Source organism: Microtus pennsylvanicus, chromosome 2 (assembly GCF_037038515.1).
Source record: "Microtus pennsylvanicus isolate mMicPen1 chromosome 2, mMicPen1.hap1, whole genome shotgun sequence".
Classification (NCBI taxonomy): Eukaryota; Metazoa; Chordata; class Mammalia; order Rodentia; family Cricetidae; genus Microtus; species Microtus pennsylvanicus.
The window spans coordinates 142,916,800-142,987,620 of record NC_134580.1 but is presented as its reverse complement, the minus strand read 5'-3'; the positions used below and the strand labels follow the sequence as shown (position 1 = coordinate 142,987,620).

General features: G+C 50.5%; 1 protein-coding gene across 2 annotated transcripts; it reads right to left on the bottom strand.

Moving 5' to 3' along the window:
- Positions 1 to 31,077: 31,077 nt before the first annotated feature.
- Pard6b (par-6 family cell polarity regulator beta) lies at positions 31,078 to 51,628 on the bottom strand. Of its 2 annotated transcripts, none has more exons than XM_075963148.1 (3): positions 51,431 to 51,628; positions 45,012 to 45,234; positions 31,078 to 33,851 (listed from the first exon to the last, which is right to left on the bottom strand). In XM_075963148.1, the coding sequence occupies exons 1-3, from the start codon at positions 51,494 to 51,496 to the stop codon at positions 33,028 to 33,030; spliced, it is 1,113 nt and encodes a 370-aa protein (XP_075819263.1). In that variant the 5' UTR covers positions 51,497 to 51,628; the 3' UTR covers positions 31,078 to 33,027. The 2 variants fall into 2 exon arrangements, with proteins under 2 accessions (XP_075819263.1, XP_075819264.1); XM_075963149.1 differs by lacking the exon at positions 51,431 to 51,628 and adding an exon at positions 47,821 to 47,873.
- Positions 51,629 to 70,821: the final 19,193 nt, after the last annotated feature.

Sequence of the window (70,821 nt, the reverse complement as noted above, 5' to 3'; positions counted from 1 at the left end):
CAATAGAACATCCCCATTGTCTCAGTGTGTGGGTGCACCCCTTGCGGTCCGGAGTTCCTTGCTCGTGCTCTCTCTCCTTCTGCTCCTGATTTGGACTTGAGAATTATGTCCGGTGCTCCAATGTGGGTCTCTGTCTCTGTCTCCTTTCATCGCCTGATGAAGGTTAATATTCAGGAGGAAGAGGCACACACTTGTAACCCCAACTCCAGCACCCAAAAGGTGAATCAAGAGAATCAAGAGTTTAGTCATCATGGCTACATAGTGAATTCAAGGTCATCTTAGGGTACACGTCTCAAAAACAAAAAGCAAAAGCCAGAAACCAGAAAGAGGCCAAGGACTGGAACTGTTACTTTCCTGGTATGCCCAAGGCCCTGACTTTATCCCCAGAACCAAACAAACAAATACACTGGATAATAGAAACAAGAACTTAAAGATTTAAGAAATAATTTTTAAAACCCCGTATCTTTCATTAGTTAAAAGCACTTGACCAGGCTGGACAGTGGTGGCACATGTCTTTAATCCTAGCACTTGAGAGGTGGAAGCAGGCAGATCTCTGTGAGTTCGAGGCCAGCCTGGTTTACAGAGTAAGTTCCAGGACAGACTCCAAAGCTACACAGAGAAAGCCTGTCTCAAAAAACATAACAAAAAAAGCACTTGACCATCTGAGTTTGATTTCAGAACCCATGAAAAGTGGAAGGAGAGAACACACACGCACACCACACAACATCCCCTTTGGGCTTCGACTTCTCAAGACCACCTAAGTCTGTTGGAAAGCAGGCTACAGGCAGACAAGGGGCCCACAACAGCCCGTGTCCTCTGCATGCAGCTCCAGCTGCCCCACCTGGACGCACATCACACATTTCTGTCACTATAGGCTTAAGCAGTGGTATGTTTTCCTCAAACATGAGCAAAGTGTGATTCCAGATCCAAAAAGCAGTGTCTGAGTGCTCTTCCGGTTGGTCGCTGCACCCCTTCAACGGCCAGGCTCTAAGCACCCTGCGCAAGGGCAGGCTCAGGAACAAGTCAGATGCCTCCTCCCCAGCAGGCCCCAACCCACCCAGTGATCACCTACTGAACCAAGAATCAGTTCTTGCTCCAAACACCTGGTAACAGAAGCCCCAGATACAGACTCCCCCAAATCTCTTCCTAAGCCAGTTTCTAATGGATCAGAATTAATATTAATAAACTGATAATTATAGCTAATATTAATTAATAATGCCAACCAAATCACATGTATCCAAGGACTTCCCACACAAAGTACTTGAAGTATTGAAGAAAAACAGCCAGGGTTATCCATGCTTCTTGGTTTTCAAAGGAAGCTTCCTTCATCATAGCTGGGGCTTTTATTACTGTGAAGAGATACCATGAGCACAGCAACTCTTATAAATGGAAACATTTAATTGGGGTGGCTCACTTACAGTTTCAGAGATTCAGTTTGTTATCAACATGCAAGGAGCATGGTGGCATGCAGGCATTTGTGGTCTTGTAGGCAGCAGGAGGTTGACTGACTGTCACACTGGAGGAAGCTTGAGCAAAAGAGACCTCAAAGCCTGCCCCCACCGTGACACACTTCCTTCAATGGGGCCACACCTTCTGATAGTGCCATTCCTTTTGGGGGCCATTTTCTTTCGAACCACCCAAACTTCAAATTCACTTTTCTTTTACTCAAGATAGGGCTTCTCTGTGTAGTCCTGGCAGTCCTGGAACTCCTTCTGTAGACCAGGCTGGCCTCGAACTAGCAGAGATCTGCCTGCCTCTGCCTCCTGAGTGCTGGGCATAAGGGTGTCTACTGCCACCGCCAGGTTCAAATTCACATTTTAATACCAAGTTTTCCTTTCTTTTTCTTTCTTTCTTAGTTTTGTTTTTGTGAGACAGGGTTTCTCTGAATAGCCCTGGCTGTCCTGGAACCCTCTCTACAGGAGCTACCATGCCCGGTTGAAGATATAAACATGTATATTATATACATTATAGATATATGTATGCATGTATTTGTTGTTGTTGTTGAGACAAGGTCTCACTATGTTGTTGTGGCTGGTCTCAGAGTCACAGAGATTCACCACATCTAGCTAGATTTGGTTGTTGGGTTTTTTTAAAAAAAATATTTATTTATTTATTATGTATACAATATTCTGTCTGTGTATATGCCTGCAGGCCAGAAGAGGGCACCAGACCCCATTACAGATGGTTGTGAGCCACCATGTGGTTGCTGGGAATTGAACTCAGGACCTTTGGAAGAGCGGGCAATGCTCTTAACCTCTGAGCCATCTCTCCAGCCCCCTGGTTGTTGGGTTTTTAAAAATAATTTATTTATTTTTATTTTGTGTGCATTGGTGTTTTGCCTGCATGTATGTCTGTGTGAGGGTGTCAGATCTTGGAGTTACAGACAGTTGTTTGCTGCCATGTGGGTGCTGGGAATTGAACCCACGTCCTCTGGAAGAACAGTCAGTGTGTTTAAGAGCTGAGCCATCTCTCCAGCCCCACCAAGTCTATTTTTTGTTTTATTTATTTATTTATTTTTAACTCTATTTTTTAAAAGTGAGGAGCCAAACTGGGAGCATGCACAGTCTCAACACTCGGGAAGCAGAGGAAGGTTGATCTCTGTGCGTTCAAGGCCAGCCTAGTCCACTTAGTGCGTTCTAAGACATCCAGGGCTAGACAAAGAGACCATGTCTCAAAAAAAATAAAGAAAGAAAAGAAAAGAAAGGAAGGAAGAAACAAAGACCAATTTCTGTGTCAGGTATGGTGACTCACGCCTGTAATCTCAGCCAGCAGGAGACAGAGGCAGGAAGATCACACACTGGCCAATACCCTGGCTACAAGGTGAGATCATACACACACGTACAATGAACAGCTGGATGCAGAGGCTCACCTGTAACCCACACAGGGTAGGGATTGTAGATGCGGCTCTCAGACTCCTCCCCTCAGCATGGTTCCATTGGTCTGGCAACACATGCACTGTGTGTATGTCTGTGTGTGCAGATGTTTGTGAACATGTGTGCACAGGGGTGTGGAGGCCGAGGGCAAGCTTGAGAGTCACTCCTCAGGTGCCAGCTACCTTATTTGTGTTGATTTTTTGAGGCAGGTTCTCACTATTTCCTGGCTAGCTTGAAACTCATGGGAGTCCTCCTGCCTCTGTTTCCTGAGTGCTGAGATTAAAGGCATGTGCCACCACACTGGGATCACTTTGGGTTGTTTTGTTTTGTTTTTGTTTAGGAGAGAGGGACTCTCTATATTGCCCTGGCTGTCCTGGGACTTGCTATGTAGACCAGACTGGCTTCGAACTCAGAGCTCTGCTTGCCTCTGCCTCCTGGCCTGTGGGCCCCAGGATCCTTTGTCTCTGGCTCCCTGGGGCTGAGGTTATAACCACACATAGCCTTACAAAGTGTTACATGGATTCTGGGGACTGAATTCGGCTTTTATGGCCAGCACTTTAGAAACTGAGCCATCTCTCCAGCCTGGAACCTGCATTTCCACTAGGGCTCCAAGGTAGCCATGGGCATGATGTCAGAAGCCGGCCCCTAAGCTCCAGCCTTCTTTTGCCTCAGGGAGGGTCAGTGATGGCCTCACAATGGCCATCTTTCCTTCGAATGCTGTGAGGTGGACATGGTCAGTCCAGTGTGGATGGACATAGGCCAGGGAGTAATTTGTTACGTATTTGTGGTCTCTCAACAATCCCAGCTCCCTGGGGCCCATGTCCTTGTATAAGTCCCTTCCCTAGAGGACAGCAGGGACCAGTGAGTTGCAACACATGGAGAGGGCTGTCACCCACCTCTTGCTGAGTGCCCGCCACCTCTTATCGTCCATGTTGCTGGTTTTGATGAAGTAAAGGGTCATGCAGCAGGCAATGAGGGCAGCTTCCAGCCAGTGGCAGGAGAGGGCCAGAGGACCAAGGGGTAACACACCTGCACACACACACACTTTGCACACAGTGGGAACTGACCCAACCTCAAGTTGGACTTGGGATGACCCTAAGACACAAGCCCAGCCTACCAACTTGGCCTAGACACCCACCTCTCTGCCCACCCTAAGCAAGCAGCATTGCTAGAATAATTTCTATGGCCCAAGACCATCTTTGGCCAGGTAGTAAGTTCTTGTGCTGGTCACCACGGCTGCTGTGAGACAGTGACCCTCCCCCATCCTCCGGCTCTTCCATTCTTTCTGCCCCCTCTCGCTTGACGTTCCCTGAGCCATGTGGCAGGGGTCGGTAATATGAATGTCACATTCAGTACTGAGGGCTGAGCACACGGTCATTTATTCTCAACTCTTCGGTTCGGCCTGTGTATTAGCCACCACCCTCCACCCTTCACAGAGAGCAGCACTATTCTGTGTTCAGAACTGGAATGTCCGTTTTGTCAGGGAGTAGAAGGGTGGCTCCAGCTTGTTCCAGTCCGTTTTCTTGCATCCGTTCTCCATCCTTTTCACCTAAGGACCATCTGTGGTGAGGTGTGCTTCTTAGAGACACAGACGGCTCCCGACTTTGGTCCACCTACAGATCTGTGTCTTTCTTCTACTGGGGGAACAAGACAATTAATTCAGCCATTACTGAAAGTTGTCTATGGATTGCTGCCATTTTGTTGGTTTTGTTGTGTTTGGTGTTTTCTTCACGCTCATTTACTGAACTATTCCTCTGGCATGGCTTAGTCTTTCCTGTGGCCTCGTGCGTGGGGCATGTTTTTCTCTCACTCCAAGATGCAGGACTTTAATTTCCTCCGAAAACCTCCAAGAACTGCCCCCACAGCATGCAGCTAGAGCTGGGGACATCTGCCCTCTGGTTAGCCATGGTTCTCACGGCTTCCCCCAGTCTCCCCATCATGGAGTCTACATTACCCGGAATACTCTTTCTCACAGAGGTGTCTGAAAGAGAAAGTGACCCAAGCTTTGCCCTTTCCTGCCCACTCCCCTTGCCTTGTGATAGGCACCTGTGAGGGCAGGAGGAAAGGAGGCTCCACCTGAGCCTGACAGACAGGAGACCCAGCCCCAGACACCATCGCCTCCCCGGCCCCGCCCAGAAGTCTGGGTGGAAGATGCTGAGGTCATCAGAGACAGCCGGCTGTCCAGGATAACTGGGGCCCTAGGAAGGAGAGCCAAATGTAGCCACTGGGTGGAGGCCAACAAGGAAGTTTTCTCCATTTATGTCCTGAAGGAGGCGGCTGCTCTGGGCACAAGGTGGGCCTGAGGCTATGGGGGGTGCTCTAAGTGCCCAGAGGAGCTGGCCAAGTCCCAGCAAGCACCATCAGAAGGCCCTGCAAACCTAGTCGTCTCACAGGGGCATCAGTGTGGCCGCCACCCTGTCTGTCGTTGAGACAGGGTTTCAATATAGCCCAGTCTGCCCTAGACTCTGTGAGAGACTAACCTCGAACTTCTGACCCACCTGTCTTCACTCATCTCCTGAGTGCTGGGATGACAGGTGTGTGTGACCACACCCAGGTGACACAGCACGTGGGCTTCCTTCATGCTAGGCACACACTCTACCCCCTGAGTTACATTCCCCGCCTAGACAGTGGCATTCTGTCGTGGAAGGCCCCCGTGGCCATGCTGGGACTCCCCTGGTCCTGAGTCCATGCCACACTTCACTTCTGCCTGGCCTGGGGGCTGGCACACCCCATTCAGCTGCTAGAGGGGACCCCCTAGCTCTCTGCCTTGACCCCGTTCTCTCTCTCCAGTAGCGGATCTGAGCTCTTCTCTTCCTTCATGTCTCAGTCTCAGCATCTCCTGCTCTGCCCCACCCAGCTTCCCATCTCCATGCCAGGATGCTCTGCTCTGAGGTCCTTCTGTCTGTCGGTCTGTCTGCCTGTCTGTCTCTCTCATTCTCTCCCCCACATCAAACTTCAGCTCCAAGGTGGCTCTTTACCCCCATCGGCCTCCCTTGTAGACCCAAGCCACGCCTGTCTGGTTTTCTCCCACACAGATCCCTTCTGTTACCCTTCTCTCCACAGAGCACCGGGCCTAACTTGGTCTCTGATCCAATGGGAACAAGGAAGGACAGAAACTTTTACCCCTTAACGCCTCAGGCCTGCACAGAGTATGTGCTAGCCAGACTACCGGAACCTTCTGGGGGAAGTGGCTCTCACCTGGACCCACTAAATGTTTCCCGAGCGAAACACTGGCTCTCATAGTAACCCCCTCCCAGGTAGCTCTGACGCTCTGGCATGCAAGGGCATTGACATGTCTATTTGGGGAAGTCATGCTGCTGGACACAATAGTAGGCGCTCACTTAACATCTAAGCCTATGTTGCTGTTACCAGTTAGGCTCCCCCAGACCCTCAGGTCCACTGTCCACAGAGGTAGGTGTCTTGTGCTCTGGGGGGGTGGGGGACAGCCACAGTCACAGTCTGGAAGCCTCACACCAGGGTTTCCTTCTATGCTTGCCTTAAGGGATTCTAACCCGGCTGACCACGGTCATGGGGAACCTTAACTCCCAGTTCTTCCTCACCCATCCTGAAACCGCTGGGGTGGGTAAGGCAGAGAAAGCCCAGGGCACTGGGAAGCGAACTTGACGACAAGCAGACTGGGTATGTCTGCCTGGGCAAAAGGCCTCCCTGGGCCTCACAAGCCTGAAGCCATTTCCTGGCGGCCTCCATGTTTGCAGGGCAAGCTTCAAGGAGCTGAGGAGAGTTAAATATAGTCTCGGGCTCCCCGCTGCTCCACCACCAGCATCCACGCCCGAGAGTGCCACCTAGTGGCCGGCTCCAGGCTCCTTGGTGGGATAGAAACCATCTCAGGGGAAAGGAGTGGATCAAGATGGCTGCCCAGGAAGCACTGAAGGGGATGGGGGAGGAGGGAGGAGGCGAGCAGGCATGCGATCCTCCCCTCCCTGCTGGCCACTAGCCCATTCCTACGGGTTGCCAAGTCACCTCCAACATGGCTTCCCCAGAAAGCTCCAGTTGAGGCCTGGAGAGGGGCCGTGAACCCAGATCTCTGGAGCCGACCCTCAACATGTCAGTCAGGCTGCAAAACTCTCCCAAAGCCAGGAGCCGCTGCCACCTCCTCGCCTGCAAAGACAGCGTCCTGCCATCAGCAATGGTTTCCAGGGAGATAAACCCCTTCGTGTTTTTTTTTTCCTCTTGAAGGAAGGAATTAGGAAAGACGCCCAGCTTCTTGCAGACCCCAATCCTTTCCCAAATCTCCTTAAACCTTGTTTAAAATGGCGGTAGCTGACAGCAAGCTTGACCCCCACTCACCGAGGGCTGGTTAAGCCGCCTCAGGCCATCCTTCCCACCCACCTTTTCGGAGAGACAGAATAAATAAATAAATATTGTGAAGGAATGGCAATGCTGCCTTCACGTTTGCTCTGCGCTGCAATGCTGCTGGGCTGGCAGCTCAGAGAGGGGCAGGTCACCCGCCTAAAGTTGAGAGCAGGACTCCAAGGTAGGCTGGAGCCCACAGCCTTCAGGCCTGTGCAACCGGCAGGAAAAGCAGGTGGCAGAGTGGAGGCAAAGTGGCAACTGGGCAAGCCTAAGGACCTGGGTTCAGATCCCCAGTGCCCACCTAAGAAGCTGAACGCACCTGCACACTTGTAATGCGTGCTGAGGGTCTAGATAGGAGGATGTGGGGAACTCGCTGGCTAGCTTGTCTAGGCAAAACAGGTGATCTCCAGGTTCCATGAGAGATCTTGCCTTAAAATAAGGTGGAGGATGGTTGAGGATGATGTCCAGGTTGACCTCTGGCCTCCACACATTCCAGCAAGGCTGGGGGTTTCTCTGTGTAGCTTGGCTGTTCAGGAACTTACTTTGTAGACCAGGCTGGCCTCAAACTCAGAGGTCTGCCTCTATTTTTTTCAAAAGTATTTTTTTTTTTTTTTTGGTTTTTCGAGACAGGGTTTCTCTGTAGCTTTGGAGCCTGTCCTGGAACTAGCTCTTGTAGACCAGGCTGGCCTCGAACTCCCAGAGATCCGCCTGCTTCTGCCTCCTGAGGTCTGGGATTAAAGGGGTAAGCCACCACCGCCCGGCTTTCAAAAGTATTTTTTAAAAAACAACAAAGCTGGAGAGATGGCTCAGCAGTTAAGAGCATTGTCTGCTCTTCCAAAGGTCCTGAGTTCAATTCCCAGGAACCACATGGTGGCTCACAACCATCTGTAATGAGGTCTGGTGCCCTCTTCAGGCCTGCACACAGACAGAATATTGTATGCATAATAAATAAATAAATATTTTAAAAAAACCAACAACAAAGCTCTTTGTAACCAAGTGCAAAGATAAACACAGACCAAAAGGGAAGGCCTTCTGGGGCCTGACCCTGACGAGCTGCAGCCGGGAGCCATGCTTGGTGAGGGCTGGAAGCCAAACCTAATTTATCAGCAATGCCTTTAGGAGCCATGTCCTGTGCAGGCCTGTACTCTAGGAGGGGCCTGCTGAGCCCTGTTAGGGGCTGGGCATGGCTGTGACAGGGACTTAAATGTCCAGAGTGGCTAGAAGCTTCCACAGGTGGGCAGTGACCCAGATGAGTGAGAAACTCCTGAGGGTCGGTAGCGGCAAGGCTCTGTGGTCGGCACAGGCCAGGTCTGAGGGTCAGTAGGGGTGTGGCTCTGTAGTAAGCACCGGTCAGGTCTGAGGGTAGGTAGGGGTGAGGCTCTGTGGTCAGCACATGTCAGGTCTGAGTGTCGATAAGGGTGAGGCTCTGTGGTCAGCACAGACCAGGTCTGAGGGTCAGTAGGGGTGGGTGTGGCTCTGTGGTCAGCACAGGCCAGGTCTCGGGGTCGGTAGGGGTGAGGCTTGGTACAGCATAGGCCAAGTCTGAGGGTCAGTAGGGGTGGGTGTGGCTCTGTGGTACAGCACAGGTCAGGTCTGAGGGTCAGTAGGGGTGGGTGTGGCTCTGTGGTACAGCACAGGCCAGGTTTGGCTTAGCAGGCAAGTGGCCCTGGCTTCTATCCACAGCTCCACAAATAACCCAAAACAAAAATAAACAAGAAAAATCCAGAAATTCTAATTTTGTGGGAAACACCCTGACAATTTCCAAATATTGACTGTGTTTGCTTGTTTCTCTTTGGGACAGGGTCTCACTGTGCGGCCCTGGCTGTCCTGAAACTCCCTGTGTAAATCAAGCTAGCCTTGAACTCATGGAGATCTCCTGCCTCTGCCATCTTGGTGTCTTGGTGCCCGCATTAGGCACATGACACCACCTCCCACCCAGCATACACATTTAACTAGTCACAGACCTAACAAAACAGGACCCCGCTTCAGAAGCCCTGTGGGTACCCAGTCCTGACTGCTGCCCACTTGTGCAAATCTGAGTCTGGCCCTTTCCTCTCAGACAGTCAAAGCCAGCATGGGCAAGCTGTCTAATTACCAGGCACGGAAGACCAAGCTCAGCCAGGGTATGAGCCCTTTCTCCAGCTGACCCTGTCTCTGTTGTCTGACCCCATACCTGAGGGCTCCCAGGCAGGCACTTGTCCCCCTAGGAGGACAAGCAGATCAAGTTCAGCGGCCACCAGCATGAGCCACTCCCACCCCACAACACAGACCAGTGTGTTGTGGGGTATAAACAGGGCCAGGTATGACCCAAGTTCTAGGCCCTTAGGACAACTGGACCATTTCTGGGTGTACCGCATAGAGTCCACAGAAAAGGTCCTCAGGGAATGGGAGGCAAGAGGCATGTTAGCAGGCACTGACCCCAAAAAAGATCACGCGAAGAGATCGTGGGTGACAGTGGCACCGTGGGGACAGATCCTGCAGGCCACTGAAGCAGGAAAGGAGCAGCTACTGTTCCTCTGTCCCAAGGAATTGGAAGAGCAGGTGGAGGGGTGCTGGGGACCCCTGGGAATGGCTCTGCCCCTGCGCAGGGCCACCAAGGCCCAGCTGATCTGGAGGGACCAGTTCTTGTGAGAATCACTTTTGTTTACTTTGTTTTTAAATCAAGGTAGTTCACCTGCAAAAGCTGTTTCATTTCCCGAACCTCCTCCTCCTGCTATATGCTCACTCACTGATCACATCAGATTGTGATGTTGAGTCTCGGTCACCAGTGGGACCTGGGGTAGTGCCCAGAAGCAGGGAGGAACAAAGACAGGCTTATGACTGCCCACTAATGGAGGGGTGATCCCAAAATATTTCCAACCCACAGGAAAGCACTCAAGGGCTGTCACCCCACCAGGCCCACAAATCACTCACAGGACAATTTTCTCAAGGTAATCTCCTAAGTGGCCTTAGACAGGATCCCGCAGGCCACAGCCCATGCACCTTTTCATTGGTCCGTCTCTTTGTAAACTCCCTGGGCATAAATTGTTCTGCTCAGAAGGGAAGGAGGCACAACCTCATTTAAGGGACGGAAAGGGGGACAGCCAGTGAATCACGCTTTCTCTTTCTTCTTTCCCGTTGCCCCTTCTGATAAAATGCCATTCTGAGCTTGCCAGTTGGGTGGGCAAACACCTGGAAGGGCTGGCACTGCCTATGAGTGAGGGACAGAAAGCTGTTCCGCCCATGGTCGCTTCCCACTCAAAAGCAAAGACAAGTGTCCAGCGGCTCAGGTCAAAGACTTCAGGGCTTCCCAGCCCCTCCTTTCTCTTCAGTTTCCAGCCATTTAGTCAGACAGCTGGTCCTTGATTTTTCCCTCAGAAGGAAGGCTCTCTCCACCTCCCACCACCTCTCTTCCTCCTGCTAGGACTGGGACCTGAGGCCCTCTTTTGACCTCTGTGGGCATCAGGTATGTATGCAGTATGCAGACATATATCCACGTGACACACTCATACACATAATATAAAACATAAAATTTAAACAAAAAAAGAAGTAGAAATCAACCAGGCAGGTTGCAGGTCTTGCGGCTCACCCGGAAGCGAAAACAAGGTCATACATTCAAGGTCAGTTTGGGCTGTGTTGTCCGGGCCTTTTTATCTCAAAAAAAAAAAAAAAAAAGAAAAAAGAAAAGCTAGGTTCCTTGAGATGGCTCAGTGGGTAAAGTCACAGCAGAGCTAGCCGGACAGCGTGAGTTCCGTGTTGGAAGAAGAGAACGGGCTCCACACGGTCCGTCACCATGCATGCATGCACCTGCGCTCACACAGCTGATGACTATAATTAAAACACATTTTGTGGTTTCTCAAGACAGGGTTTCTCTATGTAGCCCAGGCTGTCCTGGAGCTCACTCTCTCTACATCAGGCTGATCTTGAACTCACAGAGATTTGCCTGCCTCTGCCTCTGCCTTCTGAGTGCTGGGATTAAAGGTGCGCACCATTACCACCCAGCTTCTCCAGCCGAGAATTTCAAGCCATATGTTTTCATCATATTCTCCTCTTTGATCATGTTCTTCTCCCTCTAATCCCTCCAGATGCACCTGCCACTCAGTCCTTCCCAACTCCATGGCTACCTTTTTCTCCCCAAAATAACCTGCTGAGTCCAATTTGTGTTGTCTGTTCATGCGTGGGCGTGGAACATTCTGCTGGATCATGAAAGACCTACCATCAACACCTTTATGGAAAACTGACTCTCCTCCCTCCCAGAAGGAATCAGCTGCCAACCATTTCTCAAGCAGGGGTGAGGGCTGTGAGCCCCTCCCTGCTCCATGTTGACTGCTTGGTCTTAGGTAGGGCCTTGTGCTGGCAACCACAGCTGCTGAGTTCATGAGTCCAGGGTCCTGTCACATCCAGAGGACACTGTCTGGCTCTGGTCCTTCATGACCTCTGACTTTTACAGCGTCTCCACTCCCTGACCCCAGTGGAATTCTTCTAATCCAACACCTTCAGCTGGAATGCCCCAAGGCCAGCAGGTCAGAAGGAAAGACACACCCCAGTTCTCCCACAGGTTTGCAAGCTGGACAAGAATAATCTAGGTTTCACAATGACACCGTCTCGCTCGTATTTTTCTTGAAGTTTAACACCATCTTTGGCTAATTTATGTTTCCATGGTGTCTTGGAGTTTTTATTGCTGTGAAGAGACACCAGGGCCACGGCAACTCTTGTAAAGGAAAGCATTTCATGGGGCTGGCGTGCAGGTTCAGAGGGTTAGTCCATCATCATCATGGTGGGACATGCTGGCATGTAGACATACATGGTGCTGGAGAGGAAGCTGCAAATCCTACATCAGGATCAGCAGGCAGCAGGAAGACAGACTCTGGGCCTGGCTTGAGCATTTGAAACCCCAGAACCTGACTCCAGCGACACACCTCCTCCAATAAGGTCGCATGCACTACAAGACTACACCTCTTCGAGACTGAGCACAGTGGATGGGTTAAGGTGTTGGCCACTTTGCTCTGAGCACATCACAGCATGACAAACATAACCCTGTCCTACCAGGAACACAGAGCTCATAGGTCCAGGGGGCAGGATCTGGAGAGCCCTGAGTCACTTCCCTCTTCACACACCTGGCTCTCCCTTGCCAGCATGCGGCTTCCAGAGACCTTCCCTAACTGCCTGGAAGCAGGAGAAATGTGGGACTATTACACAGCCTGCCAACTCGGCTCCTCTGTCCTGGGGAGGATGGTGCCAGAGGCCTGCATGGCTCTGCCAGCTCCCACTTCAATGGCGGCCTTCTACCAGCAGGGTCTTTCTCTTCTCCACCCTCGAGCTCTGTCCTAATGCAGGACCTTTGCAATAAGATCCCTGAACCAGAAAGGTTTGTTTTTAGATTTATTTTTAAAAGATTTGAGTGTATGTGTATATGTGTGTGTCTGGGGGGGGGGGGTGCCCTCTTGTCTGTGTTTCAGGTGTCTGCAGTGCCCATGGAGGCCAGAAGATGGTATCAGACCCCTGAAGCTGGGGTTACAGGCAGTAGTAGGCCATCCAGTGTGGGTGCTGGGAATCATTGTCCCCGTCAAGAACAGCAAGTGCACTCAGCCACTGGGCCGTCTCTCCAGTCCCTCATTACATTTCTTACATAGCTGGAGACAGGGACGGAACCCAGGGCCTGGAGTGTGGTAGGCAGGTCTCTACCACTGAGCTGTGTCGGCCCCCTTCAAATGAACTGCTGTCTCTATTGGTGTGTGTGTGTGTTTCTGGGAATGGCACATGGTACCCAGGGCTGTGTACACAGCAGACAAGAATTCTACATAGGACCAACAACCCCAGCCCTTGATTTTCTGAGACAGGAGCTTCTTATACACAGCCAGGGCGAACTCCTCCAAGCTCTCTGTCAACTGCTTCACATCAACAGCTCCACTCTTCATTTCATACACCCTGTCCCACTGTGGGGGTCTTAAAAGAGAGCGGGTGTAGAACTTGGGTGGATGACTTCATTCATACACCGCAACAGACCACCTGCCACAGCTGGAGTCCAGTTTGAGGTCTTCTTTTTTTGGTTTTGGTTTTTTCAAGACAGGATTTCTCTGTAGCTTTGGTGCTTGTCCTGGAACTAGCTCTTGTGGACCAGGCTGGTCTCGAACTCACAGATATCCTCCTGCTTCTGCTTCCCAAGTACTGGGATTAAAGGCGTGCGCCACCACCACCAGGCTGAGATCTACTTTGTTTTTATAATAGATCCTGTGACCAGGATGTATATTTTTCTTCATAGCAACCATAGCTGCTCGGGGCCTCCAGGCTTCCTGGAATCCACGTAACCTACACACCGTTCCTGGCATCTGGCTCAGCCTGGGGAGAGCTGAGGGGCTAAGACCCTGCAGCAGAACCAGGTCCTGCCTCCGGGGTCCTGTGTGGCACTGGGTGGTAACTCTGGACATTCTCAGTCTGCTGTACTGGAAACCTGGGGTTGCTGGGGTCCCTGTGCAGAGATGAGACTGTCAGTGGGGATAGATCTCAGATGAGGATGAGTCCTAGGTAGTAGGGATGGGACCAGGGTGGGGATGGGTCCCAGGTGGGGATGGGACTAGGGGGAGAGGATATGAGCCCTGAGTGGAAAAGGGTCCAGGTGGGGAAGGGTCCCTGGCGGGATGGGTGGGGACGGTACCTGGGTGGAGAAGATCCGAGTGGTGTGGTGATGAACCTGGGAGGGTCTCTTGGTCTCTGCAACGGGGATGGGGTGGGGGGCAGAGGGGTGTCAGACGCATCTCTTGGTAGTTCCGAGCAGCCACAGTCTGGAAAAGTGACCTCCTGTCCCCAACCCTGTTGATGGCATGGTGAAGCCGAGGTCGCTCTCGGTTCAAGACCCCGACATGCAAGCTGGCGACCGCGCTGCCCCGCCGGGCTCTCTGCCCTTACCTCTGCCCGGGCACTGGGATCAGAGGGAACGCGAACTCGTGTTTCCCACCGGCTCAGACTGGTCGTCCGAGTGCCACATCTGGAGGACGTCCTGTCCTGGACCGCTAACGTCCCGAGGCCCGCCTGGCGGAGGCGGAGCAGGTGCGAGCGCAGGACTCGGCGCCGGGCGAGCGCACAGCGCCGCCCAGTGGCAGCAGGTGAGCACTGCAACGACTGCGACCCGCGGAGCGCAGAAGCTCGGAGCGCACCGGGTCTCTGAGAGTTTCTTCAACAGCCCAGCTCAAACCGAGACCTGTCCTTGTATGCCAGCTCCCGCTGCATGGCAGAAACCCACATGGAGCTTTTAAACCAGATCAGGTGTTGTTGCTCACAGCACTCCCCAGACAGAAGCAGGGGGATCAAGATATACGGGGTTCGAGACCAGTCTTGGCCTTGTAAGATCTAGTCACAAAAGCAGCCTCCTCACCCCCCACTCAAAAGACCTAATTAAGAGTCCTGGAAATTAGGAAAACCTTGGGGGTGGCGGGTAGGCAGCCCTCCCCCAGGCAGCTTTTATATATTTTACAAGTATTTATTCAGTGTGTGTGTGTGTGTCCTTCCAGCTTTTAAAATCAGTTCCGATCCCATCTCACAAAAGTAAAATGGTACAGGTGAGGCAGCTTGGAGAAGAAGGTGCCTGCAGCCAAACCTCAGGACCTGGATTAGACCAGTGGAACCCACACACGGAGGGAGACCGACTTCTCAAAGTTGTCCTATGACTGCCACACACCTGTGGTAGTATGTGTGCACATACTACATGAACACACACTAATAAAATTAACGTCGGGCAGTAGTGGTGCACGCCTTTAATCTTAGCACTCTGGAGGCAGAGGAAGGCAGATCTCTGAGTTTGAGGCCAGCCTGGTATACAAAGTGAGTTCCGGAACAGCCAGGGCTACACAGAGAAACCCTGTCTCGAAAAACCAAGAAGGAAGGAAGGAAGGAAGGCAGGCAGAAGGAAAGGTAACAGATGTAAAAATATAGCACACGTTTGAAAAAGCTGCAGAAGGGAATTTGGTGAATCGGGAGCTAAAAACCACACTTCCTGGTGGCTCCTTCCCACAATTCCAACAACCTGGAAGCTGAGGTAGGAAGATTGCAGTGAGTTTGATGCCAGCCTGGGCTACATAATGAGAGTCTGTCTCAGAAAGGAAGGAAGGGAGAGAGGGAGGGAGGGAAGAAAGAGGAGGAAAAAAGAAAGGAGGAAAAAATAGAAAAGAAAGCCCTGACTGTGAGCCGCCCAGGCAGGAGGATCACCTGGACTGAAGAGTGGGGCCTCCTCCCTGAAATACAAATGGGAAAATTCAAAAGGCAAAAATGTCAAACTCTAATCTAGTTTTGAATTTCCAGCTGATGTCTTTTAAAATATTACATTTCCTTTCCAATGGGCTGATCTTGGGGTTGAGAATAAAGACCCGCCGCCCTTGCCCCTTCTCCCCACTGTATATGCATTATATTCTATCCGGTACCCTTGGCGTCTAAACACACTTCATCTGACTGTTGTGAACTCTAGCGATGTTAGCGTTCCTCCTCCAGATGTGTGGCTGCTGGTTTTCCATATCCATCCGTTCCCTGTGACCTTCCGGCCAGCGTCTTCTAGAAAATTCTTGGCAAAATCCCAGGTGCTTGAATTCCTATTTTATAGAAATCCATCCATCATAGTTATGACTTTCCTAGTTCTGGTCACACGGTCACCTGCTGTCTAACTAGCCGGCCAGGGCTGGGGACAGCTAAAAGAGCCCAGGCCGCCCTTGGGTGGTACTGAGCGAGTGGCTGAGGTCTGGCAGTGTGGTCTGCCGTCACCAGGCAAGGTTACATTGTGCATGGCTTCAGCTGTGGCCTGGCCACGACGCTGTGGAGGGGCAGGATTTGGGGCTGAGAGAGAGGAAGTTGGGGAGGTGTGTGTTCAACGTTTGAATATTTGTGGTCTGTTTCTTTAGTGAGTTGGTTATAATGGCCAACCTTTAGCGTGACCTTGGGAGGCAGAGGCAGGAGGATTAATGTTTTTAAGGTCACCGCTGCCTAGTGAGTTTGAAGCTAGCCTGGGCTAGACAAGCTCCTGTCTCCAAAAACCGACCTGGACTCTAAGTGTAAAACGTAGGCGGCTTGGGGAGGCTTTTCTGGGGAAATTATCCCGTCTTCAAGAGTCACACTCTGGGTAGAGCTGGGGAGCTAGCGATCGGTGTTGATACTCAAAGTCTGAGAGCCACCCCAGTTCAGAGCTTCACCTGGTCCCCCTGTGCCAGGAACCCTGCCCAAGGCCACAGGAAGGTTTTAAACAAAGGGTTGAATTTGCCCGGGGTCTAGCCTGCCAGAGGGAGTGTAGCTGCGACTCGCCCCAAGGCCCTGCTTTCGGAGGTCTTGCCCAGGCTCCCCAGCCCTTTGAAAGGCCTGGGAAGTGCTGTGCGCCTGAGGCCTGGAATGAAGCCTGCAGAGGCCGCACCCTACCCAAACCAGTTTGAACCAGCTGTGGGAAGGAGCCGGGCCGAACCCTTCGAGCTCCCTCTGGCGCCCAAGTGGGGCTCAGAACTGCAGCGGGTTTTAGAGATCTGCTCTGTTGGGGGCGGGGCCCCAGCGAGGCCTGGGGATGGGAGTGCGAATGCGCGAATGCGGGGTGGCGATAGCGGGGTGGGGTGGTTGGGGTGTCTGCGGGTCTCTGCCCGGTGGGGAGTCTCCCGGGAGCCCCAAGCTGTGCCCCAGGTCACGCCCTTCCGCTCCTGCACCTTCTGGCATTACCTCGAGGGCACAATGGTTGTCAACCTGCTTTTCAAGGTTTTCTTGGCTTAGACCTCAACACACAGGTCTAAGCCCTGTTTGTCTGTTAAAGCCCCCAGTTGAGGTGGAGACAGGAGAGTCAAGAATTTAAGGGCATTCCTTGGCTACACATCAAATTTGAGGCCTTAATATGTATACAAACCTATCTCAAAGAACGAAAAGCAAAAAAACAAAAAACCCACAAGTTGTGACATAGCCATGCTTCCCAGATTTGCCTGCACAGCAGAAACTTCTTTTTTTATGTCACATTTTAATTTTGATTGCATTTACTTATTTATTGTTGTGTGTGGGTGTGCAGGTGGGGGGGAGGTCAGAGGACAACTGTGGGAGTCAGGTCTCTCCTCCCACCATGTAAGTCCCAGAGATTGAACTAAGTCAGCAGGCTTGGCTACAGACTTCATCCAGACACTCTGAGTTAAGTGGTGGGGGAGTGGGAGCGGGGGAGGGGGAGGAGCCTTAGCGTTGAGCTTTGGATGACCCAGGGTCAGTCCCTTGTATCACGTTCTGGACTTCCAGGCCCTGCCAGTATCATCACATCAGTGGCCCAAATGTCACCATGTGCCAGGCCCTGTTCTCAGCTCACCGGGTCCCCATCCCACCCGTGAGAAGGTCAGCCCTGCCGTGTTCCCACTGTACACGGTGGAGGAGGAGGAGGAGAGAGGTTGGGCCACGGGTCGGAGACCAGGACCCAATCAGGGACAGTCTGACACCAGACACACCTAGAGGCCACTGCCATCTTCACCAGAGCAGCTGTGACCATCCACAGGGGTCCCTCAAATCGGGCCTGCAGCTGTTCTGTCTCAGGAGGATCTAGGGAGGGTCTGGACCCTCGCCTGAGATCCCAGCCAACTCCTCCCCAGCTGTGCGCAATTCCGTCCCAGTGGCCTGTGGTCTGAAGAGTGTGTAGACCACGGGCGGATAATGACGGGGGACTCCATCCACGCAGCTCTTGGGAGTCATCTCCCATGTCAGGGACGGTGTTTGAGCGAGAAATGTCCCCCCATCGGCTCACATATGTGGACACTTGTCCTCCGGTTGATGGTGCTGTTTGGGAGGGGGTTATGGAACCTTTGGGAGGTGCAGCCTTGCTGGAGTAAGTACATCAGTCGTGTTACTCACTCCCTGTTTGCTCTTTCTGCTTCCTGGGTGCAGTCGAGAGCCAGTCTCTCAGCCTCCAGCTCTAGTTGCCTATGGCCGTTATGGCCCCCTCCTCTGGAACAGTAAGTCAAACCCAGCGTTCTTGTGTAAGTTGCCGTTGGCCATAGCGTTTTTACACACAACGGAAAAGTAGCTCACAGGCCGCAAGCTGATTTGGGGTCACTTCGGTTCCTACTTGAAATCCCAGTAAACTCATTGGCTCAGCAAGCTGAACCTGCGTGTTCTGGTTGGCCGACGGTGCCCTATCTGGAGTGAAGAGGAATGGAACTCAGTTCTCTCCAGGCAAGTTCACCATCTGTCAGGTCCTGGATGGCTGCTGCGTATGCCAGCCAGGTCTCAGGCACAGGGTGAACTGGCGTGTGACCATATCACACGGACAGCTTTTCTGCACAAAATACATGACTATCTGCCCCCAGCGAGCTCAGCGAGCCTCCAGAAAAAGCTGAAATCATGGCTGTGAGATCCCTGTCAGGTAATCTTGCCATCAGCCCTGAGGACTTGACTTGATCCCCGAGACCCACATGGTGGAAGGAAAGAACTGATTCCTGCAAGTTGACCTCTGACCTCTACTCTTGTGCTGTGACAATGTACACACCCATAATAAACAATTCTTTTCTTTTTAAACAAGAGCGGAGGCCGAGGTGGTGGAGCCTGTCTTTAGTTTCTGCACGTGGGAGGCAGAGGCAGGCAGATCTCAGAGTTTGGGGCCAGCCTGGTCCACACAAATGTCCTCACATTCTGGGATATCTCTTTTTAGTTGCTGTTGTTTTGGTTTGGTTTTTTGTTTGTTTGTTTGTTTGTTTGTTTTTAAGATATAGTCTCTCTCTGAGGAGCCCTGGCTGTCTGAGTATTGGGATTAAAGGTGTATGCTACCTCAACTAGGTCCTCTTGAATATGGCAGGCAGCTTTGGAAGGAACTCTTTCTAGTGGCCACCACACAGCGGGTGGACCTAACCTACCTGGGTTTGAAAACTGCCTGCAGGGCTATACCCGTGTGTGATCTTGGTGGAGTTGCTTAACCTCTACCAGCCTCCTTTCCTTCATTACCTAATGCTTCCCTGCGGCCTGCCAGTGCGCTAAGGGCTGCTGGGTACTCACCATGTAGACGCCACGTAAGAGCGTCTGACAGAGAGACAGCCTCACTGCACTACACTGGGAGTGGAATGGACAAGCTGGTGTTTTCACGAGAAGGCAAAGTTGGCCAGGTCACAACGTTAACGGGTGAACCTGCCGGGCGGGGTCTCTGTGAGCAAGCATGCACTGGACCTTCTGAGACACTGCAGTATGTGGGTGTGCCAGGGGCTGCTGTGGAGGCTAGAGAAACCGATTCCCTGGAGGGTGATGGGGAGAGATTCAGTGAACTCTATGGGGTCTCTAGAAAGAGGACTCCCAGTGAACCAGAGATACAATGCCCCACCTGATTATTCAGGCTGGTCTGCCCCTGCGAGGCTGCAGAACCGGCACCTGGTGCTGTGCTGTGGGGACCAAGGATGGCAAATTCTGACTTGTCCCGGCTATGCCTGCCCCCTGGTGGACATATCTATTATGGCACCCTCACAGAGCTTGGGCGGTGGTTCCATTAGTTGCTTGGGAGTTCATCAAAGGGGTTTGTCTCTCTAGGGCACACTTGATGTCATAGGGCCAGCTCTTTAGGAGAACTGAGAACTCGGAGATGGAGAAAGGCTTAGTTAGAAGACAGCAGAGGTCCCTCCAGCTGGTCAGGAAAAAAGTAGGCGGCCTCGCTGTGACCAAGAGCATCTGGTGTTCAGGAGTGTGGGCTGTAGTCCTCAAGTGTCCCTGCACCCTCCTGAATGCACCTGGAGGAGGCCTGAGCCTCGCCAGGACACTCGCTCTACTCAAGACGTTTGGCCCCTCGCTCTGACCCCCGGACAGTTCTAACAGAGTGGCAATAACCTCTCACACATTCCTGACACACATAGACGGAGTTCATTGCTGACGTAAAGTTGACAGACGGCAGTGTGGATAGAGGTCTGCCTCACACATAAAAGTGACCCAGGGTCCCCGGTGTTCCAAGGGTAACAAACCACCTGGGGACCCATAAAGATACTTATGAGTATATATGTATTGGGGGGAGGCATAGGCACATGTGTACCACAGTGTGAAGGTGGAGGTCACAGGGCAGTTAGCCAGAGTCCAGTCTCTTATTCCCCCATAGGAGTTCTAGGGTTCTAAGTTCTAGGTTCTAGGTCGCCAGGCTCGGCAACAAGTGGCTTGATCCATTTTACCAAGTGTACTTGGGGATTTGGCCAACGTGAAGCCTGAGCAGGCCAGTGTGGTGGCCTGACGGCTATTGTTGCTCAAATGATGTTGAGGAGAAGGTGGTAGAATTTCTGATAGCCTCAGAAACATTTTTCTTTTATTATGTGTGATGTGTGTGCATGCATATTTACATGTGTGTGTGTGTGGTGTGTGTGCATGCATGTTTACATGAGTGGGTGTGGGTGTGTGTGCACAGGCAAACCCGGCCGTGTGTGTGTGTGTGGTGTGTGTGCATGCATGTTTACATGTGTGGGTGTGGGTGTGTGTGCACAGGCAAACCCGGCCGTGTGTGTGTGTGTGTGTGTGTGTGTAGGCCAGAGGCTGATGTTAGGAGTCTTTCTGGGTGTCTCTCCACCTTATTCTCTGAGGCAGGGTCTCTCACTGGGAATCCCAGGCTTCTTGTTTGCCTAGGTTAGCCAGCTAGCTAGTTGCCCCAGGGAATCCTGTTTCTGCTCCCAAATGCTAGGATGACAGGCAGTTACTGTATCCAACTGGCACTTACAGGAAACCAGGGACTTGAATTTGCATTCTCATTCTTGGGCAGCAAGTACTTGATCTGCTGAGATCTTACACACACACACACACACACACACACACACACACACACACACACGCCTTCTTTCCTGGGACAGGATGGCAGAGTCTGGTCCCCAGGAAAGCTGCCGTGTTTGTCTTGATCATGGGTGTGTCCACCATCTGACAGAGGAGACGGTGGCTTATCTCAAACGACTGAAGTTTGAGGGTCCTTCCTTGTGCGCAGCCTCCCTGACCTGTGACTCCGACCCTAGGCACCTCTTATGTTCACAGTGTGCAGTTCAGGGCTCCTAGTGTGCACAGAACCCCGAGTTCCATTCCCAGCACACGCAAACTGACTCATTCCTATAATCCCAGCGCTCGGGAGGGGGAGACCGGAGGATCGGGGCTTCAACACCAGCCTTGTGGTGTCAGCCTGGACTACACAGAACTCTGTCTAAAAAAGGGAAAAAAAACTGAATATGGTGGCCTACATTTTTAATCCTTGCATTTGGGAGGCAGAGGCGGATCTGTGAGTCCATGGCCAGCCAGGATTACAGTGAGGCTGCCCAAAAAAGAGGAAAGAGAATGTCTTAGTTGCGTTTCCATTGATGTGAAGAGACACCATAGTCATAGCCACTCTTTTAAAGGACTGTTTAATTGGGGCTGGCTTACAGTTTCAGAGATTCAGTCCATTATCATCGTGGTGGGGAGTGCGACCCCACTCAGGCATCATGGTAGCTGAGAAGTCTAATCTAGATCCACAGGCAGCAGGAAGAGACAGACACTAGGCCTGGCTTGGGCATTTGAAACCTCAAAGTCCACCCACCCCCAGTGACATACGTGTGCCAACAAGGCCACACCTTCTCATCTTTCCCAACTGGGCACTCGGGAGGCAGAGGCAGGCGGATCTCTGTGAGTTCGAGACCAGCCTGGTCTACAGAGCTAGTTCCAGGACAGGCTCCAAAGCCACAGAGAAACCCTGTCTTGAAAAACCATAAAAAAAAAAAAGAAAGAAATCTTTCCCAACTGGGGACCAAGCATTCAAACATATGGGCCTATGGGGGTTGGGGGAGGCATTCCCATGAAAACCACCACAGAAAGAAAGAAAAGTAGAAAAGAAAACTAAACTGTCTGAGGAAGCCAGCTGCTACAGAAGTGGTTATTTCAGAAGACAGTTGAGAAAAAAAAAAAAATTTGGGGACATGAAGCTGCGGTCCCCACTCTTGGGAAGTCGAGGCCAGAGGACGGAAAGTTTGAGGCCCAGCTACATAGCAAGACCCCATGTCAGAGTCATCCCTAAATTCACGGTCCAGGCTGGACAAATGGCTCAGTGTATACAGGTGCTTGCCACCAAACCTGATGGCCTGTCTTCAATCCCTAGAACCCACATGGTGGAAGGAAGGAGAGAGCCGGCTCCTTAGGCTGTCCTCTGACTGCCTGCCTCGTTTAAACATGGCCCTCATAGGCTCCTATATTGGAATGTTTAGGCACTGGGGAGTGGCCCCACTTGAGAAGGATTAGGAGGTGTGGCCTTGGAGTAGGTGGGGCCTTTGGTGGAAGTGTGACACTGCTGGAGGTCTTTGAGGTTTCCAAAGCCCAAGCCAGGCCCAGTGTCTGTCTCTTCCTGCTTCCTGCTGATCCAGATGTAGAAATCTCGGTTCCTTCTCCAGCACCATGTCTGCCTGCATTCTGCATGTTCCCTGCCATGATGATAATGGACTAAACCTCTTAACTGTAAGCCAGCCTCAATTAAATGTTTTCTTTTATAAGAATTGTCGTAATCATGGTGTCTTGTCACAGCAGTAGAACACTAAGATAGCCCCCCACACCATGGTACACTTGCATGCACACACACACACACAAAATAAAAATGTAAAAACAAAAAGAGCATGATATATAGATGACCAGGTGACCCCAACCTTTGGTTTATCCTTGTATTTCTAGCTTTTGGGAGACTAAGTCGAGATGATGATTGTTAGAGGCTAGCCTGTGCTACATAGTGAGGCCTTATCTCCAAAACAAATCAAAGGAACCGTGCAACCCAACAGAGGTGACTGCCTTGGCATCCCAGCATGCACCTGTATCGCAGCCATGTTCTGACAACATTGAGCACAGCACGGAAGAACTGTGGGTGGTTCTTTCAGGTTATCTCTGCCACAGCAGTGCCGGACTGCAGCAAAGACCCCTTCCGACACGTGCCCAGTGCCAGACCGCAGCAAAGACCCCTCTAGATACGTGCCCAGTGCCGACTGCAGCAAAGACCCCTCTCGATGCCTGTGCCCAGTGCCAGACTGCAGCAAAGACCCCTTCCGACGCGTGCCCAGTGCCGGACTGCAGCAAAGACCCCTCTCGATGCCTGTGCCCAGTGCCGGACTGCAGCAAAGACCCCTTCCGACGCGTGCCCAGTGCCGGACTGCAGCAAAGACCCCTCTTGGCACATGCCCAGTGTCTCCTCAAGAGAATTCCCAGAGGATGAATTGCCAGGTAGAAGCAGATGCTGGTTTTCAAAAAGAAAGAAGAAAACTTCTCTCCCTCCCTCCGGTCCCTACTTTCCTCCTGCCCTCTCTCCCTTCCCCCTCCTCCCTCCTCTCTTTCTCCTTCCTTCCTTCCTGACAGGGTCTCATGCAGTCCATTTTGGCCTTACACTTGCTGTGGAGCTGGGGACGACCTTGAACTTCCTTGGCTGGTGTACTTTTCACAAGTAATGCTCAAACACAGAAACACAGTTCAGGAGAAGGCCAGGGGACAGGGCCCTGTAGGAAGAGATCTTGCCTTGCACGAAACCCGGCCTTCATCCCTACATAGGCTGGAGAGGCTGACGTGTGCTCCAGGGGTGGAGGCAGGAGGATCACAAGTTCAAGGTCATCCTCTATGTTTTGAGTTTTACACCAGCCTGGACCACATAAGACCCTGTCTCCAACTACATTAAACTAACTAATGTTAATTTTTATCATTTATTTATGACTACGGGTACACACAGGCCATGGTGCCTATATGGAGCTCAGAGGTCAAAGGTCAACTCATGGGCATCTATCTATTCTTCCACTATCTTGCTCCTAGGGAATTGACTCAGCTCAGACTTGGCAGCAAGAGCCCAGTGGGGCCATCTCACTAGCCCCCCATCCCTTCACCCACTGGGATATCTCACTAGCCCCACATGCCTTTTTTCCCCCCTTCCTTTTTTTTTTTTTTAAGACAGGGTCTCTCTGTGTAGCCCTGGTTGTCCTGGAACTTGCTCTGTAGACCAGGCTGGCCTCGAACTCAAGAGATCAGCCTGCCTCTGCCTCCTGAGTGCTGGGATTAATTGCATGCACCACCACAGGGCCTCTGCTTCTGTTCTGAAGCCCAGACAAACCCAAGGTGAGACAGGAATCCAACCAACTAGTTTTTGCTTTGATTACCTGTGGATGAAACAATATTGGGTGCTGCACTGTGATTCGGGGTTCCATGCCCCGAGGTAGATTTCTTTCCTAAGTGTGCAGCCCTCTGTTAGAGAGATGCCCAGGATGGAGACAGAAACATATCTACCTGTCAGCAAGAAAAATGTCTAACAATTAGCATTAGGAAGAAAAGTCGAGCCAGGCAGATGTCAAGGACGGAAGATGGTTGGTTGTCTGAGAGGCCCTAATGAGGGCAAGGCCGAGGGCCGGAAAGGAGCGTCAACTAGGCCATGAATTATGCATGGCCGCTCTTAAATATTTCATCCACTCTTAAGCATGGTTTATCTTAGCACAGCTAAATGAGGAATGAAAAAAAATGTTGCGGTCGGAAGCCGCGTAGGTCTAGTCACGGAACGGCCACCGAGCTCCCAAAGACGGCGTTGCAGGGGCACCCTGGTGCAAGCGAGAGCCCGCAGGGTGACCTTTGCCTTCCACAAGGTGAGGGCTAGAGCGGCTTCACCTCCCCCTTCCGGCCGCCAGCCTTCCCATCAGGACCATATTCTTCGGCTCAACATGCTGGTTTTAAGACTGCATGCCGAGTTCCTAAGGGGTCTGAGTTCCCCCGGGAGTCCCACAGTAAGATGTCTGCATTTGAGGAGCAGAGGCGGGAGGCGCCTGGCTCGCCTGGCCAGCTGCCCAGCCTGGCTGCTGTTGGCGCTTCTCCCTTTACCACGGATTTTCTCCGGCTTCCTTGGCTCTGTGTGCCCGGCTGTTGGAGGCACACGCCAGCCCCACTGGGCACGGACACTGGGAACACAAGCCAAGGCCTCCTGGGGAGGAGGGCACTGAGGCCAGCTCCCAGGGAACAGGCTCCTGGGGCAGCAGAGTCGCACGGGCTTTCCTGTGGCCTTCTGCAGGGGCTGGGACCACAGTCGGGAGAGCTTTGCCTGTGTTGCCGGTGTGTGTGCGCCTGTGCAGGAAGCTTAGCTTCACATTCAAGTGGATCGTGTGTGTGTGTTCAGAATTTACTGATCAGAATTGGGCTGGCTTAGCTGGTCTTATAAAGGCACTTGCTGCCCAGCCTTAAGAACCAGGTTCCATCCCCGGGACCTACACAAAGGAGGAGAGGACTGACTCCCACAGATTGTTCTCTGACCTCCACATGTGTGGTACAATGGCAAACGCACACATATACACTCACAAATAAATAAAAAGCAATGAATTAATATTTAGGCCAGTGAGATAGCTCAGTGTGTAAAAATGAATTTATGTGCTGAGTTCAATGGCCGGGAAGACTGACATCACAAAGTTGTCCTCTGTCATCTACGCACACCATGGCATGTACACTCTCCTCGATTAAAAAGGCAAAACAGTAAATAAATTAATAAATCCTGGCAGTGGCGGCACAAGCCTTTAATCCCAGCACTCGGGAGGCAGAGGCAGGCAGAGCTCTGAGTTCGAGGCCAGCCTGGTCTACAGGAGCTAGTTCCAGGACAGCTAGGACTGTAACACAGAGAAACCTTGTCTCGAAAAATCAAAATCAAAAAACAAAACAAAATAATAAAATAAATGAATAAAGAAAAGTGTGCCTGTGGTTTTGAGAGAGGCGCTCTTACAGAGCACAAGGAGACCGCTGAGACTCAATCCTCCTGCCTCAGCTTTCTAGGTGCCGGGATTACAAGTATGAACTCTCATTCCTGCCAATGTGTATCAGTTAATTTATTTAGGGACTGGGGAGATGGCTCAGTGGTTAAGAACACTGGCTGCTCTTCCAGAGGACCTAGGTTCAATTCCCAGTACCCACATGACAGCACATAACTGTCTGTAACTCCAGTTCCAGGGGGTCTGATGCCCTCACACAGACATACATACAGGCAAAAACACCAGGACACATGAAATAAAAATTAATTTTTTAAAAAATTTATTTATTAGCCGGGTGGTGGTGGCGCACGCCTTTAATCCCAGCACTCGGGAGGCAGAGGCAGGCGGATCTCTGTGAGTTCGAGACCAGCCTGGTCTACAAGAGCTAGTTCCAGGACAGGCTCCAAAGCTACAGAGAAACCCTGTCTCGAAAAAAAACAAAAAAAATTATTTATTAATAGGGTCTTATGTAGCTCAAGTCAGTCTCAAATTTGTTATGTAGCTGAGGATGACCTTTGAACCCCTGACCCTCTGGCCTTTACCTCCAGAATGCTGACAACCAGACGTGTACCAAAATGCTGAGTTAACGCTGTGAGCGCTGTGCTGGGGATAGAACAGCACCCGTGGCTGTGGGGCAAGCACTCTACCAAAGCTGTAACTCCAGGCCCCATGTGTTTTTACTTATTTTCTGAATTTTATTTTGCATTTATTTATGTATGCCTATGTAGGTACATGTTACCATGGTATGAATTTGGAGGTCAGAGGTCAACTTTCATGAGTCAGCTTTCTCCTTCTGCCACGTGGGTCTGGGGGATCAAACTCAGGCATCAGGATTGGTGGCAAGTGTCTTGCCCTGCTGAGCCATCTCACCCTGCGGGTTTGGAGACCAGAGGTTTCCCCGTGACTCACCCAAAGTGGTACCCTGTGTGGGTCACGGAGTTGTAGCCGCTTTCTGATTCCAACCGAGTCAAATATCGCCCCCATCTCCCTGGGAAGCCACGCGGCTGGCACGGTTGCCCATATTCGGCACTGTCCTGGCATCCTTGGAAGGCAGGCACTCTGGCTTGCCCTCCAGCCTCCTCACCCATGCTCTCCGGCTCTGCTAAGTTAATGATTGGGTTTCTGAGTCAGTAAGCACACATTCGGACAGTCGGTGAGGGCACACACCTGCGACAAGCGGCTGAGGGCTGGAAATAGCCTGATCAGTATCTCCGTCCCTCCTGGCCAGGTAGCTTGGGGACAAAGGTATGTTCTAGAAGAACTCGGTGGAGGCTGCGTGCTCGCGTTGAGGGAAGTCTGCTCAGGTATTAGAAATGAAGGAATGAGTGCTATTTGCTCTTGTCCTTAAGCATCTTGGGAATCCGGACCGAGAAGAAGGCTGTGCTGATAGGCATCGGTGGTTGTACTGGGTCCCGTGCCAGCGTCTCTCCTCACAGATGAACAGCACAGAAATGCAGACTGAGCCTCTCAGGGGCTCATTGTCGGCATGCCTTCAGCGAGCCTTGCCCTGCTGTGGGGAGTGACTGGAGCCTTCAGAAATGTTTCTGAAGGGCCACATTCCTGCACCTTGGTGACCTAAAGGCCAGGACTGTTCCAGACGACTGAATTACTGCCGTGAGAACTTCAACCATACTGGGGGGGCTAGCCTTGTCTACAGAGCCAGCCAGTGACACCACCGCAAATAAATTCCAGGCTCCCGGAATGGGCGCTCTCTCCTTGAAGAGGCACCAGAGCAGACGGGGTAGAAGACAAACCCTTGAGGGCTTTTTAAAGCTAGAAACTACAGAGCCAAGGGTGCCAGTCAGCGCTACAGTGCTTGCCTAGCCTGTCCAAGTTTCTAGACTCAATCCCCTGTGGGGCAGGGAAAAATAGCCAGGTGTGGTGGCTCGTGTTTTATAGTTCTCAGGACTTTAAAGTCAGAGGCAGGAAGATGAGAAGTTCAAAGTCATCCTGGGGTACATAGTGAGTTGGAGGCCAGTCTAGATAACAGGAAGCCCTGTCCTAACGTCAGAGAGAGCAGGCGCAGTGGCTCAACCCTACAGCCCCAGCACTCACGTTGGAGCCTCTGATCTGCACTGTCCATTCCAGACCAGCCAGCACTACACAGTAAGACCGCATCTCAAGAAAACGACAGATTAATTGGGCCAGCAAGGAGGCTCTGTGGTAAAAACGCTTGCTGAGGATGGAAAGGACTCCTGAACGTTGCCATCTCCTCTGACCTCTGCACTGTGACTCTAAACTACCCTCTCAAACACAGACCCCACACACAAACCCATATGCTTGAAAATACTGCAGTGAAACTCAGTACTTAAAAAATTAATAGAGGTGGCGGTGGTGGCGCACGCCTTTAGCACTCGGGAGGCAGAGGCAGGTGGATCTCTGTGAGTTCGAGGCCAGCCTGGTCTACAAGAGCTAGTTCCATGACAGGCTCCAAAGCTACAGAGAAACCCTGTCTCAGGGCTGGAGAGATGGCTCAGTGGTTAAGAGCTTTGCCTGCTCTTCCAAAGGTCCTGAGTTCAATTCCCAGCAACCACATGGTGGCTCACAACCATCTGTAATGAGGTCTGGTGCCCTCTTCTGGCCTGCAGGCAGAAGCATACAAAATAAATAAATATAAAAAAAAATAAAAAAATAAAGTTTAAGAAACCCTGTCTCAAAAAACAAAACAAAACAAAACGAACAAATAAAAATTAATAGGGGTTGGAGAGATGGCTCAGTAGTTAGGAGTGCTGCTTGTTTTACAGAGAGCCCGGGTTCAGTTCCAGCATTCATAGAGTGGCTCATAACCATCTGTAACTCCATCCAGTTCTCTAGGATCCAAAGCACTTTTCTGATCTCAGTGGGCATCAGGCACACACACAGTATGGAAACATACAGGAAAAACACTCGTACACATAAAATCCAATTTAAAAGTCAGCCTGAAGAGATGGTTCCGTGGCTAAGACACTGGCAGCTCTTGCAGAGGTCCAGAATGTTTTGTAGCAAACTGTGGGTTTCTGGAATACCCCAAAAGTCAGAAGTGCAGATAGCCTTGGGCCGACACATACCCAAATGGTATTTCTAAAAGTGTTGAGCCCCCTACTCTGAAGGTTCAGGGGCCCCCATTTGTCAGCCCCACCCATCCTGTCCCATTCTAGCCCCGGGACATTAGAACCAGCAAGAAAACTATTAGCACTATAGACTCCCACCACTGCAGAGGGATGTTTACCTGTGTTGTCACATGTGTGTGGGTGCCCACAAAGGCTAGAGGAGGGTGCTGGATCCCCTGGAGCTGGAGTTACAGGCTGTTCTGAGCCACCAGACATGGGTGCTGGGAATCAGACCTGAGTCCTCTGAAACAGCAGCCTTGGTTTTCAGCCACGGAGCCACCTCTTCAGGCTGTGTCCGGTACGTCGATTTTGTTGTATAGATGCTCTCTATACTTAGCCTTCTATCTATGAGACTAGCATCCTGATGTAAGGGAACACCTCCCCAAGGTTAGACTGGGACATGTGTCCCAGGTTAGGGTAATGAAGTCACTGGGCTAGCTTGGCTCAGGCACAGCGGGTCAAGGCCACTGAATAGAATCTGCAGGCCACCTTTGCCACCACAAGGCGGGGATCCTGTACCTGAGAGAAAAGCTGAGTTCAAAAGCGTAAGCAGGGAGGGTCCTGCCTAGGTTGTAGTCACCAGCCACTCAAGGCCACTTATCTCATGTGTGTGTGTGTGGCATGCACATGTTCATATGTGTGACAGTGTGTATATACATAGGAAAATATGTGTGCAAACCTGAGGTTGACACTTTGTCTTCTCAATTGCTTTCCATATTATTTCTCTTTTCTTTCTTTTTTTTTAAAAAAGATTTATTTATTATAGATACAATGATCTGCCTGCATGTCTTCCTGCCAGAAAAGGGCTCCAGATCTCATTACAGATGGTTGTGAGCCACCATGTGGTTGCTAGAAACTGAACTCAGGACCTCTGAAAGAGCAGTTAGTGCTCTTCACTGCTGAGCCATCTCTCCAACCCCCCTTATTTTTCTTTAGACATTTTTTTTAAGAATTTGAGCTGGGTATGGTAGTGCACACCTTTAATCCCAGTGCTCGGATGGTAGAGGCAGATGGATCTCTGTGATTTCAAGGCCAGCCTGGTCTACATAGTGAGTTCCTGTACAGCCTACATGGACAAGCTGAAAAAATAACAACCAAAGCAATCTGTGTGTATGAACATGCATGACAGTGCACAGATGCCGTCGGAGGACAACCTGAGGGAGCTGGCTTTGTCCTTTCATGTGGGCCCTGGGGACTGATATCAGACTGTTAAGATGTGACAGCAAGCTCCGCTACTCACTGAACCATCTTGCTGGCCTCCAGCTTATTTTTGTGAGACAAGATCTCTCACTGTATCAGGAACTGATTCCACCAGAGCGGCAGGTCAACCGGGTCCAGGCAGGGCTATACAACCACACCTGGCTCTTTTGTGGGTGTTGGGGATCTGAACTCAAGCCCTCGTGCTTGTAGGATGAGCTCCTTCACGAGAACCCTTGCCTTGGCACCCCATTTACTCTTTGGTACTGGGGACTGAACCTACAAATTCATGCATATTAGGCTAGCTCTCTGCTACCGACTTCTCAGCCCTGTTCACTTTTGAGAACGGGTGTAAGTTGTCTAGGTTGGCCTTGAATTTGCCATTCTGCCTCAGCCTACCCCAGGAGCTGGAAGGACAGGTCTGTGCTGCTAGGTCTGGCTGGGAACCATCAGTTAGCGTAACAGTGGACATCTCCCGGGCGGACTGCCTACATCACATCATTTTCTTAAAGACAGGGTCTTGCTGTGCAGCCCTGGCTGGCCTGAACCTGTGCCTACCTGCCTCTGCCTCCAGAGTGCTGGGTTTAGGGCATGTGCTACCATGCCTGGCTATTTTTATAATTTTAAGGGTATGTTCTGCTTGTATGTGCATCTGTGCACCATGGCCATGCCTGGTGGCTGTGGAGGTCAGGAGAGGGTGTCAGCCCCTGGAACTATTGGGAGAGACCTGTAGAAATACAAAAACAACACAGAAGCTTGGTGTGTAGCTCAGGGTGGAGATGTGGTAACTGAGAGACCATGTGCTCAGTCGGGGGCACTGGAAAGGGAAGTCAGTGAATCAGCTGTGACTCAGTCTCCCTCCTATGGACCTAATGGATGCCTGATAAATATTCTAGAAGTTCTCTTTTGATACAATTGCAAACAAGAAAGTAGCCTTTACACAAGTCCGTCTTTATTTGTAAAAAATAATATGTAACTAAAGCTAACTTGATTTTTAAAATCAAAGTTCATTTAGTGATAATGTACATTTTATAATAAAATTGTAGTAAAATACTGACATTTGATAGTTTAAACAAAGTATCATTCATGTAAAAATCATGTTATAGCATGTAAAATTTAATTAGAAAATTCATGGTTCACAACAGCACAGCATCTTGTTGACACAGCTGAGGGCAGAACAGAATTCACAGTGAGGCTCAACGTTCGCAACAACAGAACCGCATGCCAAGCCGCTAACGCTTAAGCTTCGTAAGGTGCATCGAGAACCGAGCCAGCGGGATGGGACCCCCCACAACCAAGGCTCGTTGGCCTCACAAGACGTCTCTGGGTCACTTATTTCAGTAAGACCTTGGTGCAAACTCTACTGTCCTCCAAATTAAAAGAAGCGTCAGCAGCTTTGATCGCCATTTTCAGACAGAAGATAAATCTGTGTTTTACAGTTAAAATCTGTACAAAAGTCAAGCCCTGAAGTGTTTTCCCCAAGAGAAAGTTCTAATGTTAAAACTCTGTTTAAAAAAAAAAAGAGAGAGAGAGAAGAGAGAGGTAGTATGTGGAAGTATTTGGACTTACAACGTTGAGCCCATGTGCTACTTAGCTCATGAATACAACTGAGCCTTCCATACCTAACGTTACCTTCCGCCCGAGAGCCACACTGTGCGAACTCACTCACTCACTCACGGTGTCAGAGCTGGACGCAGCCAGCAAGTGGTGCTGTGTGAGAGGAAGAACTCGGTGAATGCAACAAAGTCACAGGGTTGCCACGCCCAGCCTCAGCTAGGCGCCTGCAAAGAATGCGGTCAGTATTGAGTCCAGCTCCCTTCACTGGGTGAGACTTCAACTCCGAGGCTCTCACCACAGAGAAAGAGTGTCCTTCAATCGGAGTCTTCGCTGTTGTAGTAAGAACACAACTGGGAGGCGTGCATACATGCCCCGCCAGCCGGTTAGGTAATAAATAACTGTCAGCCTCGGGGATCCACACATGTGGATCACGGTGCCTGTGCATGCCACTGAGGGCCTCAGGCGAGGGAGGACAACTGCTGTCCCCTCCTCCTGAACGGATGCACAGAAGAGAATAAATAACTCAGACAATTAACACCCCTTCGGGTGGTGAACGTGACACAGGCTTCCCGAAGTGCCGGCAGCGCCCTAGAATCCCCAGGAAGAAAAACTCCATCTTTTGTATAAAAAGTGCACACTTGTCCTGTGTGTTAAGTCTTTTAACTTGGGGTCCTCTTATCCAACATGATCCACACTGCCTGGTACACTGGAAGAGTGTGGAGCACACTAACCACACACACGCACACACACACACACGCGTGAGAATAATCTCCAATGGACTGGGGATCCACTGGGGGTCAAGAGGTTAAAGGGCAGTCAGTAGGACTGAGGCACCCTGCAACTCTGAAGCTACAGGGTGGATACAATAACAGGGGGTACTCCAGGGCAGGGTGGTGGGAAGCACCCCTAAACATGGCCAGCTAAAGTCTTAGGAAAACAGAACGAAAACTGCACTTGAAAAAAAATGTCACAACCAACAGAGGAACATTTTTAAGGGTCAGAACACATCAAGGTTGGGAATCCAAGAACTGAGGTTCCCAGTGGACCAAGCAGACATCAGACATCACAGAGGAAAAACAATCGGCTCTGCAGGGCAGGTGCAGACGGCACTGCAGCAGGGCTGCAGGCGGGAGCAGCATCCAGTGTTGCAGAGAGCAGCACCACCCCTGCAGCCAGGCCTCTCACCTGCACCATCGGTCCGCCAGCAGCCGCCCATCCCAGCCACGCTTTAGGCTTGCCCACGGAACACCGAGGCCCGGAGGTCCACAGTGCCAGTCTTGTGCCACAGCTGTAGGTAGCACTTGGAAAACATGCGTGGCAGGTTCACAATGTTATGATCGTGCCGTCTTCCTCTAAGAGTCTCTGGTTCGGAGCGCGGGGTTCAAACTCTGTGTCCAGGCTGCTGGGCACAGGCACTGGGTCCTGTGTCGGGGAGAACCCGTTCTGCCCTGACTCAAAGCTGAGCTCGATCTGGGTCAGGGACTCCAGGCTCTGGGCATCAGGGGTGGCCTTGGGGATCTGCTGTGGCTCGCCACTGTCTTCAATGATGATGTCGTCCTCATCGCTGTCCTGGTCCTCTGGCTCAAAGCTGGCTTCCGCCTGTTGCTGGTAGCCCAGGAGGCTGTTGTCAGTAGACTGGCCGGAGCTGCCAGAAGTCCGACTGTTCCTCACCACGTTGTTCCTCTGGTTGGCTGGCCGCACAGTGATGATGAGGTTGCGGCTGTTGGCTATCATCATGTCGGTCACCTGGTCCAGGCTCTTCCCGGACACCTCTATACCGTTTACTTCTAAAACTTCATCATTGACAGCGAGCAGTCCTGTGCTCTGGGCCAGACCCCCGGGGACGAGCCTGGATATGAAGATCCCGGGGACTTTCTCTAAGCCATGCGGTGTCACGCGGACACTGGAGCCGTCACGGATGTAGAAACCCAGGGGCTTCTCCGTGCCATACTTGTACAGCCGGACCCTCCGATGGGTCTCCGGGAGGATGTCCACATCTATGATGGATGACACCGGCCGGAAGTCCTGGGGCATGCTGATGACGATGTGGGGCTTCTTCCTATGGTTGTCAGGACGTAGCACGTTGCTCAGCACGTTCTTCTTCCGGATCAGGGTGTCCGTACCAAAGGCACTGTAGTCAGCTTCTTCTGCTCGGAAAAAGCAAATACAAGACAGTTACAGAACCGCTGGAACACAGCTGCCCACAGTGGGCTTGGCAAAGGATGACACCAGCCAACATACATGCTCAGACAAGGAATGCAATGGTGCCTGTCATGCCATAAAGAGAACACTAGAGGGCCCCCTCAGACACAGCTCAAAGGCACTAACTACTGGACTGGCCAGTGAAATTCTGATACACCCAGGCATGGCCCACACATCTAAGTTCAAGGCCAGCCTGGGTTACAGAGTGAAACCCTGTCTCAAAATCTAAAAATCAAAACAACACAGTAAACTGCGGTAGCTCTGCAGGCTCACAGACTTCCCTCCTGTTTTTTTCAGGTAGTGTCTGCGTTGCTAGGCAGGCCTCAGTTGCCCAGGCAGCTGAGACACTTAACTATGGGTGTAGGTATGTCACCACTTCAAGCTACAACTTCATTCTCCGAGACCCCCTGAAGTGTTTTGCCTTGTACTCAAGGCAATCCTCCTGCCTCAGCCTCCTAAAAACTGAATTACAGGATATGCCACAATGTTCAACTCTGTCTCTTTTTTTGGGTTTTCAAGACAGGCTTTCTCTGTATTACAGCTCTGGCTGTCCTGAAACTCGCTCTGTAGGCCAGGCTGGCATCAAACTCAGATCCGTCTGCGTCTCCTCCTGAGTGCTGGAATTAAACGTGCACGTGCCGTCACCACCTGGTTTCATTTTTTTTTAAGACTTTTGCCCGCATGTATGTCTGTGTGAAGATGCCAGATCCTCTGGAACTGGAGTTACAGTTTTGCACTGCCATATGGGTGCTGGAACCGAATCTGGGTCCTTTGGAAGAGTGGCCAGTGCTCTTAACCACTGAGCCATCACTCCAGCCCCATAAACTCATTTTCAAAAATCACCTTGGCTCGCAAGAGGACTCAGTGGTAAAAGTGTTTGCTGCCAAGTCTGAAGACCCGAGTCTGGTTCCCAGGACCCACATGGCAGAAAAAGGATCAACTCTTAAGTTCTTCTCTGAGCTCCACATACACTGTTGGCGCGCGCGCGCGCGCGCGCACACACACACACACACACACACACAAGTAATCTTAAACCAGACATAGTGGCTCGCACCTGCAATCCTAGGCCTGGTGCAGCAGGGGCAGGAAGATCAGGAGTTCAAGGGCAATCTCAGCTACATAGTGAGTTCAACAGCAGCCTGGGCTACATGAAACCTCAAAAAATATTTTTTATTTTAATTTAAAAATATTTATATTATATCGATGGAAATTTTGGCTGCATCTATGTATGTATGCCACATATGTATCTGGTGCCCCCAGAGATCAGAAGAGGGCATTGGATCCCCTGGAAGAATAGACAAGAGATCTTAATGGCTAAGTTATTTCTCCAGCCCAAATAAAAATCATTTGTGCCAGGCACAGTGGGGCATGCCTTTAATCCCAGCACTTACTCAGGAGGCAGAGACTGGGGATCTCTGTGAGTTCAAGGCCAACCTGGTCTACAGAACAAGTTCCAGGACAGCCTGGGCCACACAAAGAAACCCTGTCTTGAAAACAAACAAACAAAAAACCAACTTGAGATATAGTTTCACTCTGCGGCCTAGGCTGACCTGATACTCACTACGTACAACAAACTGGAGCGATCCTCCCGCCTCTGCTGTGCCAGGATTATAGCGCTGTCCCAACATGTCCACTTCCAGCAGTCCCTTTAGATTGTTCTCTTTTGTTTATTTAAAACACGTCCACTCTGTCTAGTTATTACATCCCAAACAAGGACAAGGGAACGGGCACGCAGTTCGAGGAAATCAAGAGAGCAAGATGGCTAGGGTGTGGCAGGCAGGAAGGGCACTCGCCTCGAACTTGTGAGGCCCTGGGTTCAATTTTTGGCACCAGCGGCTGGAAGGGTGGGAGGGAAGGGACCTAACCCACGCATCAACACTCACAGCTTAATTAAGGGAAGCAAGAAGGCAGCAAATACTTAGAACACTTGTCTCTTGGCAAATAGAACTCCCTTCCGCCCCATGGGCTCTCGCTGTCTCACCTCCTGCTGCAGCAGAAGCAGAAGTGTGACCCCAGTGCTGTGACAGACTGGGGTGGTGGTGGTGGTGGTGGTGGTGGTGGTGGTGGTGGTGGTAAAGACTAGCAAACTTGGAGCTCCTGAGTCTCCGTTCTCAACATCCCCTCCCCCACGATGGAAAGCCCTGTTTTTTTTCAGGTAAAACTCTGGTTTTTGTTTGTTTGTTTTGTTTTTGTTTTTGCTGGTGAGATGGCCCAGTGGTTAGGGTACTTGCTGCTAAGTCTGATGATCTGAGTTTGAGCCCCGCTGCCCGTAAAGTAGAGAGCGCCAACTCCCGCAGCTGTCCTCTGACCTCCACATGCGCACTGTGGCACACGTGCTAGATAAACAGAAAGAAGAAAAAAATGCTGATGCCTATTAAGTAACAACAAAAACATATGCCGCCTAATTGTGCACCTGCAGCTGAGTTAATTCCTCACGCCAGCCAGTCTGTCACATGCTAGAGACACTGAGCCTAGACACTGCTGTCACCAGGTGACATAAACACCGGGGACTGAAGGGCAACAAGGAAAAGGAAATGAGCAGCCGGAGGAGGGCTGAAGGCCACGTCAGGGCTGGGTTTGGTGCTTGTGCGCAGGCCTAGACTCCAGAGGCTCGAGAGGCTCCGAGGGAACACGGAGCCCAGGCTGCGCTGCGCCAGGGACCTTATCTCAAAGAACAAAGCAAAATCTAAACCAACCAACCAAGCAATAGTCAAAGTCAAAACTAACTGGGAAAATGATCAATTAACAAAGTATACTTCAGTCACAGGATTACAGGATGTGGAGGAAGAATCAGGAACCCAAGCCCATCGTCCTCAGTTTCCCAGTGAGGACACCCTGGGCCGCATGGCACTTTGTCTCAAAAAGCCCAAACCTCTAATGTGCTCCTTTATCCCCCAAAACACCCAGCTGAGATCCATGTTCCCTGGAGGCTAGAGCTAGCCAGGGCCCTGTACAATGGCTGCCTCCTCACAGGGCCTGCCCCACGGCCAGGAACACCCCATCATGATCTTCAGCTCCCAGTCCAGGGGATTAGGAGTACAGAATAATAGGAGACGAGGTGAACCCAGGTTTCTTGACTGGACAGGTGACTTCCAGGTTCCTACCATGCAGGTCAGGTATGGGCGCCTCAGAGGGTGGGAGTGTCCGGCTCCTCTTCTCAGGTGTGTGACCAGGACCAGGGACACCATGTCTTGGCACCCCCCACCCATAGCCTCTCACAAGGAGTCTGTGCTGTGCCCTTTGGCAGAAATGTGTTTTATAGAAATGGTCTGAGAAATGAATCCATTGAAACAGGAGTTTTTGGCAAAATCTCGCGAAAAGTTGGGAGGATTACTCGTATACTAAACTGTTTACTTCAGAACAACCAATAGCAGACGCCCGCATAACATGTCGAGGGAAATTCCAGACCACAGCACTGAGAAAGCTACCGAGCTGCCTGCATGCCTGTTCATGGGAAACCCTACCGAGAAAACCCAAATCTGCATAATTTGGCAGGGCCTAAGACTCCCTCTGAATGCTCGCTCTAAATTCTCAGAAGCACGGTGCCCGCACAAAGGCGCCTCTGTTCTCCCACCCAGCTAATCAGTTTCCAGCCACTGGGAAAGAAACAGCTGGCCTGAGGCCAGGGTGCAGGGTGTGAGCATAAAGTGTAAAGGTGACCATCCAGGAGGGCCCAGCTGGAGGCCAAGGTCACTCCCAGAGGCCCTGGGAGTCCCACAGACCCACAGCAGACCTGGCCAGGGCCATACAGACACACCCCATGGAGAACTCCGTCCCTCAGCCAACAACCTCTGCTCACTGCCCTAGACAAGGACCCACCCAGAAGCTTCTGAAGAGCCAAATGGGATATCTTCCTCACTCTGGCTCCCAGCTTTACCACAGTGAGCCCTGCAGGGCCTCTCTCTGAGCCAAGACTTCTTTAAACATCAGTTCTGGGAGCTGGTTCCCTCATCTGAGCTCACTGAGGGCCCAGACTCATACACTCTGAGTGGGGGTGAGCCAGGGCCCATTGTGATGGTGGCAACAGAAGAAATGGCCCCAGAGAACAGAAAGCAAACCTAGCAAACAAAAGCCTCAGCACGGCACCAAGCATTCCTGGATGGGAAAGACACCATACGGTCCTCAGAAGGCTGGAGAACTCACCCCATTGGAAGGTCGGGGGAAGACAGAGCAGTTGGGCCTGGTGGCATAGCTACTTGGAGGCTGAGACAGGAGGATTGGCTCCAGGCCAGGCTGGAGACCTTAGGGAGGGAGACCTTGTGTCAAAATAAAACAAAGGGCTCGGCAGGGCTGGACACTGGGGAGTGAAGGAAGAGGATCAGGAACACTGCAAGGTCAAGGCTAGCCCCCCTTAACAAAAGCAGAAAAGAAGGGCGGGCTGAGGTTAGCACAGAGCCCACACATCAATGGTGGGACACTGACCTAGCAGGCATGAGGCCCTGTGGTCAATCCCTAGGAACAAGGAAAGAGTGCCAGGTGTGATGATATTCATATCACTCGGAGCTGAGGCCCAGGGAACGGGGGACAGACAGGACAGCCACAAGGAACTGTGAGTTCAAGACCAGCCTGGGCTACACAGCAGACCTTGTCTGGTTCCACAAGGCACGTATGTAAAGGAATAAGTAGATACACTTCAAGGAAACTTTATAGAAAGAAATGTCAGGCCTCTGCTTGCCAATCCCATCTAATCCACAATGAAATGAAGATCCTGGGCAGCTCTGGGGCTGGCAGAGCAAGGCAGGATTCTCTGTGGGACTGAGGTGTCTCCTGAGAAGAGCAGTAGCAGGTGACTGGGTAGGAGGGGGAAGACGCAGGTGGATCTCTGTGAATTCGAGTCCAGCCTGGTCTACAAAAGGAATTCCAGGACAGGCTCCAAAGCTACAGAGAAACCCTGTCTCGAAAAACCAAAAGAAAAAAAAAGGGGGGGAGACGGTTCCGGATGTAGAGAGGGCGTGTATGTTGGGGGTGTGTGTGTGTGAAGAAGTCTGAAACATTGGGAAGGAAGGGGGACAAACTGGAGGTTCAGAGCTCCTGGTAAGGGCTTTGGGCTGTTTGTTTGTTTGTTTTTGCAAAGCTCCCTGCAGCGGGCTGGAGAACATTGGGCTCTCTGAGAATGGTGACCAGTTTGAGGCAGAAACAGCAGGGATGGGAGCACGTGGAAATAAATCAGAGCGTGCGTTGAGCTTAGTGACTGAGAACAGGTTTTCTCTGAGGTGGGATCAAGGCTTCTGGAAGGAGCAACTGACATCATCTTGTAAACTGTGGCTCTACAGTTTTCGTAGTAAAAACTTTGTGCAAGTACTTATTTTTGTATTTCTTCTTTCTTTCTTTATTTAGTTTTTTTGAGACAGGGTTTCTCTGTAGCTTTGGGACCTGTCCTGGAACTCACTCTGCAGACCAGGCTGGGCTCGAACTCAGAGATTCGCCTGTCTCTGCCTCCCGAGTTCTGGGATTAAAGGTGTGTGCCACTACTGCCTGGCATATTTTTGTTTTTATTGAGGCAGGGTCTTATTGCTATGGAGCCTCGGCTGGCCCTGAACTGACTTCCTACCAGGATTGCAGGCTGTGTTCCTACTCCTGCCTCTTGTGAGAATAACTACTGTAAGGAAGGAAGGAAAGAAAGAAAGAAAGAAGGAAGGAAGGAAGGAAGGAAGGAAGGAAGGAAGGAAGGAAGGAAGGAAGGAAAGAAGGAAAGAAGGAAAGAAGGAAAGAAGGAAAGAAAAGAGCTACGGTGTGTCCCTTGGTTGTACTAAAATCAAACCCTGGCTCATGAAAATGTAACCTTAAAACACAAAGTCATGTCCAGTGCTAGGTCAAGGTCTAAGAACTGGTTTTCTGCTAGTTACAGGTGTGTGACCACATGTAGAGCAGGAGGCCCTGCCAGCACTGCTCAAACACGCAGGACACAGCACGTTTGTCACACACAGAACACCAGCACAGCGAGAAGGCAGGGCACAGAAACGATTAGATTGGGGAGAGGACCTGTGCTCTAACATGTCTTGGGATCCCAGACTGAGCAGGTCTGTTTGGAAAGCTCTAGAAACACATCACCTGGACTCTGTTCCAACACTACAGGAATGACCTGGTAGATTTGTTGTTGTGAGACAGAGGCTCACTATGTAGCCCTGGATGTCCCAGAACTCACCCTGTAGATCAGGCTGGCCTAGCACTCACAGATCTGCCTGTGTGCCTCTGCCTCCTGAGTGTTAGAATTATAGGCGTGTGTGCCACAATAACTAACGCATTCATTTATTGCATGTGACTGAGTATGTGTGCCTGTTTGTGTGCCCGGGCGTGCATGCGGAGGTCAAGGGACAACTTGGGGAATGCAGGTCTCTCCTTCCACCACGTGGATTCCAGGAATCAGACTCTGGCTATCAGGCTTGTGGCAAGTACCTTTCCCCAGTGAGCAACGTTGCTGGCCTGCAGTGAAACACTGGTGCCGGTGGTCGAGTCCCCATGCCGCTGGCCCGACATGGGCAGTTTTTAAGGCAGCCCAGCACTTCTAGCCTGTCTAGTGCAGCCATGTGGTCACCAGAGCAGGAGAGTGCTCGTTGCACAGTCTCACCCTCGCCCAGACACAGCAGGACAAACTCCAGCCGCCGGAGCCCTCTTTGTGAAAATAACTTTCAGATATCAGGTTTTTGTTTTGCTTTATTTGGGCTTCCCTGAAGACAATCAGAGAAACAGAGTGTGGGATTTTTCCCTAGCAGAAACTTGTCTTTCTGAAGTGTGGGACGCGACAGTCTAGGCACCAGCTGTGAGTGTATACACTCAAGCACCGGCTTTCACCCCAAAGAAACTCCATTCAGTAGCTTATCAGGAGATTCTCAAAGATCACACACTCTTTAAACTTTAAATGGCTTTGGTTAAGTTTCTGGAAAAAAATCACAGCGGAAGAGGGCACAGTCCAGGGTGGTCAACCTAGTGCTTGCACACGGAGGCCTTAGTTTTGAGACCTAGAACCACCATGAAACAGAAAGGAAACAACAGCTAAGAAAACAGACCAAGGCCTCACTTTAATCCCAGCACACAGGAGGCAGAGGCAGACAGGTCTGTGAATTCAAGACCAGCCTGGCCGACACACCGACGTACCAAAGTAGCAAGTTCCAGGCCAGCCAGTCTTGAAAGGAAAACCAAACAAACCAGAACACAGATTGCTGCGATTCTGCAGTAAGATGCAAGCAGCCTTAACCCAGCCTCTCCGCTGGCTCCACACAGTCGGTGCCTACTTGAGCCTCTGTTCCTTCTGTTTAAGGATGGGAAGATGAGAGGGAGAGGGAAAGGAAGAGGGGGAGAGGAGGGAGTGGGAACTGGGATAGCTATGTAAAATAAGAAAAGATTATATTTTTAAAAATTCTTAATAAAAGATAAAAGGAAAGAACCAAAAAAAAAAATCGTTCAATCTGATTCAGAATCAAGTCTCTGCCTTGTTTGCTGGGACCTGGTGGTCAGCAGCACATGAACAAACCAGGTATGCCTAGATCTGCAAGGAAAACTGGCCAGGGAGGTCCCGAGAGACCCCCCGGGCAAAGCCAGAGGCAGAAAGCTCGGAGCTCTCAGTCCACAGGACAGAATGAGGCCCTGAGGTGGGCTGACTGTGAACTTGCCGGTTCTCATGCAGGACAGTTAGGCTGTACTTGTTCACCCAGGACTCCTGGCTGCAGTGGGTGCCATCACACGATGCTTCAAGCAATAGTTGATGGGTCAACCTCTTTCCAATTGTCACTAAAATCATAGTGTATTCAAGACACGTGTGTGTGTTAGTGTGTGTGTGTGCGCGCGCGCGCGCCACAGAGCTCATGTGGAGGCCAGAGGACAACTCTAGGAGCTGCTGACAGTCTTCCACCATGTTGGGCGCTGGGGATCAGACTGAGGTCATCAGTCTTAGTGGTAAGCACCTTAACCCACTGGGCCATCTCACTGGCTCTCACTATGCACTTGAGGCTGATCTGGAACTTAGCCCAGGGTACCCACCAACTAACTTTCAATCCTCCTGTCTCTACCTCCTGAGTACTGCGATTACAAGGGTCAGCAACCATGCCTGACTTAAATCAAATATATAATACATATATTTACATTACACTTTTATTTGTGTTGTGTGTGCACACAGCCACAGCACATATGAGGAGGAAAGAGAGCAAACTTCAGAAGTGAGTTCTCTCCTTCCACCATGTGTATCCTGGGGACAGAAAAACTCAGGCTGTCGAGCTTGGTGGTCAAGAGTCCTTATCCTCCGAGCCATCTTACTGGCCCTAAGCCTTAATTTTTTTTTTCTGAGACAGGTTTCTTTGTGTAGCTTTAGAGCCTGTCCTGGAACTTGCTCTGTAGACCAGGCTGGCCTCGGACTCATAGAGATCCACCTGCCTCTTAAGCTGGTCTTAAGCTCCCAGTTTCTCAAGGTCAGGGATTACATGTGGTATTGTCTGAAGATAGCTTTTTAAACTACATCCCTTACAGCGTGTTGTTAGGGTCCCCTTTTATTGAGCCTCGGTCTGCCTGCAGTGTGGTCAACGGAATTTCATTTCATTATTTTACATCTGTTCATTGGGTTTTGTCTTTATTTTCATTGGCTTTTTGTTTTGAGACTCATTGCGCTGTAGCCCAAGATGTCCAACCGTGGCTTGGGCCCACTCCAGCCTTCTAGTACTGAGTTACAAGCGTCTACCACCATAGCCAGCTTTGTGGGCATTAAGGTTTAGAAGTTTGTTTATATGTAGATAAAAGTCTCTCTCTGTGTCTGTCTCTTTGTGTCGATTCCCAGAACCGAGGTGGTATAAGGAATAATCCCCATATTGTCCTTGACCTCCACAAAGCGTGCTGTGGTGTGTACGTCCCTCTCCCCTCACAAAACAAATAAATGTAAAAAACATAGATACTTACATATATATAACTGCTAATAAGAGGGTTATTATTAGCTTCAAATGATGAGTCCCATCAAGTATCTTGCCCTCCCCACTGCCTGTCCATGTGACATAATCTACCGTTCTCTAGGTCTGGCTTCAAGCTACCGCCTTGCTCGCTAGTCTTGCTGCTCTTACAGCTTTTACATTGTTTTATCCTTTTGAAACAGGGTCTTGTTATGGAGCCTAGGCTAGCCTCAAACTTAGTACTCTGCCTGCCTTGGGCTCTTGTGCTGAGATTATAGGCATGAGCCCACGCATACAGCCTTCACATTTCTGGCATACAGATCCCTAGACCCCCACCCTCTACCCCAGACTGTCATTTCTCATCTGCATGGTGAGATAATTTGTTAAGCCTAGAACGAAACTCCTTATTTCCCCGGCAAGCCCACCTCTCTGCTGGACTGTGATGACTGGTTATCGGGATCAAAACCACAGCTGTGTTCTGCTGTGCCCCTCGCTGTCGGCCAGTTTCCTGCCTCGCCTCTCTGCCACCTGCTCCTGACTCTCCACACACTGATTCTTGCGAGCAGACACCAGGGCCTCTCACAGTCGGTCTCTGCCCACAGCGTGCCTGCATGGAGCTTGCCATCCACCTAAGGGCACTTGGGAGCATTAACCCTAACTCCCTCAGGACAGACTGCAGCCCTCAGCAGATGCGGCCGACAGACTTCAGCTTCTCCAAACCCAGAAACGCGAAGTAACCAGGTAGTGGGCATGTCGGACCCCTGGGAGCAACCTAACACTCACCATCCTCCCTTTCTAGCTGCGTTCTGGGTTGGCCTGAGACCTGTGAGGTCTTTATCCCACACCACTTAAAGCTCCGAAGTGGGCTTTTCAAATCTTTCCTTTACCAGAAAGGAGCAAGTGGTTCCCAACAGGACAGGGTGTCCATCCCTCCCATCTGTGGCCTCACTGTGTCTCTGTCTCCTTGTCTCACACACAGGGCAGGGCCAGTCTAAAGGAGTTTTAGGACTCAAGGCACTTTTTGAGAGACCATATTTACAGTCCCCATAGCCAGCACTTCCCTTCTCATTTCCCAGTTAGTTTTACATTTATGCTATTGTTGTAAATGGAAGATTCTGCTGGGTGCCACCCTTCCCTCAATTTGTCCGTGTGGTGACGCTACAGGCAGTACAGCTGCTCCATAAAGGATGGAGACTAGAGTAGCCTGCTGCACTGTCTAGGAGACTAGAGTAGTCTGCTGCACTGTCTGTCTAGGAGACTGAATGAAGCCTTGGAAATGGGTAAGCCTCTGCTGCCAAATTTACTCTTCCCCATCAATCCCATAGTGGAATGAAGACTTACTATACACCTAATATGACATACCCCCTGCCCCCTCAGGACAGGGTTTCTCTGTGTAGCTTTAGATGCTCTAGAAGAACTAAGGCTGGTCTCAAACTCAGAGATCCTTGTGACTCTGGCTCCCAAGTGCTGCTGGGATCAGAGGCGTTTGCCACCACTCCACAGCTCCTAATTTGACTTAAAAAATATCTATGAGGGGGTGGAGAGATGACTCAGTGGTTAAGAGCACTGGCTTGTTCTTTCTGAAGTCACGGGTTCAAGTCCCAGCACCCCCACAGCGGCTCGCATCTGCCTGTAACCCCAGTTCCTGACATCTCTGGCTTCTAACCTATACACATGTATACAGAACCAGGCACACACACACTCACTAACACACACAATTTAAAAATAAAAATACGAAAAAAAAAAAAGCCGGGCGGTGGTGGCGCACGCCTTTAATCCCAGCACTCGGGAGGCAGAGGCAGGTGGATCTCTGTGAGTTCGAGACCAGCCTGGTCTACAGAGCTAGTTCCAGGACAGGCTCCAAAGCTACAGAGAAACCCTGTCTCGAAAAAAAACAACAACAAACAAACAAACAAACAAACAAATAAATAAATAAAAATAAACATAATTTTAAAAACGCAAAGAGGGAAGGGCAGTGGCAAGATTATATAGCAGCAGGTCAAAACACTACCTGCTGCCAAGCCCGTGGAAAAACTGACTTCCGCAAGCTGTCCTCTGACCTCCACAGGAGACAGTCTCTCTCTCAGGAGTTAATGGTTAAAAGAACAGACTTTCTTCTGTACATTCAGAGAAGGCTTGGACATTAAATAAGCCAGCAGTATCACCATGCGTTAGCCCCTTGCAAGGTGCAGACCCACTAGGTCCGAGGCAAAGCCTCCATACGAGGGTACTCACCCTTCTTCTGTATAAAAATCCTGAGCAGTGGGTTGGCGGTAGAAACGGCCTTGTGGTAGTTGTCATCATTGTTTATGGGCAGCAGGTCCCCGTGGATGTCCGCGTAGCCCACCAGCACGTCAACATTGGGGATCTTGTGCACATGCTGCAGCAACCCATAAAACTCCTCAAATTTCCCAGGTTTGGATCTTTCCAGCGAAAACCGACGAAACTCGGCTCCAAACTACAAATGTAACATCAGAAAGCAGGAAGTTAGCAGCCATGGTGGTGCATGCCTTTAGTTCCACTTGGGAGGCAGAGACAGGAGGATCTCTGTGAATGTCAGGCCACAGAAAGCCATGCTGTGAACCTCACTGCAGAAGCGAAGGGAAGAAAGGCACAGGCCGTGCCCCTGCCTGCAGCTGCTGCCTCACTCTGTGCCCAGGTCTCTAACTGTGCCTGGAGCCCAGACCAGGGCACCAGAGGCATTCACAGACCTAACTTCCTACCACTGCAGAGCACCCCATAAGAAATTATCTTTTCACAGGCCGACAGAGTGAGGTCTAAGTGGAAAAAAGGACTTTGAGCTTCGTGGCCTGAAACAAATGACGTCATCTAAATACGGAAAAGAAGCATCCCCTGAGTTAGTGTAAGAACAAAAGAGCTTATTAACAAACACATCAGCTTTAAAATACTGCCCCATCTGGCTAAGGAGCACAGCTGTCCCGTCCATCCATCTGTCCAGCTGTCTGTCTGTCCTTGTGCTAGGCTCAGTGTTGGGCTGCGGGGACCAGGAGGCCAGCCTGCTTCAAAAGCTCGGCAATTAGTGGGTGAGGAGAATAATCGCCTCAGGGAGGCTGGAGATCACAGGACCGGCAGGAAGCACCCTCTGTCATCCTATTTACCTTCCAGGTTCCCTAAGGCCACATATTAAAGTATCTCCTAAATCCCTGTAGGACTGGTGTGGTGTGCTCTCAAATGGGAAGCCCAAGAAAGGTTCTTCAGGCTTCTTCAAAAAGTGTCCCATCACATAATTTTAACCCTCTCTTTAGGGGTCACTGGGTATAGAGCATATTAAATGATTAGTTAAATGCCAGGGGCGGGGCTGGAGAGATGGCTCAGCAGTTAAGAATACTAGCTGCTCTTGCAGAGGACAGGAGTTCAGTTCCCAGTACCCTCACAACCACCTCTAACTCCAGTTCCAGGGGATCTGATACCTTCTGACCTCCAAGGGCACCAGGTACACACGTGGTGCTACACACACACACACACACACACACACACACACACACACACACACAGAGGCAAAACACATACAGTAAACAGAGGGGAAAAAAGGAAAGGAAGAGGGACTCTGGTTCATGGAGGGGGATCTTACTTTTTTTCTTTGAGGCTGGAAGTGTAGCTCAGTGGCAGAGTATGAAATTAGCACGCGCAAGGCTTTCCAGCCAGAACCAAAAAAAAAATGCGTAAAGTAAATGTTCCCCAAACATGTTTGACCGGCAGACTTGTTTTCTGTCTAAATTCCTAGGATGGCCAGGAAACATGAATGTTCCACAGGAACAGCAGGTGCCAGGCAGAGAAAGGCCCTCATCCCAACAGGCTTTCACGACCAACCCCAGCCCAGGGCACCCAACCATCCAGCCCTTCACTACCTATGGCCGCCGTCCTCTTGCCTACGTATCCATGGTTTGACATTAAAACAAAATTCGCTGGTCCTACTCCTAGCAAATTCAAAGTTTCCAAAACACATTCCTGAGATATAAACACTAACATTCGTCAAGAAAAATCAGGTGACTCATATCTAAAGCTCTTAAAAAGTTAGTCACACCTACACATTTCAGAATAAATAAAGCCCAGGGAACACCCTCCATATCAGTCGTCTGACGACGCTATCAAAGGCAGTTTCTCCTCTGCTTTCTGGAGTCCAGAGAGCAGGCTGACTCACCCCAGGCTATCACCTCCCCTCCCCTCCCTGGAGTCTGAATGGGAATGCACCTAATGATTTAACCCTTTAGGTTTCCCCAAAGCTTCTGCATGCAAGTTCTTGGCCCAACATCTTCTTCTCTGGCTTAAATTCATAGATTAAAAACAGCAGATGCCCTCGGCAGCCAATGCTGGCAAGGAGGGGAGGCGGTGAGAATGGGGTTACCTCTTGCTGCAAAGTAGGATTGTAAAAACTTTTAGGACATGAAGAAAAACTAGAGATCAAATTAACCCAATCAATAATTATTCGCCTCAGAATTTTTTTTTTTTTTGGCTGGACCAGTCTGCCTGGAATCCAGATGTATGTGGACTTGTTTCCCAGCACCTGTTGGCATAGTCTAGAACTTGGTTCTTTGGAGGGAAGGGGAATGAAACCTGGTCCTCTGGAAGAGCAGTCAATGCTCTTAACCACTGACCCATCTCTGTCCCTTATTTTGTTTGTATAGTAGGATCTCCCTGTGTGGCTTTAGTTGGTCTTGCAGTGGGAGCTGCGATGTGAAGTGTTTTTAGAAGGACTGTGAACTCTCCATGTGCCCTTGAATAGCAATTAGAAAGCTGTCTGTTTCAAGGCTGTCTGTGAGGGGCAAACGTCTTGGCTGTGAGGGCGACACAACCCGGCCCCAGTTTGCCAGTTAAGCTGGGCTTTGGTACAACAGCTACAGCCCCCGCCCTTGGGACCAAGGTTACCTAAGGACATCACCTTGATTACAGAGAACTTTCCCAGTTCTGGAGAAACAATCAGGAAGATAAATCAGTTACCAAAGAAATCACCCAGTTGCTGGCTTCACACTTCTCCCCAGACCTATATTTATATTTACACCACCCATTACTGCATTATCTGTACCATGCCTCCCTTTCCAGAGTAAAGATGATAAAGTCGACACTACTGTTTCTCTTTCTTTCTTCAAGACAGACAGACAGGGTTTCTCTACACAGCCTGGCAGTCCTAGAATTAGCTCTCGTCTCTAACTCAGAGATCTGCCTGCCTCTGCCTCTTGAGTGCTGGCACAGTCTCTTCCCAGCTGACTCTATTGTCTCTGTGACGGAGGCTCCTGGTCGTCATGCATGACCTGCATAGATCCAGTTTTGGTTCCAATCTCTTAATTGTGGTACTATAAAACTGACATCGAATCAGCAAAATGGCTCAGCAGGTAATGGTGCTGAGAACCCATTCCCAAAGGTGTCTTCTGACCTCTGCACCCACACTATGGTACTGGTGAATCCCCGCCCCCCCCAGACTCATGCACACCAAGTAAATAATTACAATGTAATAATTTAATGAATGTTTACCATCATGTAGCATAAAATGCAACTCTTTTTTTACAAGCAGGGCTAAGCTAGGACTCCTGCACACACCTTTACTCACAGCAGAGGCAGGCAGACCTCTGTGAGTTCAAGGCCAGCCTGGTCTACAGAATGAGTTCCAGAACAACCAGAGTTATGGAGAGATAGAGATAGAGATAGAGATAGAGAGAGAGAGAGAGAGAGAGAGAGAGAGAGACCCTGTCTCAAAAACAGAACAAAAACAAAAAAGAGCATGAATCGCTCTTGCAGAGGACTGAAGTGTAGCTCACAAGCACAGGGAACTTCAGTTCCAGGGGAACCAACACCCTCTTCTGGATTCCACACACACCTGCATTCATGCACACATATAATCTTTTCTTCTTCTTTTTTTTAAATAAAAATTAAGTAAATTCCAGTGGTAGAGGAAGTCAATCTCTGAGTTCGAGGCCAGCCTGGTCTGCAGGATGAATTACAGGACACCCAGAGCTATACAGAGACCCTGTCTTAAAAAACCAAGACACAACAACAAATTTAAGGTCCACAGACCTCTGTTTTCGTTTATTGGCGTGTGGAACAGCCGGGCTGCATTTTCCCGAGCATACGTTCTGATTGCCTTGCAGCCCTTGAGGGGAGTGTGCTCGCTAGGAGCGCAGGATGGCAGCTGAAATACACACCACATACTTTGGACAGAACTATGTAAAATATTCAAAATCAGTAGATGGAAAAGAAAAATAAAAATCTTGAAATTCCAGTCCCTAAGAACTCAGTTTCCTACCACCAGAGACCCACTCCTACCTGATTTATTGGCACACCTAGAATTGCTACTTATTTCTTCCTATGATAAAAAATTAAAGACTCACTACCAAGATCAGACCATAAAACTGAGTGGTTAGCATTGCGCAACATCACAAGTGGTTTTCTTTTCTGACCTCAAGTCCCACAAGCCAAACTACAAAAAAAAAAAAATGCCAGGAGAAAGTTCATGTGTTGAGCCTGGCACAGACAGCCACAACAGGGCCAGAGAAAAGATGTTCGTTTCTGGAGTTACTGTTACCCTTGCATTCAAACAAGTCACCTCAATTGGCTATTATGCCATGGAGAGCCCAGCCCAGGAAGAGTATGCTTCTTAAACTACCATACAGTTTTATTATTATTTTTTTTTTAGATCAGGCTGGTCTCGAACTCAGAGATCCACCTGCCTCTGCCTCCCAAGTGCTGGGACTAAAGGCGTCGTGCACCACCATGTCCAGCTCAGTTTTATTCTAAAAAAACAAAACAACAATAACAAAAAAAAAAACTTAAAAGTTTTGGGTACATATGGTCTCTGTACGTGTGCCATGTGCAGCTGCCCTGGAAGCCAGAGCATCACATCTCCTGGACCTAGTGAGGGGCTGGAGAGAAGGCTCAGTGGTTAAAAGCAAGGCTGCTCTGGGTTTGGTTCCTAGCGCCCATAACGTGGTTCACAAGTAAAACTCCAGACCCAGGAAATCTGATTCTTTCTGGCTTCTGTGAGCACTAGGCATGCAGGTGGTACACAGACATACACGCAGCCACTTATATACGTAAAATAGGAAATTTTTAAAAATTTACAAGTTCTGGGCTAGAGAGATAGCTCAGCGATGAAAGCATTGGCTGTTCTTTCTAAGGAAGAGCAATTTCCAGCACCCACATGGCAATCCACAACTGTCCGTAACTCAAGTTTCAGTGGATCTGACTCCCTCGCACGGGCATACACGTAGGCCAAATACCAACACACATAAAAATTAAATAAACAAAATAATCACTTTAAGAAATTAAAAAAAAAAGTACAGAGGCTTTTTGCTTGAGAGGGGTGAGAACTGAACGTGGGTGTCCCGCAAGAGCAGTGCCCATTAGCACCATCTTTCCAGCACCAACAGTCTATTATTACTAAGCAGATCTGGGTTTGAATCTAGTGCCTATTCTGGTAGATAAATCCCTCCCTCCCCTTTATGAAGACTGATCTCACTGTATGGGCCAAGCTGGCCCGGAACTCCTCCAGCTCTACTAGTCTGGCTACATGGTGAGTTCCAGATTAGTCTTAAGTCAAAGTAGATAATAATAATAAAAAAAAAGACATTAAAAGCAAATGTAGATCTGTGATTCTTAGTTAACAGAACATTGCTTTCAAGCCCAGACACCACACCTCACCCAAAGGCTCCAGCAGCTTCCTCAGGCTCCTTGAGCTTTCAAACCACTCCTGGGACGACATTCCCCCAGGGGTCCCTTAACCAACACCCCACAGGTGTGCGCTACACTGCTCCTGTGTGTCTCACCTCAGTTCTATCCTAAATTCTCAGCATCAGCAATGCACTCTGACCACTGTTCTATAAGTTGTTCCATAAAAAGTCATCCGGCAAGACTTGGTCCTAGAACAGAGCTAGGGAGACGTCACACCCTGTAGAAGCTGGTCATCTTGTTTCAGAATTCTCAAAGAACCAGGCTGTATCATTATTCCAGCTCCTTCTGGCCTTTCAAAGTCAGGAGAAGCTTGCCTACTGTTCCGGTGGCTGCAGATCACCTTCAAATTCCATCTGAAAAGCTCCCTTGGGAAGACCGCATTCCCTAGCTAATCCCCCACAGGCCACTCTGCTCACCGGGCCTTGAGATTGAGGAATTCCTCGGACACTGAAGTCACTATCAGCAGATTGGCAGACCCGCCAAGGGAGAAAGCAATCAACATGAAGGGTCGCACTGAAAAGAGCCGCAGCGTCTAAAACTGTCAAGCGCTGCTCTAGAGTGAGGCGAATGGGCTAATTCCATAGATTAAATGCATACCAAAGTTACAGCTGGAAAAAGAGGCTCTTCTCCATTCGACGTGCCCCCGAACCCCAAGAAGAGGTGACATGAGACAACAGGGTGCTCCAAAACCCTCTGACTCATGCCCGGGGTGAAGGGCTTCCCCAAAGCTATCGCATCACTTAGCATTCGAGCGGTCCCCATCCCACCCCTAAAGCAAGGCGGGAATACGAAGGATGGAAAACAGGCTGTGATGCGGAACAGACTCGAGCGCTCCCCGCCGCCGCTCTCCACCAAGTTTCTCTTCTATGTGCTCGGTCCAGCAGATCGCCCTCCGCCCGTGTCCCCACCGGGACAACTAGGGTCCACCATCCCGCCACCCCGCGTCCCCGCCGCCCCGCCCGGCCGCGCACCTTGCTCTTCACCTCCATGGTGCCCAGGCAGCCGCTGCTCACCCCGTGCCGGTGGCCGCGGTTCATGCTGAGCGCCGGGCCGGCGGCAGCCTCGACGGGGGCCGGCCCTCGGGAGCGCGGGCAGCGGGGCCGCGGAGCGCGGGCTCGGGACTCGGAGCGCCGCACGGCGCCTGGTCACCGCACCTGCCGAGGTCCGCGCCGCGCTGTGCCGGCTACTCAGCTGCGGCCCGAGGGTCGGACTGGCAGTGCGGCAGGCGGGGACGCGAGTCCCTCCCAGGGAGGCTCGGGGGCGGCGGCGGCCGCGGTGACGAGAGGGTGGAGCACAGTCCTACAGCCGCAGCAGCCTCGCTTCCCGGCTGCCTCCCCCGCGGGCACGCGCGCGACCCGGCGCTCGTGCACGCAGGCACGGCTGCAGCCGCGGCGGCACGTGCGCGCGCTCACCTGCAGCCTCCGAGCAGCCTCGGCGGCTCGCGCTCCGCCCACACCCAATAGGAAGCGCGCACCTGCGCCCGCGGAGCCAGCCAATCGGCGCGCGGCCTCGCGGGCTTAAAGCCCCGCCCACTGCCTCGCGATTGGCCCTGCGTTGCGAGGGAGGGGCGGGATCACCTGAAACTCGGGGGCCTCTCTGTATTGAGCAGGGGAGCAGGAGGACGCATGCGCCGGCTGGGGAGTTTCCGCCCCGAGAAGGCACTCGGGGAAGGCAGGCCGGAAGCGCGAGCGCACCTGGACAGCGGCTCGGGAGGGTGTGTGTTCTGCGCACGCGCGGGAACTCTCCCGTGCACCCCCAGTCCCTGGCGGAGTCCTGCTGCGTTGATACGAGGCGGCTGGGCTCCCGCGTCCTTCTTGGGCCCGAGCCGCCGTGCTGTGGGGTTTAGGCACCCACTGCAAGTCTTGGCCGCAAGATTCACGTTTTCCCGCCTTTGCGGGGGTCACTAGGGGAGAGGCTGGGGCCCTGGCCCTGGCCCTGGTTGCGTGGGAGGAGGCTTTAGCCTTCGTCTAGATGAACGGTTCTCAACCTGCGGGTCCGCGACCCCTGGGGCGGGTGTGTGTGTGTGCGCCATCGGAAGCACAGGTGCTTACGATTCATCACAGTATCAAAATTACGGTTATGAGCTAGCAACTGAATAGTTTTATGGTTGGGGGGGTCACCACAGCATGAGGAACTGTATTAATACAGGTCAAGGCATCAGGAAGGTTGGGAACACTGCTCCAGATATTATCTGTCCTGAGGGTTCCCTGGGCCCCGGGAGAAGACCTGAGAGCTGAGGCCTGCCATGATCCCTGCAGGCCCTGGCTCCCTGCAGACCTCACCATTCGCCCTCTCGAGGCTGACGTCTTCTCTCCATGGAGCCATTTCTTGGCCTTTGGCTGTTTGTACCAACGCCAGCCTCTGGGTTGTGTTCTGTTCCCCCAGCGACTGAGCTGTGTCCCGGGGTAACACAACACCAAACCTACTCTCTGAGAGCCCCACACTGGGGCTCCTGCCTCTTTTCTGTTTTGTTTACCTGTTGACCCTGCTGCGGCTAGGAGAAAAATGAAGTTCAAGAGACCCTCCAGATTCCCCCTGGGAGCCAGGATGGGCTGAGAGCTGAGGAGCTCATCAGAGGGCTTCCCTTCTGTCTGCCCCCTCTCCTTTTACTGCGTAAGAGCCTGACACCTGCCCCTTCCCTTTTCCTCTGTCAAGGGGCTCAGTCTTCCTATTTTCCTTTGTGCATGTGAAGTTTTTGGTTTTTGTTTTGTTTTCGAGACAGGGTTTCTGAGTGTAGCTTTGCTGTCCTGGGACTAGCTCTGTAGACCAGGCTGGCCTCAAACTCACAAGAGATCCACTTGCCTCTGCCTCCCTAGCACTGAAATTAAAGGCATGAGCCATCACTGTGAGTTTTGAGCTATGTTCGTCTACTTAAACTAGAGGCTCCCAAAGGCGGGCATACCCCTGCTTTGCTAAATTGAAGCAGTTCACAGAACCAGTCTCCTGATATGCTCTCGGGTATGCCTTTGGGGACAAAGGAGCCAAGTGTGTGACTTCTCCAGGCTACACCCTATGCCTTCAAAGATGAGAAGCTCTTGCCGTTGAACAAATCGGCTCACCAGATGTTAGTAGGAGACACTGAGGTTTCCCTGGCTTTTGAGCACTGGACAGAGAGAGTCTGTCCCAAGCTGAATTGGTGGGGCTCTGTTCCCTACCGATACCTATATAGAGCCTTGGGGGGAAATAAGAAATTTGGCCAGCCTGATCTACAGAGTGAGTTTCAGGACAGGCTCCAAAGCTACAGAGAGCCGGGCGGTGGTGGCACACGCCTGTAATCCCAGCACTCGGGAGGCAGAGGCAGGCGGATCTCTGTGAGTTCAAGACCAGCCTGGTCTACAAGAGCTAGTTCCAGGACAGGCTCCAAAACCACAGAGAAACCCTGTCTTGAAATACCAAGAAAAAAAGGAAAGACACCTGGTTGTGAGGGGGCAACCACAAGCCTGGAATCCTTGTGTCAGCCCAACAGTTGGAGCTGTTTGGGTCCCAACACCCCTTTAAGTAAACTACGAGGAACCTCAAAGTTTGTGTATGTCTATGCGTATTCATCATATTGGAGCTAAAAGCGAAACTGGTTTAAAACAATACACAATATGCATTTCAAGCAGTCAAAGATGATGTCATCATTTGTCATGTCCCTTCAGGAAAACTTCATCATTTGCTCCTGAGACAAGGAAGATGAGAAGTGACACCTTAGAATCATGAGAACAATTGGACTTTGGGAAATCCCCTAGCAAGGGTTCCAGGTACCAGTGGATCTGTGCGGTGTGCTAGGAAACATGCCCACCTTAGAGGACCTCCAATCTTGGCTTCCTCCTGCCTCTGCCCTGAGCAGGGTCACGCCTTGAGAACCGTGTGGCCAGAGCGCCCCACGAATGATGCCTGGGTGGTTGCTGTAACTCTTATCGGGATTGCTTTATCAGAGGCTCTAAGGAGGAAGCTCACGGGTGCCAACGCACCTGCGTGGGCCCTGCATTCCTGGAGCTGTCGTCACATCCGTCCTCCCGTCCTCCCATCCCCCCGGGTGTGGCACCCTTCTCTACCTGGACTTTCCTTTCTAGAAGGGAGGGCCAGCCAGAGCTTCCTGGATCTCTCAGGCCGATCTGCTGCGAGCCAGGGCTGTGTAAGGAAGGAATGTAGAAAAGGGTTTGAGTTTGATAAAGGTGTTGTGGGGGAGGGGACGCCTTGTCAGTTTTGCTTAAGAAACCTGAAGACCAAAGGAGCTGTGTGGATTAGGTCTTAACTCCAGCCTCTCCAGCTTACAGACTGATCCTAACCTCGTTTCTCTCCTCTCCCTGCCCCCAAATCCTCAAGCTGGAGCTGATGCAGACTGACATGGGACATGAGAATCTTCGCGAATTAGTGCTCAGTAGGTTCAGAGATAAGTAAAGTGTCTGACCCGGCTCCATAAATTACAGGCTCCTGAGATCATGAGTCTGGAGTGGGTCACCAGAACTCCACACCCACACACCACCATCCCAGCCCTGAGACGGCTCGGGCGAGGGTTAGGGTTCACCTTATCCTCTTTCAATATGGGCTTTCTTATACATTACAAACAGTCAGCCCTGAGTGGTGGCTCAACGTAATACCAGCACTCTAGGAGGGTGAGGGCAGGTGGATTGCCTAAATCCAAGGCCAACGTGGTCTACAGATTGAGGCTCTGTCTTTAAAAATAAGGACCGGACCCGGTGTGGTGGTGCAGGCCTTCACTCCCAGCATCTAGGAGGCTGAGGCAGGTGAGTGTCTTGAGTTCAAGGCCAGCGTGGTCTACACAACAAGCCAGAAAGATGGCTGAGCTGGCACCACAAAGTCTGACAGCCTGAACTCCATCCCCAGAACCCACAGAAATAGACTCCCACAGGTTGTCCTCTGACCTCCACACAAATGCTGTGGCATGTTCACCCCCACACATACACACCCACAAGAGAAATGCAAATATACACAACCAAAAGGCAGTCTGGGCATGGCTTAGCTGCTCAGGTGCTTGTGGAAACACAGAGAACTGCGGTTCATCCCAGAACTCATGTAGGAAAAGAAAATCAGGCCATGGTGGTATACCCTTGCAATCCTGGCACTAGGGAGGCAGAGGCAGGAAGACCCCTGCACCTTGCTCACTGGCCAGCCAGCCTAGCCTATTTGGCAAGTTCCAGATCAAAAAAAGAAAGAAAAAAAAGTGGGCAGCACTTGAGGAATGACTCTGAAGCTGGCCTGTGGCCTGTGCGGGCACACACACCCTTAGGCACGCATGTGTGCACCTGCACAACTGCGCAGGCCAAAACTCCACACTGTGAAATTCTTTAGACATCTACCGTGTGTGATAGAAGCACTTGGTAAATTTCCACGGTGATTTTTTTTTATAGCATTTGACATAAAGATCTTCTTCCTCCAACTCTTAGAGAAGGGAGGGAGCATGAAAACCCAGAGGGGGCACAAAGTCACACAGGGTGCCCTTCAAGGACTGTCCCTACCAGCTCTTTCTCTGTCCTGATGGAGATGGTTAATGATTTTTGGAGAAATAGCTGAAGTGTGTGTTATGAATCTCTGGCTACTCACCCGAGCATTCTAAGCCCTTTAGCCGAGGTGGAATTCGTCACATGTTCTTTTCTGGTTAATGACTTATAATGCTTTACTGGTTTGGAGGGGCCTGGGGCCCATGGCTAGGGAGTGACTGTTGCTCCCTGTAACCTTTTAGAGTTCAGCTGCCGCTTTCGCTAAGAAAACTTATCTTTGCAGGAGGCATCTGGGCCAGGTGGCAATGCCTCTGCCTTGCCTCCTTGTTCTGGTCGTTCCGTGAGTTAACCCTCTCAGGAACCCAGTTTCTCTATCTGTAGCAGGGGCCCAGGATGAGGTCATCTCTACTATCCCTCCCAACTCAACACTCTGTGGCTCCCTAGGGATCTCAGAGAGTGATGGTATTTCAACATTACCAGCATGGGCTGGAATGGAAAAACCTACCTTCCCACTGTGGTCCATGGTCAGGCTGCAATCATTGGCCAAGACGCTTTTCCCAGGAGGAACTGATGAAGATGGCGATTGTATTAGCATTTATATGAAACCGAACAGGTGCCAAGACCGGGCCTAAGTGCTTCTGCATGGTTTAACTAATTTAATCTTAAGTTGCAGGAAAGAGCGTAGTGTCTGGAGACGGCTACCGGAAGATCTGGCTTGTTGTCTAGGCTGACATGTCACTGAAGTCCTTGCTCTGCTCCTCACCAGGTGGCATGGGCCCTGTGCACTGAAGCACCTGGCACTCTCATCTCTTCTATGAGATGGGACAATAGTGTCGGCAGTGTGAACTCGTAGCTAGTCATGTTGCTCAGAGGAGGAATGGCACGAGACCGCTTTGCAAGCCACCAAGTGTGGGGCAGATGTGCACGAGTCTTACTGGCTAAAACGGTGCCACCAACAGCTCCGAAGGAAGGGTCTAGAAATAAAAATGGAAATGTGGCAAAACTGTTTTTGTTTTCAAAAGGGGCTACTTTATGTGCGTGTGTGCGTGTGTGTGTGTACACTCGTGAGCATTGTATTCACATGAGTACAGGTTCGTGCACCTGTACTCACAGATGTGGAGACCAGAGCAGGGCTTTGCTGTCCTCCCCCATCCCTGTCCCCAGATAAACTTTTTAATGAACATCTCTTTAACAGGTCAACAGTCAACCTGGAATGGTGGGGTTTTGTTTGTTTGTTTGACTTCATTTATTTTTATGTATATGGGTTTTAGCTGACATGCATTTCTATGCTAATCACCCTCTTGTTGCCTGCATAGACTAGAATGAGTGTCAGTTCCCCTGGGCCTGGAGTTAGGAGGCTTGTATACTGTTGTGTGGGGGCTAGGAATCAATCCTAGTTTCTCTGGAAGAGCAGCCAGTGCTCTTAACTGATGAGCTGTCCTCCAGTCCAAATGGTGGGGTTTTGTTTGTTTATTTGTTTGTTTGTCTTTGAGACAGTCTCCCATAGTTGTGTAGGCTGCCCTGAAACTGACTCTGTAGCCCAGGTTAGCCTCCAACTTGCAGTGATCCTCATGCTCCCAACATGCTGAGATTACAGATGTAAGCTGCCACGCCGACCTTAGAATGGTCTGTGTGTGTGCATGTACACAAGTGTTATATGTGTGCATTCGTGCATGTGTGTGCATGTGTGTGCACCAATGTGTGTGTGTTATATGTGCATGCTCATGAAGGCCGGAGGTTGACAGCTAGTGTCTTCTATCACCTCCACTTTATTTTCCGAGACAGATTTCCTCACTGAACCTGGAGCTTGTTGGTTTGCCTGGGCTGGACCATTCAGGGATCTCACCCCCTTCTCTGCTCTCCTGCCCCTCCCTGTTCAGGTGAGCTACTTTTTATGAGAGTGCTCCTCAGTATCTCCGCTCAGACCGCCATGCTTTCAAAGCAAGCGCTTTATTGACAGAGCCATCTTCCCAGTCCTTAGAGAGGTCTAAGACCATGGATTAGGGAATGGAGAGGCAGTTCCCTGGTAGAGTATTTGCCAGCATGTCGATGGCCCTAGGTTTAAGAGTCAATATAGGACCGGGTGGTGGTGGCGCACACCTTTAATCCCAGCACTCGGGAGGCAGAGGCAGGCAGATCTCTGTGAGTTCAAAGCCAGTCTGGTCTACAGAACAAGTTCCAGGACAGGCTCCAAAGCTACACAGGGAAACCCTGTCTTAAAACAAACAAACAAACAAACAAAAAAGACAGTTTTTAAAATATTTAGAATAGATTTTATGACTCATACCTAGCCTTGGGAAACTGAGGCAGGAGGATTCAGGGAATTGTCTTTGTTACTGTCCTTTTGTCATGACCATGTGACCATGACCAAAAGCAATTCAGGGAGGAAAGAGCTTATATTTCACTCACTAATATAGAACAGTTCATCTTTGAAAGCAGTGAGGACAGGAATCTGGAGGCAGGAGAGGATACTGAGGCTATGGAGGGGTGCTGCTTACTGGCTTGCTCTACAGGGCTTGCTCAGCCTGCTTTCTTATAGAACCCAGGACCACCAGCCCACAATGATACCCCTCACAATGGGCTAGACCTTCCCCCAGCCATCACTAGTTAAGAAAACACCTTCTAGGCTTGCCTGCTTACAGCACAGTCTTCTGGCGGCGTTTTCTCAATTGAGGTTCCCACCTCTCGAATGACTATAGCTGTGTCAAGCCAGCTTGGACTGCGGAGTCAGCTACAGAGTGAGACTGTTAAAATCAACCAATCAGGGGCTGGAGAGATGGCTCAGTGGTTAAGAGTACTGACTGCTCTTCCAGAGGACCCAGGTTCAATTCCCAGCACCCACATGGCAGCTCACAACTGTCTGAAGATCCAGTTGCAGGGGATCTGACACCTTCACACCAATAAACAATAAAAAATATTAAAAAAAAATCAACCGATCAGTGAAACCAGCCTGCAGGTGAAGCCTGTTTATGATGCACACTGTGTGGGACCTTAGTCAAGTCCTCTGAAACTCCATTAAGACGTCTGTAAAATTAAGATAATAAGAGCTAATTGTCTGATGGTCTTAATTCACACACAGCACACTTAGACTAGATCACAGGAATGGGGACTCCACGCAGGGTGCCTTTGCTCTCATTACTGCTATCTAATTGTTTTTATTGTTCGTTGTCTTAATAGGCTTACTAGAGTAGTGGATGTCACCGTACCCCCACATGTGCTCAGGATTCTGGCAGAGATGTGGCAACAACAGAAATGAGTTTCTGGGGAACCTCCATGATCCCAGCACTGGGAAGGAGGATGGATGAGAGCAGGAGACTGGCGGAAAGTTCCGGGCCTGCCGAGGACTACAGAGTGAGTCCTTGTCTCAAAACCAAACTCAAGCTAAGCAACACAAACGATGCACCTCCCATCGCAACCCTTCATGGCTCACAGACAGACGGTCACCTAAGGTCAGATGAGGAATCCAGGGAGGATTCAAGTACAGTGCCTGTTCCATTAAACCCTTGAGAGGTAACCATGAACGTCCTTTGTAGACAGTGGCCCAGGATCTTGACTGGAGGGGACCACTAGAGTTGACACCAACCAGAAAACCTTAGGGGAGAATCTGGAGAAAGAAACATCCACCTTCCTTCACCTGTTAACAGTTATCCAATTCCTGTTCTGTGCCTAGTAGTTGAGAAAACGTCACAGCCAGGCAGTGGTGGCACACACCTTTAATCCCAGCACTCAGAAGGCAGAGGCAGGCAGATCTCGGTGAGTTCGAGGCCAGCCAGGTCTACAAAGGAAGTTTCCAGGATAGCCAAGGCTACACAAAGAAACCCTATCTCAAAAAACCAAACCAAAACTAACCAAACAAGCAAAACCAAAAATCTCTGCTTTTGTAGCGCTGACACTGCAGGGAGAAGCAAACCTGGATTGACTCAGTGGATAAAGGGGCTTGCGGCCAAGCTTCCTGACGACGAGTTTGATGCTAAGCCCCGCATGATGGAAGAGGAGAACCAAGTACTACTTCTCCTCCTCCTCTTCTCCTCCTCTCCTACTCCTCCTTCTTTCTTCTTCTGGTTTTCTGAGACAGGGTACCTCTGTGTAGCTCTAGCTGTCCTAGAACTCACTCTGTAGACCAGGCTGGCCTCAAACTCAGAGATCCACCTGCTTCTGCCTCCCAAGTGCTGGAATTAAATAAAGGCGTGCACCACCACCGCCCGGCAAGAATTAACTTCTGCAAGATGTTTCCACAAGCACTGGCTACACACACACACACACACACACACACACACACACACACACACATCCCTGGAGATGTAGCTCAGTGGTGGGTGTGATTCTGGGTTCAATCCCAGCCCACAAGGGGACAAGGAATAAAGAGGAAGATACAATATTTGAAGTAAGTGAATTGCTATGGTAAGCCACAGACAGGGTTGGGAAGGCCCGGCTTAGAGTGAGACATTTAGGAAGAAAGGACACTTCTTCCATCAGGGACCTGCGGACCACACCTGTAGTTCCAGCAATTAGGGAGGCCGAGGCAGGGGATCACTTGAGCCCAGGCGTTGGGGCCACAGAGGAATACCCTGTGGATTAATTAATTCCATAGTGTGGCAGGGCTGCCTCTGGGGGTTGGGTTTGTGAGTAAGGCTTAAGTCTGTGGCTGGGGGCAGGGCAGCTTACCCAGGCCCAGTGAAATAGCTGAAGGGTGCTTGCTCTGGTGGGTGCCTGGCACATTCGAGGGCTGGCAGGGAAGACACCAGCTGCTATTTTGAGCTATTACTCAGAGCTCAGGCCAGAGAGAGAAGAGGTAGAACAGAGAGAATGACTAAGTCAGCTGGAGGGTGAACTGTTTCCTGGGTGAAGCGGCCAGGGCAAGAATGAGTGGGAGTCCGCTGGGGAGGGGGCGGGGGCATTCCAGGGACAGAGCGCTGGGGAGGGGGCGGGGCATTCCAGGGACAGAGCATTGGGGAGGGGGCGGGGAGCTGACAGGGTGGGCTGTGCGCCAGCCCGGGGCTGGGCAGGGACTGGAGGAGACCTCGGTGGAAAATGGGTGGGAAGCAGATGGGGAAAACCTCAGAGGCTCCTAAGATGCTTATATGCGGGGGTTGGAAGAATCGGATTTGTGTTTCCTTTCTGTAAGATGGACTGAGGGAGGCGGCATGGGGGGCAGGGAGTTAATGAGTCTGGCAGGCTGGGTGTGATTAGATGGCCAGATGAGTGAGGTGGCCCATGGGAGGAGGAAGGGCGTTTATTCAGCTCTTAGTTTGTGTGTGAGAGATGTGAGTGTGTGTGTGAGTGCATGTGTATGTGTGATTGTGGTGTGGAGCATGTGTGGGTGTTTGTGTGTGTCTTTGTTGAGATCTCGCTGTGAAACAGGCACAGGTCAAATGCTAGGCTAGTTTGGGGAATAAAACTTTGCACAATGAAGACAGTTGGGGAGGAAAACGAAGTAGACAGGCGAAGTGGCCCAGGTCTCTCAGTAGCAGAGGTGCTGAGGGACTGCAGAGGGGCAATGGCCCTGGCTGAAGGTGGAGAGCTCACTGCAGTCCCTGTGGCTGAGGGATAGGCAGCTTCAGAGGGAAGCCTTTGTGCCAGACACACTCTTGTGACACTTGTGATTGGTGACCGTCAGCTATAAGTCAGGCAGGATTCGGGGACTGGAGTGTGTGTGTGTGTGTGTGGTGTGTGTGTGTGTGATTCTATACACATACATATATATACACACACACATACACACACATATATATACATACACACACACACATATATATATGCACACACATACTACACACACACACACACACATATATTGCCAGGTATGGTGATACACTCCTTTAATCCCAGCACTTGGGAAGTGGAGGCAGGAGGATCTCTGTGAGTTCAAGGCCAGCCCAGTCTACAGAGCAAGTTCCAGGACAGCCAGATCTACACAGAGGAACCCTGTCTCAAAAATACAAAAGAAAAAACTTTTAAGAAAAGATCCATTGCCTTTATGTGTATGAATGTTGTGCCTGCATGTACAACAGGTGTGAGACAGGGGTCCGGAGCCCCTAGAAGTGGAGTTACAGGCAGTTGTGAGCCACCATGGGGTGATGGATCATCCGAAAAAGCCACCAGTGCCTTTAACCACTGAGCAGTCTCCCCAGCCTTCCCCTTTGTGAGTGCCCGAATGCCCAAGGAGGTCAGAAGCGTCACTGAATCTGCTGGAGATGGGGTTACCCAGGAGGTTGTGAGCAGAACCACTTGGATGCTTGGATCTGAACTCGGGCCCTCTTGTTGATGGAATTCAGTCCAAGGTACATCCTCTTGAAGGGCGGTATGAGCTTTTACACACACACAAACACACACACACATACACCCCGCCCCCCTAAGCTATCTCTCCAGTCCAGAGTATATCAGCTGATAGCCAGGGACGAAATGAACTTCAAACTTCAGAGGGCAGAAAAATGCAGCTTTCCCACCTCCTAACTCACTTAGGGGCCAAGTGTTCCACAAGCCAGGTGACATCAGTCAGCGAGAGGTCTGAGATCTAGGTGTGATCAGGGTTGGTCTCTTCTAGAGGTTCTGGGGACAGACTGTCCCAGGCCTGTCTTCCAGCCTCCTGTAGCTGCCCCTTACCGCGGGACTGCTGGGGCTTCCCTTGGTGTTCTTGGCCTTTCCAAGGTTTTTCAGTCTCCAGGCTGTGATAAGGATACCTGATTGAATTTAGGACCTAAGCTAAGAAGCTTATCTGAAAGTGATAAGTGTTTAAAAAACCCTGGTTCCTTTATAGTCCCCTCTTCCTCCTAGGTCCCTCCCTCCCCTTCCCTTCCTTCCTTCTTCCCTCACCTCCTTTTTCCTCCCTCCCCAGAACCAAGCAAGCAGCTATCTCACTACCTCGCCTAAGCCTGCCTTGCGCACACTCCCTAGTCCAGGGTGCACTATCACCCTGCGTGTTTTAAGGCCTGACACAAGTGAAGTGGTCTGGGAAGAGGGAAGCCCAGCTGAGAAAATGCCTCTCCAGACTGACCTGTGGGCAAGCCTGGTGGGCATTTTCTTGGTTGATGTGGGAGAGCCCAGCCCACAGTGGGCAGTGCCACCCTGGGCAGGTGGTCCTGGGTGCTAGGAGAAAGCAGGTTGAGGAAGCCCTGAGGAGCAAGCCAGTGAGCTGCGGTCCTCTATGGCGCCTGCTTCAGTCCCTGCCTCTAAGGTCTGCTTGCGCTCCCGCCTAACTAAAGGTACGTCTGTGTGCCACCACGCTCAGCTTGGTTATGAAATTTGTCACAGCAATAGAAAGAAACCTTAACAAAGGAACTGGTGAGAAGGCAGAGTGGTTCGGAGCACTGGTTGCTCTTCTAAAGGACCCACATGGTGGCTCACAACTGTCTGTAACTCTACTTCTAACAACATCCTCTTTGGGCCTCCAAGGGCGCTAGTATGTGTGCGCGTGGTTCAGTCAGGCATGGCGGTGGTGCAGGTCTCTAATTTCAGCATTAGGGAGGCAGAGCCAGGTGGACCTCGGTGAGTTCAAGGCATCCTGGTCTACTTTGTGAGTTCTAGGGAGTGCCACACAGTAAGACCCTATCTCAGAATAAAGAAATAAATAAACCTTGAAAAAAATTAAGAAGGCTGGCTCAGTGGTTAAGAGCACTGGCTGCTCTCCCAGAAGACCTGGGTTCAAAGAACCCACATGGCAGTTCACAACTGTCTGTAACTCCAGATTCAAGGGATCCGACACTCTCACACAGCCATACATGTAGGTAACACACCAATGCCATAAAATAAAAATAAAAAAGAAAGAAAACCTAATTAAGACCCCCAGGCAGGCTCTGGGCCCACCCATAGCGGGTGTCACAGTCAGGTTTTTTGGTTTGTTTATTTGGGTTGTTTGTTTGTGTTGATTTTCGAGACAGGGAGTTGGGGTTTCTCTGAGCAGCCTTGGCTGTCCTGGAACTTGTTCTGAAGGCCAGGCTGGCCTCGAACTCAGAGATCCAGCTGCTTCTGTCTTAACTAAGGCTTCGGCATATCCTTTATGAGAATGCAATTTAATCTGGAGCAGGGACATTTGATGGGGCGGCGGCAGCAGCATCGTGGCAGCGGTCGGCTCTGTTGGAAGTATTTCCCAGCATTCCAACAAGAGTCTAGTGTTAACACATCAGACTTCTGACCCTCGATGGGGCTCCAGCCACGGCTTGAAAAGAGGGGCAAGAAGACACTCACTATAGCCCAGGCTGGCCTCAGACTCGCAGGGATCCTTCCTCAGCTGCTGTGTGCTGAGATGACAGTCCTGAGCTGCTGTGAGGGCCCAGCTTCCTTATTTACATGGAGGTTAGTAATAAACCTGCCCTGCCCCTTAGGTCTGTCATGTGGACCTGATGTAATGTTCCTAACACATTTGACTTGCTGCCCAGTATGCCAGTATACAGGAAACTCAAAAAAAAAAAAAAGAAAGAAAGAAAGAAAGAAAGAAAGAAAGAAAGAAAGAAAGAGAAAGGAAAGGAAAGGAAAGGAAAGGAAGGAAAAGGAAGAAGCCTGCCTCTGACCTGGGGGTGTGGCATGTGTGAGACCTTGGACCCTAGCACTGGAGCACAAATTGTCACTATACTTCACACTGTCCAACCCTTAAGAGACAGAGGATGCTTGCAAGATGGCTCGGTGGGTTTTGCTGCCAACCCTGCTGACCTGAGTTTGATCCCTGGTCCTATTGATGGAAGGAGAGAACTGTTTTCCTCTGCTCGGGATACTCACCTGCCCAGCAGGCATCCCTGTCGGCCCCTCCCCTCAGGGCGTGGCTGCTTACAGGTTTCCTTTCCTAGGTTTCCTTTCCTTGTCTTGGGACTCTAACTTCCCAGCAAACCCCACACCACTGTCACAAAGATCATACACCAACACTATTACCCTCAGCTTGAAAATCTGGGGGTTTGTGTTTGTGAGATGTGGCACAGGCTAGCCTCAAACTTGCTATTTAGCCAAGGCTGACCTTGAATTTCAGACCCTCCTGCCTTCGCCTCCCAAATGCTGGGATCACAAGCGAGTATCACAGGTTCAGCTTCACTGGGAACCCTGTAAATCGGCAAATGCAATCACAGAGCAGGTAAATTCCTGGCCCTGCCCTGTTGGACATTCCCTAATCTTCTCGACTGTCCTTTACAGGGCATGGGGCATATAGAAGTCTGTGACTGGCTTAAGACCATTTTATTGTATTTTTAATTTATTTATTTTTGAGGAAGGGTAACTCTGGCTGGCCTGGAACTCTCTCTGTAGAACAGGTTGGCCTCGGACTCATAGAGATCCACCTGCCTCTGCCTTCTGAGCACTCCACTCCTGGACTGAATTTTTCCTTTAAAGGCAGAAGAATAGTCAAGCGTTTTTCCCTGCTCTGAAACAACCCACGGGTATAAGGTGAGCTGAGACTCAGGTTGCAAGGCTCATTGCCTTCCAGAACCTTCTAGAAGCCTCTGCCTCACAACCCACACCTGAGCAGGAAGGAGGGGTCAGCCTTGGAGAAAAGACTAGTGACTCTAAGGAAGGGGACTGGACAGTTTAGAGAACACTTTATTCCCTTAGATATTTAAGAAGTGAGCTTTAGAAAAAAAATTCAAGGAATGCCAGCCAAGCTTACATAAAACTAAACCAGCAGGGACAGAGGCTTGGGGACAACAACAAAGCCAGCCAGAGGCAGTTCCCGGGAGGGAATCTCAGGGAGGCCTAGGAGCACAGGTACAGCCAAGTGGGCGGGGCCGTGCCACCCTTGGGGCCCGGATTCCCCCGACTGCGCTCTGTCAGAAGGGCTTGGCGGGTTGGTTGGTTTGCTTGCTCCCTTGCTTGTTTTCTTGTTTTGTTTGAGACTGAGTCTCACACTGTAGACCAAGCTAGCCCAGAACTTACTGTTAGCCCAGGCTGGTCTCAGACTTTCAGTCCTCCTGAGGGCTGGAACTGCAGACAGGCACCATCCCTGGCCGTTTGTTTTGGTTTGCTTCTTCCCCCACCCCATCCTTACCCCCCCCCCCCCCACCTCCCACTCCGCCGGCCTCCCTTTAATTCCAGACCTGTTTGTGTCTGGAGAGCGCCACAGGTATGCCTGGAAGTCTTCTTGATTGAGGCATTTCTCTCTCAAGTTCAGGCAAACATTTCAGGTAGAAGGTGTGTACCGCACAGCCCAAGGGCTTCTAGGTGGAACGGAAAACTGCCCTAAGGCTGGATTCTTCTACTCCAGCTAGGTTTCTCCCGGAGTCACCACCCAGGAATCTGAGGAGTGCGTTCAAACGCGCTGAAGGCGCTCACCGGCAGCAGTGTAAGGCAGGACACCTTGCCTGAACCCCAGGTTCCCTGCTAGGGCCTCAGGAGGCCATGGGGAAAGTTTTCCTCACTGGCGTCCCCAGCTGATTCTAAAGCCCTCAGCATTTGGCCTTTCTTTCTCCACCCGTTTTCTCAGCTGGTCAGTTCCACATTGTGAAGGAAAACTCTTTCCTGGGTGTCACGTTCAAAGTCAGAGTATTCTGGGATGGTGACATGCATAGATTTGTGGTTTTGTTTTGTTTTGTTGGTTTTTCAAGACAAGCTTTCTCTGTGTAGCTACTGTCCTGGAACTTGCTCTGTGGACCAGGCTGGCCTCGAACTCCCAGAGATTCGCCTGTCTCTGTCTTCCAGGTACTGGGATTAAAGGCGAGCACCAATACAGTCTGGCTTTTCTTGTTTGGTTTTTTGTTGTAGTTGCTGTTGTGGTGGTTTTTTCAAGACGGATTTTCCTGTGTAGCCTTGGCTGTCCTGGAACCAACTATATAGTGATTTTTGAGGCCAGCCTGTGGTACATAAGACCCTGTCTCAATCCAACTAACCAACAATATCCCCTTCCCCGTTCTTACTACTTAGATTAGTCTCTGTGGATTTATTCTACAGATGGATATACTTTACCTGCATTATACAAGGAAATTCTTCCGTAGGGGAAACTGCCCTGCCCTTCCCCCTTCCTTCCAAGGCTTCCATTAGATACATACCACACATAACTTCTGACAAGTCTTGCTAGGCACACTCTCTGCAACGCGTCATGGGATATTTCTTCTCATGTGCCCTCCTGATTCTTTTTCTTGGTTGCCTAGCTTTCCAAGGCATTAGGCACATCATACTTTACAATAGGTGTCAAGGTCACTGTGACTCAGTTGTGCAGCAGTGAGCAGCCTGAGGGGTTGCTCTGTGCTCTCCTGTGAGTGTATCTCTAGGATAGGCTCCAAGAGGTCACAGGGTGTCCATATTTCAGATGTGTCTAAGAAAGATGGCCTGCTGATAGACAGAACGGGTTCTCAGCAATCTTAGAGAAGCAGTTCACTATCGAGCTCTCCTGCAGGTCAAGAGGCTGAAAGACAGAAACATTTATCAAGGTATCAGTAAAAAGGAACAACCGGGGCTGGAGAGATGGCTCAGAGGTTAAGAGCACTGACTGCTCTTCCAGAGGTCCTGAGTTCAATTCCCAGCAACCACATGGTGGCACACAACCATCTGTAATGAGACCTAGTACCCTCTTCTGACCTGCAGGCATACATGCAGGCAGAACACTGTATATATAATAAATAAATAAATTAAAAGAAAAAAGAACAACCAAGCTCAGCTGAGGCAGGAGGATTGCTAAGAGTTTGAGGTCAGCTCGGGCTACAGTGTTGTGATCCTGTCTAAACAAACAAACAGACCAACAAACACCTCTACAGCTCCCTGAACCTGGTGAGGCTGGAATTTCCTGCTGCTGGCTTCTGTTTTGTTTTTCCGTACTAGTAGGTGTTCAACACAGGGCCTCCTGCGTGTTAGGTAGCCACATCCAGCCCATTGTTTTCTTCTAAGGGTTTATTTATTTATGTATTTTATGTATATGGACATTTTGTTTGCCTGTATGCACACCCAAGAGGGCATGAGATCCCAGGAGACTAGCCATAGATGGCTGTGAGCTCCCATGTGGGTGCTGGAAATTGAACTCGGGACCTCTGAAAGAGCAGTCAGTGTTCACCACTGAGTCATCTCTCCAGGCTCCCTGCCTTTCTTCCTTTCATTTTTTTCCTTCTGTTTGTTTTGTTTGTTTTTTGAAAGAAAGTCTCACTATGTAGACCAAGCTGGCCTTGAACTGCAGAGATTCACTTGCCTCCTAAATTGGGGTATTAAAGTTGTGATTAAAGGCAGGCATGACTGCTCTAGCCTCTCTTCCTGCCTCCCTTTCTCCCTCCTTCTCCCACCCCTTTCAATCTTTGTTTGAGACAAACCATTGCTATAGCCTAGGTTGACTTTGAACTTGAAGAAATCCTCACCCTTCTGAATGCTGGGTTTACAGGCAGGTGTTGCCAGGCAAGCTTTGTCTGCCTCTTAAAGAGTCCTGTGGTGCCTGGTAGAGAGAGATGGCTCTGTGCTTAGGAAGGCTTGCTGCAGCTGCTACAGCCCCTTTGGATGTCAGTGTGGTGATTTCTCAGAAAATTAGGAAACAACCTTCCTCAAGACCCAGTAATACCACTTTTGGGTATATATCCAAAGGATGCTCAATCATGCTACAAGGACATGTGTTCAATTATGTTCATAAAAGCTTTGTTTGTCAAAGCCAGAAACCGGAAACAACCTAAATGCCCCTCGACTGAAGAATGGATAAGGAAAATGTGATACATTTACGCGATGGAGTACTACACAGTAGAAAAAAATAACAACATCTTGAATTTTGCAGGCAAATGGATAGAGCTAGAAAACATTATTTTGAGCGAGGCAACCCAGACACAGAAAGACAATTATTACATTTACTCACTCATAAGTGGCTTTTAAACATAAAGCAAAGAAAACCGGCTTACAAATCACAAACCCAGAGAACCTAGACAACAATGAGGACCCCAAGAGACACATACATATATCTAATCTACATGGGTAGTAGAAAAAGACAAGATCTCCTGAGTAAATTGGGAGCACGGGGACCTTGGGAGAGGGTTGAAGGGGCGGGAAGAGGCAGGGAGGGGAGCAGAGAAAAATGTCGAGCTCAATAAAAATCAATTTAAAAAAAAAAGAGTGGGCGGGCGGTGGTGGCGCCTGCCTTTAATCCCAGCACTTGGGAGGCAGAGGCAGGCGGATCTCTGTGAGTTCGAGACCAGCCTGGTCTACAAGAGCTAGTTCCAGGACAGGCTCCAAAACCACAGAGAAACCCTGTCTCAAAAAACCAAACCAAAACAAAACAAAAAAAGAGTGCTTGCTGCTCTTCTAGAGAACCTGAGCTTGGTTCCCAGCACCTACATCCATAAAGTCCAGTTCCAAGGACTCCTTCTTGGGCATAAAAATAACTCTTACAAACAACAAAGTCCTGTGACCAGGCTGGCAAGTGGCTTGGTTGACAAACAGACTGGCTACCCAGTCTGATGACCTTCACACCCGATTCCCTCAGAACTTTGCTGCTGTCTCCTTTGCTGTGCGTTTCTGTGAAGGGCACAGTGATTTTCTGGTCTCAAGGACTGTGACTTAATTTATCCCCTTCTCTCCCTAAGCTCCATGAGCCACAGCGACTCCTTCTGTGGTGGTCAGCTGCTCCCAGGCTAGACCCTTCTCCTACCAGAACTGCACACCATACCCAGTGTCCCCTGTTCTGTCTGCAGCCGGATGAACTCATGCCTTCTCTGTCTCTGACTGTACCCACTCCTGGCGCACAATGGTGACACCACTCTCAGTGGCCTCCAGGCCTGGTCCCTGTCATCCGGGCTGTTGGGCACCTTTACAGGCATGATGTCACTCCCCTCCCACACCTTGGAAGACAGGAACAATAATTAGGCTGTATTTCAGGACAAGGAAACCCAGCGCTGCACGAGTGAGGGAGGGAGTGACTCAAGGCCATTTGGCCAGGAAGTGGCAACACTGGATCTGGGTCCTGTCGGTCTTAGCTGTGTCCCAAGTACTGGTCCCCATGTCCTCTAAGGTCATCTCATGAGCTGAGCATCGTGGTAAACTCCTGTAACCCCAACACTCAAGAGGAGAACGCAAGACCAAAGGCTCAGGGATAGCCTTGGCTACACAGCAGATTTGAGCTAGCCTAGATTACATGAGACCTTGTCTTAAAGAAGGTCCTGTAAGAAGTCAAAAATGGAAATGACAGGGCTGGAGAGATGGCTCAGTGGTTAAGAGCACTGACTGCTCTTCCAGAGGACCTGGGTTCAATTCCCAGCACCTACATGGCAGCTCACAGCTGTCTGAAGATCAGTTCCAGGGGATCTGACACTTCACACCAATGCACATAAAATAAAGTTAAATAAACCATAAAAATATTTTTTAATATTTATTTATTTATTATGCATACAATAGTCTGTCTGTGTGTATGTCTGCAGGCCAGAAGAGGGCACCAGACCTCATTACAGATGGTTGTGAGCCGCCATGTGGTTGTCGGGAATTGAACTCAGGACCTCTGGAAGAGCAGGCAATGCTCTTAACCACTGAGCCATCTCTCCAGCCCCCATAAAAATATTTTTAAAAAAATGGAAATGACAGGACTGGAGAGATGGCTCAGTGGTTAAGAGCACTGACTGCTCTTCCAGAGGACCTAGGTTCAATTCCCAGCACCCACATGGCAGCTCACAACTGTCTGAAGATCAGTTCCAGGGGATCTGACACTTCACACCAATGCACATAAAATAAAGTTAAATAAACCATAAAAATATTTTTTTAAAAAATGGAAATGACAGCTGGGTGTAATGGCATACACCTTTAATCCCAGCACTCAGGAGACAAAAGTAGGAGGATCTCTGTGAGTTCGAGGCCAGTCTGGTCTACACAGAGAGTTCCAGGATAACCAGAGCTATATAGTAAGACCCTGTCTCAAAACAAAATAAAATAAAACATGCAAAAAGGCAGGATCAGGGGCTACAGAGTCAATTTAGCAGGCAAGACCACTTGCTGCTCTCATACAGGGTCCGGGTTCAATTCCCAGCACCGACGTGGCAGCTTACACCTGT

Coding starts and splice junctions, on each gene's coding strand:
- Pard6b (XM_075963148.1), bottom strand. CDS start 51,496: ATGAACCGCGGCCACCGGCACGGGGTGAGCAGCGGCTGCCTGGGCACC. Junction 45,235..51,430: donor CCATGGAGGTGAAGAGCAAG/GTGCGCGGCCGG, acceptor TTACATTTGTAG/TTTGGAGCCGAGTTTCGTCG. Junction 33,852..45,011: donor GATTTTTATACAGAAGAAGG/GTGAGTACCCTC, acceptor TTTTCCGAGCAG/AAGAAGCTGACTACAGTGCC.